Source organism: Zonotrichia leucophrys, chromosome 1, assembly GCF_028769735.1.
Source record: "Zonotrichia leucophrys gambelii isolate GWCS_2022_RI chromosome 1, RI_Zleu_2.0, whole genome shotgun sequence".
NCBI classification, from domain to species: domain Eukaryota; kingdom Metazoa; phylum Chordata; class Aves; order Passeriformes; family Passerellidae; genus Zonotrichia; species Zonotrichia leucophrys.
This window is the reverse complement of record NC_088169.1, coordinates 22,474,411-22,546,499: the sequence shown is the minus strand read 5'-3', so window position 1 is coordinate 22,546,499 and position 72,089 is coordinate 22,474,411.

Sequence of the window (72,089 nt, the reverse complement as noted above, 5' to 3'; positions counted from 1 at the left end):
GCATTTTTGAAATACTTTTGTGCATTTAAATACATACTGGGATCAGTAAAGCTTTAATTAGAAACAAGACCAGCCGAAAAACCTGTAATACTTGGGTAGAAGAGAAAAAAGGAAAGCATAAAGAACAAATAACAAATTAAAATTCTCAATAGGGGAACTAGTTAATAGGCACACATTAGTAATTTTATGTATACCTTATAGACACAAAAAAATAGGAAAAAATAAATGTAAATTTAAGATAGAAAATACTGAGTAGAGAGAAAATTGAGAAAGTAAGCCATTTAGAAATTTTCATCTTATGGTTGCTGACTCTACTTTAAGCAGCAGCATATGGAAATATTATAATATTTATAATATTTAATATCATGTTAAAATAGGCAAAGTAATAGTGCTTTACAAAAGATACTACAAAACAGAGAGGTTTTATTTCTCTCCTGCAAATTAGTTACATTAAGTGTCCCTTAACATCTGCTTGCCTTTATTATTACTTCATCTTTTTACCTCTACTATTAGAAAATTATGGCAACTGAGATCAATTAAGACCATGGCTGTTACTAATAAAGGCCATATAATGATACAAAACAATATCATCTTCCTGTGTTCTTAAAAGATTCTTTTAATTTTCTTCTTTTTTTCAAAGTTAGTTGATTATTTTTCTTCATGGTTAAGCAATATGTAAAAGACAAAATCTTCCTATTTTCTAATTCCTGAGAATGTACCAACTGTGCGTCTACTAAAACTCATTTTTTCTTCTGGATTTCTTTCTGCAAGGATTGCCTCTCGAGTTTTCTTACATTTTCTCAACTTTCCTAGTTCATTTTTTGGTTGATTTTTGTTGTTTTACATTTTTCTGACATTCAAATTGAACATTTTCATCTTCTCTGTAATCTGTAATTGTCTTCTAAATGTTCTAAACCCTACATTTCTAACAGGCATTAGAAGCTGTTGTATGACTCTCAGATACAATTTCTCAGTCATGCTTTACATTTCAGGATTGCAGTTCTGGCAAATAAAGAATAGGTTTTGCCATCTTAGTTCTTTGTGTGTCTAAGATTATTTTCAGCACTTTTGTTCATACATAAGTTCAAATTTGACAATATTTTTTCACTTTTGTATTTTATTCTAAGCTCTTTACTCATTTCTGATTAAACTTCAGCATTTGTGCATTCTTTCTATTAAATTTCTATGAAGGATCATTGATTTTACACCTAAATTGTGTTGTAAATATTTCATTAAGCATTTTTAATGGAAACAGTAGACTTATCATAAAGAAATCACCTTGAGAGAAAGACCTCATGTAAGTGACTGTCCTAATAAGAGAAAAATATAACAAAATATTTTATTCTGACTTCTAAAAGTCAAAGTTTCATTCATCGCTTCTTAATGTGAAAGCCATTATATTTAAGAAAATGTTAAACAAAAAATAATTTAAACTTGAAATTTTTCAAACACCTTGATCACCTTTTCTAGCTAGCAATATGTTTATAGAAAAGGAAGAGATAAATTTTCAGTCCCATTCCAGGATGGAAAAACTCTCAGATAATCTAAAAAAAATTCATGGACCAGGAAATCCTTTTCTTTGCAGAAATAGGTAGCTATGGTAAAAAGTGAAATATCATAAGTGGATGAAATGCACAACTTTGGCACCTCAGAGTAGAGGGAGGTTTGCCAAGAAGGGAAAATATGTCAGATTTCTAATGGAAACTGTTCCTGAGCAGGTGTTCTGTGGCAGACTTAAGGAGGCCAAAAATCCAGTGCAGTCTATGGTAGAGGAGGAAAGTCCTGGAGACTAGAAGGAATCATGAGCAGGGGAGGAAAGAGCTGTGATGTGAAAACTAGAAGTGTCCAGCTTGCCAAAACATTCTGCTGCAGGTCAGCTTGACTATTTGTTTCTAGATTAATGGAAAAAGTAACAAAATTTATACATATATATGTATGTATATATATATATGTATATATATATATATATGGTTTTCTGCATTGGCCATCAAAATCAGAAGTCAACTTTTTAACACTATTAGGACATTTTGAATCATATCAATTTTACATATATATCATATTTGTTTCCATATCAGTAAGTAGTATAAAAATGTATAAGATGATATTTAAATTATGTTCAATCAACATTCTAGTAGCATAGAATTAACATTCAGAATTGCACATCCTTTTTAATAGAGAGGTGTTAATACAGCCTCTTAATTTTTATGGCACCTTTACAAATACAAATCTTTGCATATGATCCAATGTTGTCCAATAGACTAAGACAAAATAAAAAGAAGAACAAAAGGAAAAAAAACTGCAGACATAGAACTGCCTCAAGAGAATTATCAGGCTATTATGAGAGAAAGGCATGAACTTATAGGTAGTGTAGAACTAAATAGGGTTTTTTACAGTCCTTCTAAACTACTCTAAAAAGGACCAGAGCTCTAGCACCACAGAGAATTATCTTTTGCCTCTGGAAACAGTGATGCATAATGCACCTTCTGCACAAAAGGCTGAAAACTTGCCCAAGCACCATAAATGCAAATTACTGCTTTAAGACGGCCAGCTGACTTTAGTACCTTAAGCAGGCAGAGGGCTGAGAGGGAAGGGAAAGGGGACTTTGTGCATTCTACGGCAGCACAGGGATATTACTGCTACAAAATCAGCAAAGGGGAGTATTTTCACCATGAGTGGTGAGAGATTGTATCCTGGGACAGGAGACACTGAAGACAGTGTGAACTTCACAGGAAATGCAATTAAAGTGGAGTTAGCTCTTTTTATGTCCCTAGAATTCGTATCTCTACACAAGACAGTTGAGAAAAGTACTTTTGTTGACTTTTTTTTTACAACTAGGATGAAGTATTTTTTAATCTACCATTATCTTGATGGTAATCATTAAAATCAAAGAGCTAATTATTATATGAGCCTATGAATATGAAATTATAACACTTTATGTATATTTTCCAATGCAGTAAATGCTGCATATTCATTTGTCCACTTTTTCAGACTGTACTGTGTGTTATAATCTGTGTATACAGAATACTAGCCTTTATGACAGACATAAACTTGAGAAGGAAAGATACCCAGTATTACAGAAGTTTGGATATATGCTAAATTTTTGTATGGAGCTGCTTTGAAAGATAAGAATTTGTATTGTGAGAACTCCATAATCTGAAAGTGAAAAGGCTTGAAACTTAATTTAAAAAATTTTAATCATAGCCTCTGATAAATTGAAAAGATTTATTATCATGCAGGATTATATGCTAGAAGGCAGGAAAAAAAACTTTCTAGAAGAAAAGGTAAATGTTTTATACAAACTATGATAGAATAAAAAAAAAAACCTCTGCTATAATCTCAATCAAATCAATCTGTTAATGACAAGTTTAGGTTATTTGGCTCTGTGGATATAACTGGCAGTCATTTACCACCTTAGAAAAAATTATTAATGTTGTCAGACTCCAATCACTGGAAATTGTTGAGAAGATCGCAGAAAATAGATTTTTCCACTTGTCTAAAAATAGTTAAATCATAGAGAAGAATGTATAGTAATAAAATGTTTTATCTAATGAGATGAACTGTGTGACAGTTGCTTCAAAGGACTTTTCAATGTCTCCTCCAACTTGTTAGAAAAAAACGAGGAGTATATAATCTCACCTAAGGTTAAATTTTTTAGTCTGTATCTTTAACTTGAATGTCCCCAGCTGGATTTCCAGGTGCTAAGCACTGTGGACGTGTTTCTTTGAACTGGAAAGACTTCATTGTTCATTGAACTGGGTAAGTTTTTAATTCCCCAGCATCTCTGGATCATAATCACTGTCTTGAGCACAACCTTCAAGTGACAATGGCAGATGCACAACCATGTGATGATGACAAATGGAGGTACAGTGTCTCATATGCAGACTTTTTGTGTTAGCTCCAATTGTTGTGTTAGTTCTTAATTTTTACTTAGTGAGAAGGGAACATTGTTCCAAATTTTTTAGTCAAGATAATAGTCACACCAAAAAATACTGCTACAATGGTACTATCTTACCCAGAAATTATATTTAGGTAGAATAATTATAGTTGAAGGTAAGGCCATCAGTATTATTGCTAAACAACTTCCTCTTAATTGGCAGTTGTTCCTTGAGGTACAATAAAGTGAAGTATAAAGATCAAGAAAAGTACAACTTTGTAGTGGAGTTTAAAATACCTCTTTCCTCCTCCTCCTCCTCCTGTAAGCATTTCACTGGCTAAATTTTATAGCAAGAAGCAAAATTATAAGATATATGGAATATACAAAGTGACATATGCTAAGATGAAGTAATTCACTTTTCAGCATATTAGACTATTTTTCATCCTTCCACCACTCTAATTTACATTTTCTGTTCAGATTTCTTGGTACTTTTCTACCTAATGTAATAGCTATTATCAAAGAGTTACAACACAAAATATTTGTCTTACAAGCAGACTTCCAGTTCATATGAAGAGAAGATATGGAACAAATACCATAGTTATTTCCAGATTTTAGAGGAAGAACTATGAGACTAAAAGGAGCAAACCCACAGTTTCACTCTGGGTTTGGAAGAGGGGGAGTGGGGTGAAAGGATTGAGAACAAAAACTGACAAAATGAAAAAAAAAATTCAAGCCAGACTTGAGAACTGTGATCAGCCAACAGTTTGCACAAAACATTCTTTGCCAGAATCTCCATTAGTGCTATAAAAGGACCAGCATCACTCTTATCCCTGGAAACTCATGACTCTAACCATCATTTTGTAGCAGAATTATCAGAAGAAGTTAATGGAAGACAGATGTCTATTCAAAACTTTTTTGTAGCTTTTATTCACACTGAAAATGAATACTGAGAAAAAGATGAAAAGTAATTTACATCAGAGTATAAAACCAGGTGAGAAAGCCAAACACTTTTAGCCTAGAAAGAAAATGTTACAAGAATAAAAAAAGAACCCTAGACAAATAATTTATAGGAAAATTAATTAACTTTGTTTTTCTAGTGAGGTTGTTACATTCTGTGTTGTTTTAATGGATGTGTTGCCAGGGAATATTTGATGATGAAAAAGTGGAAAAGAAAGGAAAATAATAGAAACAGAAAAATATATCTAGTTTGAAGTATCCAAATTGCAGTCTTTGAAGGAATATAATTTTAAAAAAGGAAACTGTCGCTGTGGCCAGACATACACAGATAGAAAATTACATTAGTTCAGTTAATTAAGTTTTGCATCCAAAATGATGAAACTGGCAAGAATGCTGGAAAAGACAATATTGTCAGATAAGAAATATAAGATAAATGTATGCCAAAGAAGCTGGCTCATGCTTCAGAGTTACACATACTGTATTAAAAGTAATTCTTGTGGATATCCTGATTAATTATCTCTGGAAGGATGATTTTTATTCCAATGAATTTCTGATATAGTCTTTTTTGATTCTTGCATAATAATCATGTCTTGTATGTGTATCTAATTGTGTAGATACACTGCAATTAGCCTTCTGCAGGACAGAAATTTTAGAAACTGACAATTAAAAAAAGACCAAAAAAACACCACCACCCTCCCCCCAAAAAAGCAGACCTATCCCTTAATTGCATTATCCTAGTTAGAAAGATTAGCTGTGGATCCAGTTTTCAATACTCTTTAGTGAAGATTCATGGGAACTGGACATCGGAACTTCTCATGCTTCTCTGTCAACTGGAATATTCTGACTAATGCTGTAAACTAGAATTTCCCTCAAAGGCATGGAATTTGCCTTTCCAATATCCTAACAGTGCTGGGCAGGTTAGTATGGAAGAATTGTGCTCCCTCTTTGGCATCTTGTGGTAGTTGTTGTGATAGCCAGCAAAATACAGCGAAGAGACACATTTCCAATCATACCCCAGGAACAGAAGGTCTGTGGATATACCACTCACTGCAAACTGAAAACATCAATACCTGAGGTTACATCAATACCTGATCAATACAGCCATGCAGAGCCATGTCTCACAGGTGACAGAAGAAACTGTCACTTGTTGGCGTTAACTTGGCTATAGAGAATAGATTTTACATTTCAAATGGAATGTCTTCTGATGAGTGGAAACAAATTAAAGCTCAGTATTTGCCTCTGTAATGAAAATATGTTTGCTCAAGATAAAATGTCTCAGTGTGTGTACACTTCACAGACATACAAAGTGAGTAAAAGGATTTATCTCACTGTTGATTCCCAAAAAAAAAAAAAAGGTAACTTTGAGTTTGAGATGAATGACCTAGCTTTCAGGACTAAAAAATGTCCTGATGAACATCCAAAACACTAATTTAGAAAATTCTTACTTGCTCTAATAACACAGTATGTATGCACTACCATCAAGACAAAACTGGCAAACTGGTGAGTTCTAAGGGTAATCTTTGGGTTGAGATTTCTTAATTCCCACTACTTAGGTTGAAGCTTACCTCTTCAACTAAACATTTAACGAGGATGGTATATTGTAGAAATAGCTACAACTTTTCAAAATCCAATATATAAAATCTGTATATCTTTGTTTTATTAAGTTTTATTAGACATACTTTTCATTATATAAATAAATGAAAAATTAGCATTCTTTATCAGTATCTCACCAGAACAATGTGAGTTAATTTTTTCTAGCATACTTCTGCTTCCAATATGTTATTTAGGAAAATTAAACACATACACACACACACACACATATACACATACATATGCATATCTACATATGTATGTTGCATTTGTTCTAATGCCAAAGGAAGCTGTGCTTAGGATTTTGAACAACAAATTCCTCCCCATTTAGTTTGTGCTGTCATTCAAAAAAGATAGTGGTTTTTGAATACACTTTTTAGAAAGGTTTGGTTTATTTTTAAAGTCCTATTATAAAATAGTTTTTAACTTTTTTATATAGAGGCAAGGGAAATAAAGAAGAATGATCTATTATTTGCTAACAATACCTCAGTGAATGCCTCAGATGTAAAGCACTATGGAGTCAAAGAGTTGCAAATCAATTCTGATATGAAAATTTTATTTTCTAATGCAAAAATACACTGAAAATACCAAAACATTATAAGAATAGTGAAAAAATAAAAACATGTACAAAATACAACATTATTTTAATTTTTTTTTCCTGTAGTGGAGTCAAATACATTGGGTTTCAGTTGCAAAGTACTATTCATTCAAAAGTGTTTTGCATAAAGAAGTCCACAAGAAGTAAAAGACTCTAAATGAATTATAGACCTGGCATCAAGAAAAATCCAGAAGCATGCAAAGGTGACAGTGTAATTGGATGTGGGACCTGACCCTTGTTTGCTTTTGATTTCTATTTACTTATGATAAAGCAGCATAATTCCAAATGCCATAATTTTCCTTGTGTAGGGACAACCTAAAACTGTATCCTTCTTCTATGAAATAGATGCAGGAATTTTTTTTTTAAACCACTGAGTCTAAGGAATGAAAATAACAGCTATGCTGCCTTCTTATTTACCTTTTTTTTTTTGTTGTTGTTGTTTCTCTTAATAGAGAGGCAATACTTACAAGCAATACTTATTTAAAGTGAAGATGTAACCTGAAGTACAATATAATTTTATTAATTTCAGGTGTATTTTCCATACTGCTCCATTGTAAAAAGCACTTCAATACATGATAATTAATTGTCTTTAAGAATGCAATGAACATTTGATAGAAATTGTTTTATGCAATTAATTCACTCTGAATAGAAGAAAAAAACAAAAGAGAAAACTCTGGAAAAATACACCAAAAATTTTATGCCAATTGGTATAGAAAATTATTTTAAACTTCAAACTTTCAGATTAAGCATGCCTAAATCTCAATAACCTCCTTCTGCAATGATAATTTTTTGTGACCCTGTGTGGAGATAGTTACATTTTCTAGAGATTTACTGAGATGTCATCATACCTTTTTGTAATCCTGTGTTCTCTTTTTTGCTGCTTTGAAGCTGAACAGTCACAAAAAACTAAATTTTTCCTAGTTACTTTATTCAGTGACAATGCAATCAAATGGTTTGGACATTACGCTTCCCCCCTTATAAGCAGCCATTTTGCTGCAAAACAAAGCAGAAGAATGAGGATATTACAGAAGAAGTTTTTATCTAATTAAATTTTTGTATCATTAAGAAGAAAAAAAATTACAGACATTAATTAAAGGAAAGGTATGATCTCCTTCACCTAGGCTGTTGAATTTTGTCTGTAGTATAAAAATAGATATGTCCAGAAGATTTGCTATTCTCTAGAATTTAGATCTGCTGGCATGCACTGGCCTGTGTCTGCATGATCAATTGATTTAACTGATCTAAAAATGACACTCTTATGCAGACTGCATAGTGAGGATTATCCTTTGTTTTTGCTAACTCCTATGAGTTCAGAACACGCCTGTGAGAATGCCTTTTGGTCCACTGCAAAAATCATGCCAGGGACCATTCTAACAGGATAAGAGCATGGATGGTTGAGTTTCAGCATCCAGGTGCACTATTCAATTTAGAGTAGCCAATAAGTGCAACTAAAGGACAAGTTCTGCTCTCTATGGTGTAACTGTGGGAAACTTGACTTTATTGGGACATAGAATGGTTTTCTTTGTGGAAATGTGAAGGGTTTGTATGTTCCTCAAAAACCATCACGTCAACACAGGAGAAGAGGCCAGAGCCTTGTCTCATCCTGTTTAGAGCAATATAATGAATCTCTCAGGGCAAGCTATAGAAATATTCTCACTTTAGAAAAAGGCAGAGGAAACCAGTAGGACTTTTACTCTTTACATGTTCTATCAAAGTTAATAGAGGAAGAAATTAAGGTTTTGGATATCTGGTTAAACAGACATCTACTTTGAATAGTTATGTTATTTTCCTGTTTCAGCTAGGAGAAAGAGTTGTTATAGACTGGGCCTTCTATCATCCTCAAACAGCCATTTAAAGTAGGTTGTATGAGTCATATTCTAAAATTGTCAACATATCCCCCATTGACTATAAAGGTAGCTGAAGTTTCTGGTTCAGCAGACACTTTTTAGGTAACCTGAATTCCCACCTTTCCTCCACGCCAGTGCCTTGTCTGAGCTTTCATGAAAAACAGCCCACATTTCATCTCTGCATGCTGTTTTAAACCGTCAGAACAGGAGAGTGATATTGTCGGGGCTTTTTCTGTTTTATTTTTCAGCCTTGTTGTATTAAAGAGCAACTACATTCAGGGTTGCAATAGAAAACTGTGTCAATCAGAGTTATCATAGTCTGATTAAATGATGCAAGAAAATGAAAAGCTATCCAATAGATTTAAATAAAATTTTAAAATTCTGCTTAAGTTCTGTTTTATTGCAATTTTTATTCTTTAACATTTTAATCAGGAACATGTATCTTATTTTCCTGTCAAACAAACTGTAGTTCCATTAGCAAGTATGGTCACACACAGAGCAAATAGACCTATTAAAATGAAACATGAAGATTCAAACATGTAAGACAATTATATTTAAAAATTACAAAGAAATAAAGCAGGAACTGAAATTTTATTCAGCCTATTATATAAGCATCATTAAATAATAGAATATACCAGTAAGCTATCATTGGCATTACTGCTTTGTTTAGCTTATCTGTGCTACCTTTTAGTCTTACAGCAGATAGTTTGAGGTGTTCAAATTTTAGAAAGAGGAAAAAAAATAGATTTAGAGCCCCATATCATATTTCAATCTGATGGGTTTTCCTGCCTTTTTTTTTCTATGGTGATGGGGTTTTGGATTTTTGGGGTTTTTTTTGGTTTTTTTTTTTGGTTTTTTTTTTTTTGGGGGGGGGGATTTCTGGGGGTTTTTTGGGGGGGGATTTTTTGGGGGTTTTTTTGTTTGTTTCTTTAGTTTGGTTTAGTTTTGGTTGGTGGATTCACAAGGAGAGACTTGTGTGTGTTTTGGTTTTAATTTTTCCTGAATTTTTATCTGATGGTTTTGATGTTTTATCTGACATTTTAAGCTAGAAACTCTAAAAGAAGAAAAAAAAATTAGGCTCATGCAAATTATGGAACTTTGATAAAGAGTTAGGAAATTATCTTTGATACTAAGAATTGTCTGTTTTCCTTAGTTTTGCTGTTTGCATCTTGCCACTCATGAGTACATGCCTTCTTAAGTATTTCTGGTTAGTTCTTATCAGCTTTAATTCAATACCAAAAGTTAGGATTTATCTTGGAGAATACAATGTTAAAAAACCACAATGAACTCAGCATAATGTATAGGAAGTGGGAAGGAATTCTCTGCAAGAGGTTTCAGGTAAACATCAAAGAAATGCCCATGTCACTGTGAGAGCACTTGACTCAGACTCAGGTAGCCTGAACTCAACACTAAATTCCCCGCTAGTCTATTGGGTTGTCTTGGGACAGCATTTAACATTGATAACTATGCCTACACTTCCTATTTTCAACAGCTTTTGATATATTCCCAAAGAAAAGTTTCCCGGTGTTTCATGATATTTTGAAACACATCCAAGCCATAATCGGAGCACCCAGGAGGAACCTGTTTGAGTGTGTGCTCCAGTGGTCATGCAGCAGTCATGAATGGCTTTTCCATAATGTGTCTTAGGATCCTTAAAAGTATGCTGGGAAGGATGCCCAATGGGGTTCAAACTATGCTGTCATGTTGATAAGGCAGAAGATTATGTTTCATTTACAGAGCATGAGCCTGTGATTTCTCCCCAGCAGGGTAATCCCCTCCATACTGTGAAGGAATCGTGTTCCACATAATAAAAAACCGTGAGCATAATCATTATGCTCACATTAGAGCTTTCTCTAAGAAGCAGAAAGCTGCTCACCTGTCTCAGCATCACTTCTTTTTCCCTGATGTTGTGGCTCTGAGAGATGGGGTACCTCACTTTATCTGCAAACCTTACTCTACTGCCAGCATTGTTTTGAGACAGGGCCTGCCCAGTGCTGCAGATTTTCCTAACAAAGAGTAATGTCCAAATATCACAATCACATTTTGAAGGGTAGTGAAGTGTAAAACTTATACGTATTTCTGAAATCCTTGTTCTTTCAGCATTTGGCTTTTGGCCATGTGCAGTACAGATGCAAAATGGAGAAAAGTCTAACCATCTTTACCTGGATGTGGACATTCCCTCTGCTGCGCAGCATATGAATCTACTGCCTTCCCACAAAATTGCTCCAGCTTCCTATCCCCTGCATGCCCTGTCCACAAATTGAAATGCTAAGGAAAGCCTGATAATCACATGACTTTTTTATCGGAGGAAACTTTGAACTTTCAATCCATGCTGACACAGAAAATTCTGAAGTATGCTAGGTACAATTAAACATTTGTGCTGAAAGGACAAAAATGGGAAGTGCCTTGGAGGATCTGCTATGCACACACCTATAAACAAAACCTGATTAGCTGATGACTGCTTTGATTGAAGCGACTATGAAATGGCAAAATTTAAGTTTGAGGAACTGCAGTAAGACCAGCTGCAGACTGGAGATCCCAGATTTCAGATGAGCAGATTTTGACTTGTATGAGTGGAAGTCTTGCCCTCCTGTTTTTGGAAGCAGCAAGAGCACGGCTCCTCCCCAGGGATGGTGACTTGGGAGCCACAGGTGACCCAGTACCAGCCAGGCAGGATGCTGCACTGCTGAAACAGAGCACAGTCTGGGCAGGGCAAGACGAACAGGGATAATGATAGCAAGAGATAATTTCAATGCTCCAGCCATCATGGGAGAAGCTGATGCAGTCAGTGAGGTCCAAAACAAAATGGTGGCAAAGAAAAACGACAGTTCATCAACAGCTGGATGCAGGTTTGCTTACAGCATAGCTTCCTGTGTCGATGCAGGCAGGGGACTGGCTAGCTAAGGAGCTCTACAGAGAAAGAGTCTGCTTTCTGAAAGAGACTGCTGACTGAATCACCAGTGCATCTTGCAGAGATGAAGTCTAATTGAATATTGGACTGCATTATAGGATTACAGCCAGCAGGTTAGGGGAAATTATTTTTTTTTATTTTCTACTTACCAGTTGAGAGTCTTCATCTTGAATATTGTACCACTTATGGCCTCCCTGTTGCAGGAGAAATATTGATAAGTTGGAGAGAGGGGGTATAGAATTTAGCTCTGAGGAAAAAAACACTAAAGGAGGATCTAATTGTTCTTTTCCAGTACCTAACAGGTGACTATAGAGAAAGAAGTGCTGAGCTATTTTCAGGCAGAAATTTAAAAAGTAATTGGTGCAACTAGTTGCAAAACCAGAAATTCTGACTGGAGAAAAAGTCATCAAAAAACTTTTTAAACACTGCAACAGATTGCCCCAGAAGGTTGTGGAATCTGTCCTCAGAGATATTTAAAACTTGATTGATTATGGCTCTCAGCAAGCTGATTTAACTTTGAATTTAACTATGCCTTGACTAACTGACTTCCAGAGGTCATTTCTAAACAGTTGCATGGTCTTGGAGCAAGGCAAACAGCTTGGAGTAGATTGATGAAATCCACCCAGAGCTGTCTCACATCCAAGCCAAGTTTTAGCTAATTTATGAGTACACATAAGAAAGCTAATCCAGATATGTCATGTACCTGCTGTGGGTAACTCACAACACTTGTAGGTCAGTACACTCATTTCTAGCCAGGGTCTGCCATGTGCCAGCTCAGTTCTCCCACCTCTGTCACACTCCTGCCCAGCAACATGTAACCTGGCTTACACACAATATCCACCATCCAGGAGGACTGAAAATACTGCTATCCTCCTCTTTATAGTTCCTGGGATATATGCCTATTTCAAGGGCCAAAACAGGAGCAGATTTGGCACTATCTGCATGCTCAGAGTATCTCTTCTGCCACTGTGTAATCATTACTGAAAGTGAGGTGCTGGGCCAGCTAGAAGATTTTGCTGGCTGCCTCAGGGAGGTTCTGGCAAAATAATGTATTAAGGTAGGTGACCACTGCTCACCTCACCTTCTCTTGATCTGTGTAGATACCTGCAATATTATAACTGTCTTGCCAGATTCACCTGGAAATTCTGAGGAATGCATGACTTTGCTGACATTTCTAAAAATTAATTAATGGAAAATATACTCTCCAAGCACATTTTGTCCTGGGGTTAGCTTAGTTTAGGTATATCTGTGCACTAAAAACAACTATTTAATTTATGTATCATAGTGATGTCTGAAAAAAATGAAGCTTATCCGTTTCTCACGGGCTTTCTTGAACACTCACCCCAAAAAAAGAGACTGTGAAATCAGAAACTCAAGCACTAAAAATACCTCCTGAACCTGCCTTTAGGCTGGCTATGGTTTGTGACTAAGGATTTCGCTGTACTAATTTTGGGGCCTGAGAGAGGTAGAATGGAACTTCATTTTCTTTTTGAAAGGAGATTGTCTTGAACAGCCAAAGAGATGGTATTTACCTTCCCTTCTCCGTTATTCCTGCTGCCTTTTCCCATACGGAGGTACATAGAAATCTTCCAGGAGAATCTGTCTTTAAGATACGTACTTCTGTCCTGAACAGATAGCATTGTGTCCCAGAGGTTCCTGAGATATGTCTGCTGCCTAGTTTAAAAATATGTAGATGAAAACCCAGACACTCACTCTGATGGGAAAAATCTCTGAAGATAAGTTATGGGAGTTTGCTTGGGAAAAGACATATTCAGCTGGGAGAAGTGCTGGAGTTGGACAGAATGTAAATGGGCATTAAAAAAATCTACATGCAATGAAAATAAAATTGGAGGGTTCTCTCTAAATTCAGTAGTAGTGGCATGACCTCATTTGGTCATCTGTGCCTTCAGATATGTCTAATTTTCATGTTTTATGGGAAAAACACCCCCAATTCCTTCTTTTCCCCTCCCTTAATTTTATTCCTTTAATGAATTTTCAGGGGGCTTTTTTCCACAGAAAATACATAGGAGTTTGAAATTAAATGATCCCAGAATGCAACTCTGAAGTGTGCACTGGAAATTCCTTCTGACTCCACTGCAGTGAACAACTTGTGCCAGAGGCATGCTATCTAATTACCACTCACTTTCTTGACTAGTATTGTGGGGAGGAAAAAAGGCAGTGTGCGATCAACTGAAATATGAAACAATAAAACAAATTAAACTGCATGAAGCAAGAGGAGGAAAAATGAGATGGGAGTTGTTTTTGTTAAATGTTTACTGTTCGTACACTGCCTGAGGCTTAAATTCTTGACTGTTAGAGGATTTTACAGTTTTATGGATACCATTAGAAGATTTTAAAGTATTGTGGTTGGTATTGCAATTCTTGTTGAAAGTGCACATTCCTTGTTTCTCAAGCACAATATCTAGTTTGGTGGTTTGTTATGTGTTTCTTGAAAATCATCCTTCAGCCATTCTTAGCTCTAAACACAATAATAACTAGACTGATTCATCCAAGAAAACAAATGCTATCGGAATCTCTCTGTATTCCTTTTCACTTTTAAAGACCTTACTCTTTTCTTCTCCTTAATTCACTTAGCAAAATCCTTTGCAAAGCCTCTGGTTTCCAATAAAGGAATAATTGTCGTTGAAGACTGAGAAAAAATTCTGCTTCTAGTCACGACTTTGTAATTATTTCCTCAAGCTCTGTCTTCTATTAATTATGAATTTATTTAGAAAACAGCCTGCTCATCAATAGTTTAGTAGCAAAGAAGAAGAAAAAATCTTCATAAAAAGAAAAACATGTCTCAAAAGTCAATTTTAAAAAATAATTTTTTCTGTAGTACAGATATAAGTTTCTGTGTCCCTTTGGAAAATTAATGCAATCACAAGCCATTAGTAGAAGACTAAAAGTTTTCCTCCATTCACCTGCTTTCTCTCATCACATACATTTCAGCTAAAAGATTACCACATATTAACTGATACACACAGTATGAATGCAAGTGAAACTAAACACACATAAAATACTTTGCATCTCTGCAGGGAAGTATGAAATTGCTTACAGAGTTTAATCTACATTTGGTATTCGTTGATGGGTCAGATACCTCAATTTTACATGCAATAATGGGAAGTGTGTGACTGTAGACCATTCCCCAATAGTCAGTATTGAACTTAGTTGCTAGTACGAGCAATTTGCCAGCATGATCTATCCGCTTGGGTGCTAAAAATTCCTGAAATTTTTAAATTTCTACTAAACTGATGACATTGTTTCTTTTTGTGCAGATATTTTTCTAAACTTCCTCAAAATCCTAGACAGAAGTCATAATTTCAAGCATGTTACCTCACCAGCTCACCCATGCAGCAGTGATGAGAGCAAACACATCAGGGGCAGGCTTAACTGCCTGGGCTAGACAACATCTGGCAAGAAAAGCTTCTTCTTTTCTTCTTCTTCTTTTTTTTTTTTTTTTTTTTTTTTTGACAAACACAAAACTTTGCAATTTCGTTTTATGGCAGAGTAATGAATGATCTGCAATTAATTCACGGTTATATGACCAAGCAATCCTTTCCATTGTGAGATGCTTAATAGAAATATTAAAAAGAGAAGGATGAGGACAAGAAAATTTGAATTCCCATTGTTACATAAAATACTAATCATAAGTGTTGCAGTGCATCAAGTTTTTTCTGAGGGGGTCCCTTGGGGCTTAGTCTCTTTAACTCCAAACCTCGAAACTTCAAACGAAACTCAAAAACGTAGTTTCGTTTGAAAAGCTGAAATTCTTGAAGTAAACCTCTGGCTGTTAAGAAATCAAAAGAAAAATCAGGGGTCATGATCAGAAGTAGAATAAATAGATAAACTAAATCAGTCTCTGTTTATCTTTCAATTAATCTGGTTAACACTACATAAGTTATGGGTAGGAAGGATGTGACATTCCATGGAACGGGCACAGCATCAGGATGGAAAATCTGTCAGCCCAAGAGCTGTCAGCCTCCTGAGGCAATAGTATAAGGGAAAGTGATTGTTACTTCTGTGTCTGAAGTCCTCTTTCCCAACAATAAGTATGTAACTGGTCTGCAAAATATTGTCCTCTGGATTAAAGTTTTCTTCAGAGTATGAAGCAAACCCATTCTGTTCTGGTGAGTTAGGGCTGAATGACCCCATGATGGGTTGTGGCAGCATATTTACCATAGGCTGATAGTAAAGATAAATTAAATCTTCATTCCTCCTCTCAATTTCATTCCCTCTGTCACAAAAGAGGTGCATTTAGTACGTTTATAGCAGCAGAGCTGAATTTTTAATTTGAGATTCATCAGTCTCACTTTTCCAGTATTGTTCAGACACCTATAGTGCACTGCTAGAGGGAATCATTTTAGGAAGGACAGGGGTCTGTTGCAGTTATACTGCTTTTTGGGGATAATTATTTGCATGGGTTGCCTCACTCCACCCAACTTGCTTGACATTTTGCAATTATCTGAATAATTCTTTTTTGTATGAATGTTATTTATGTATGCTAATGTATGATTATGTATGTATGGTATTTATCTAAAAGCTAAATAGCAACTCTCTTTTCCTTTCCAGTTTTCTGAAAATGAACTTAGTGTGTTACTATGCTCTAACATGACTACTGTATTATAATCACTTTCTAATCATTATACAGTTTCTTGAACAAAGCAATCTGGGAAAATTAGAATTCCCTCTTATGCTGATAAATGTCTATCAATAGCATTAAGCTGTTACTATATTTGTTTCAATTTAAGATATAAAAATTTATTTCTGAAGATTTTAGATGACATGTAACAGGCATGAGAAATATAACTGCAGAGAATAACACGGAATGGCTTGCAAAAGATTGCCAGGCAATGTTGCAGTCAAATATTAAAAAAAATATTTGCATTGTTTGCTTGACACTAATTTTTGATTATTAGATATGAATCTTCTAAGGAAAACCAGGAATGCTATTTTTTAATGTAATAATTGAATGTTTCACTTTTATTTCTTAACAAGATAATTCTGGATAGAATTCTGGATAGATAATTCTGGATAGAATTCTGAAAAGATAATTCTGGATAGTAGGATAAGGCTAGAAAATTTTGTATGTTCCCAGCTACACTCCTTATTTTAATGTTAGTTTTCAAAATGTTGTGGAATACTTGTACACAATAGTCATTCTTTTAATAAGACCTCTCATATCAGTGAACAAACTAGGATCCAGCAGGGATTTGTTTTCCTTTTATTTACATCATTAGCAGCACTACAAATTTGGCATATAAAGTGAGCTGGAAAAGCACAATACTTTTGTATGCATACCTTCCTCTTAATGAAGCCACAGGACAGTATTAAATTAGCTATGGAATCTAGTATTTTTTATTGTAGTAGTTGATAGTCTGACACTCTCTGTTTTAAGCTATGGTAAACTAAATAAATTACTGACTTCCATCTGACCACATTTCAATACCCAACAAATACGAGATGAAAGATTAAACTTACATAAATTATTTTAGATAGCAAAAAGCTTTTCATATGGAATTCTATAACACTAATACCAGTCTAGAAAAAAAGTAACATGGAACTTTAATTTATATTAATGAGAAAAAAGAAAAGAAAAAAAAGTATCTTCCCTACTTTGATAAAAAAGGGATGTGGTAAAACATCTTCTTTTATGTAGAATTCCTATTGATTTCAATAAGGACCTCTACCTCAGGACTGACAGATAGTAAGAAATGTGGATGTCATTATCTCTACATTATTTTCTGCAAAAATCAGACATGTTTCTAGGTTTTACATCAATCAGATGATGAAAAAATAATTTATTATAGCATGTATCAAAGACAAAAGCTTCTATTTGTTAACCAGCTATAGTACAAACAGAAAAATTATGTGTAGTTCTTCAGAAAAACTCAAGAAATCAGGGATTTCATCTATGTAAAATGGAAATAAGAAGGGAAAGGTTGTGTATGAAGCTCTTAAAAATAATGTAGTGAAGATCACAGCCACATGCCCACGTTTTAATCTCTGCTTAAAGCACAGTGGATGAAAGAAGAGAACAGAAGAGGGGAGTGATAAGACAGGCTGCAATCTCTCACATCTGGAAAGGAGTCAATGAGCAGGACTCCCCCAGGTAACCATCTACCACTCTGCCTGCCTCCAAGTATTGCCAAAAACTTCTAACCTGAAATCTTGGGATTGCTTGTAAGTCTTTAGAACGCAAGTTCTTAGATTCCCCATGACATCAATTAGACAATGCTGGTTACTCCCCCACACAATATGACAGAAAAATTGACAGAAAAAGATGAAAATGTCCAGCAAGCAAAGGGATAGAGTAGGACAATTGTCTCAAAACCTCACTATAGGATTAAGCTTAACTCCACACTTCCTGCTAACATGTTTAGACAGGAAAAAGATGCTGTGATGGGATTGGTTATGCTGAGCTCTTTCTTAATTGCCAACAACAGTTCCATTTGGTCAGCTTGCAGCTCAATGAACTTGAGTATTGTGAACTTTTGGTTCAAGCCAGATGCTATTGAAAATGTAAGGCAGTAACTATTCCATTTTCCAGTCTTATCTGTCTTTCTATCTGTCACAGAACATGACCAGATTGCTTCTGTAGTGCTGCCAAGAAAGTAATGTATCCCTACATGTCGCCCTCAGAATTAACAATGCAGCAGGACTTCCTGTCCTAGAAGAGATTTGCAGTCATAATTCTATGTCTTGGCATAGTCAGAAGCATCTTCCTAACCAAGAAGTCAGGGCCAGCACTGAGACAAATGTCCAAGATACTGCAGCTTTCAGCTCTTCCCTTGGTGCACAGGATTCACCTTCCTCTAAAATTATGTTAAATTCTTCAGAGATACTCCAAGGTTGCCCCAAGAACCTGGAGGCAATGTCACTGATTTTCAGGATGACAAAGGCCTGATGTCTAAAGGACCAGATCCATTGGCATATGCCTCTGAATAAGTCAGATCATGACTGAGTTTGGAAAGAAAGGTTGTGGTCTTCTGTGGAAAGAAGAGAAAAAGAAGGTGACCAAAAAAGAGTTTGGGTAAAAGTGCTGCATGTCTATAAACTGCATAGATCAAGTTGTACGTGGCATGTACGTATCAACTGTAGAGGCCCGTTGTGCTTACTGAGCCTCACCAGCATGGCCATGTGTACTGCTCTCACACACCAAATGCTGGGGCATTCCTCCTGAGAGGCCAACAGCCCCAGGGTTTGATAAGGTCCAGTTATGTTGACAGTGCTGGCTGGTGAAGCTCAGGAACTTGATTCTAATGTCTATGGCCCTTCCCATGGACTGCAGCTTCTTCAGAGTACATTCACCTGTGCCAGCATGGAATCACCCATGGACTGCAGCATGAGTGTCTGCTCTGGTGCAGTCCTTTCTCTCCTCTAACCCCTGGAGCACTTCATCCTTCTTTTCTTTTTCCTTGGTATTTGTAGGGCTGTCTCACACATTTTTCCTCACATTTTCTGCTGTGTGGTGTTCTGCTATTTCTTAGGTCTATTTTCACAGAGGCACCACCATCTTAGGTCTGCTGGAGCCAGCTGGAATCTGCTGCATCCCGTTTAGGGCAAGTCCTGACCTCTTCCTCACAGATGCTACCCTGCCAGCAATATCTGGACACCTACACTAAAACTATATTTAATAGATTATACATAGATATATATGTTATATATATGTTATATTCATATATATAACATAGGCATATATACATATATATACGTATGTGTACATATATATATATATATAAATTGCATATATAATCTATATTGTGTATATATACTGTGTATATCTAGACCCATATATATTAGACATAGATATAAATCCCATCAATCCTTATCTGTTAAAACTTTTATTATGACATGCAAACATTTTATAGCGTTTCCATGAAAAGTTGTCTTTGACTACGTACCTTGCTCTTAACTAATGGAGTTTTGCTAAATCTAGAGATTAAACAAATGTATTTGGCAGTGCTATTTTCAGATTTTTATTGGAAATTCAATGTTGTCTTGTGGACCTCACTCCAGAAATGCTTCAGGAAGGGAGTGCTTGCTGATTCACAACAGTTTTAAGCAACAGCTATGTATGTGGCAAAAGTGTGTTGCAGATATGACAAAGTGGTAAGTGAATTAGTCTGAGAGACTTGGGCTGTCCTTACTGATCATGTGGAGCAAGAATGGCAATACTGACATATATCACTGCCTGCTAACTGAACTTAACTGCCTTGTGCATGCTGATGCTACGCAAAGTCCCAGAGTCTGAGAAAGCTGTCAAGACTGATTTCTGCCAAGCACCAGGATGTCTGAAACATCATAGTAGATGGGAATTATGCGGAGATCAGTGAATTATAAGATACTACTAAAAGCAATATGCTCAGCACAGAATTAATAAGCAACTTATGGACTGAAATATAGTTGCTTAAAATATTGTATTTGAAAAAAAATAAAATTTCAGATAATTTTTTCAAGCTTAAAGCTTTGTGTTTGGAGTAGAAGAGAGGTTAAGGTGGTTGTGGAAATGGCCTACAGCAAATAAGAGTGTAGCATGTACTGTAAAAGATTGTCTGCAGATGTTGGGGGGTGAATCGACCATCTGCAAATTAAGGCTTTAAAAGTGACTTTCATCTGAGGATATAAGGTGCTGGAAAAAGTCTGATATGCTGCTGGAAGTTATTTTGGAAGTTATTTTGTTAACTGCTCTCGACAAAAATAGAGGAGTTAAGGAAGCAAAAGCTCAGGTGTTGTTAAAAGCAGTGAGAGGTGTGAAGGGCAAAAAAAAAAAAGGATTCTTTTAAAAATGGCAGCCAAGAAAAGGCTTAAAAATTTGAGATAGAGATTCTCATTGCCTGCTTTATCTTAGTTTTCATTGGTAAGGCATAAGTTTGCTCACAGGGTTAGTGGTAGTGCATTGGAGCAAGTATTACGCAGAGCAAGATGGAGTGAGGAAACACTTTAGACTTCTGGGCATACTCAAGTCCATGGGATCAAATAGGTGCATCCAAGGGTGCTGGGGGATGTGTCCAATGTCACTGTGAAGCCACTATCTATTTTCTGAAAGATCATGGTGACTGGGGGAGATTCCTGAAAGTGAGAAAAAGGAAAAGCTCCCACTCATTTCAAAGAAGGGCAGAAGGGGGCATCTGGGGAAACAGGCTGCTCAGCCTCTCCTTAATGCATGAGAGGATGATGGAGCAACTCATGTTGTAAGTGCCTGCCAGCCTTAGGAAAGGCCAAGAGGTGACTGTGATCAGGCAACATGGTTTTACATAGAGGAAGTAGTGCCTGACAAAACCTACTGCATTTTTGCTGTTAAATGGTGCACTGAGGATCAAGGGAGAGCTGTGTGTTGTTCGCCTGGAGTCCAGTAAAGCCTTCTATGTGGTTTCCCATAGCACTTTAATAGCCATAGGAACTGGATAAGCTAGCCAAAAGGTGAATTGAAAGCCAGCTGGATCATCAGGGGCAAAAGCTTGTGATGAGCAGTGCAAAGTCCCAGTGGTGGATGCTTAACAGCGACATCCCTCAGGGATGAATATTGGCATTAGTAGCTTTATATCTGTTTATTGACAGCCTGGGTGATGGGGACAGTGAAAGTCTGAGCATGATACAGAGCAGGGGGAGAGAAGGGCTGCTATGTTTCTGTGATTTGAAGGCAAGTAAGGAAAATCAAGGAGCAGCAGGAGTCTAATGGCTGAATGAGGAATCAGATGCTGACATGGGCGTCTGGGGAGATGCTTGTACTGCACAAAAGTACTAGATTCAAAAACTGGGAAAAACCAGAAAAGAGCAGTGAAATGGGTAATTGTTTAGTTTACCTTGATTCTAAGTGAATTGTTCATTCCACCTTTGTTTTTGCATTTCCTAATTCTTCAATGTTTGATACAGTAACCTTAAAGAATACTTTCATTTTCATGTAAAGTCTGATAGACACAGGTTTTCTTTCTATTACATGTACTAGAAAATACATACCTTTTAACATGACATGGAAGCCAAGCATAGAACATAGTCATGTTATTGAAATGCTTATTTCCTACATGAATCCCTCCCCCCCTCTCCCCCAGTTGTAATTTGGAAGTGTTCATCTTTTATTTTTTTAACCCAAGTATGTCCTAAATATGCAACAGAAAAAATAAAAAGCAAAGCTAAGCTATACAAAATGCTTAAAAAAGACAATAAAGGCAGTTTAGTGGGTGGGAAAAAAGAGCTCTTGTTCCCTCAGATCATATAAATTAAGTCAGTAAATTAAGTCAAAAATACTGTGTCTCTTGAAGTGGTCTGCAAATATCATTGTCCTATAAATGCATTTCTTGGCAGGTGTTTTCCCACAGTTTGTAGCAATACACCTGATTTTGCTGACAATAAGGCATTCTTTGGAGGAAGCAGCTTTAATACAGCATTTAAGTTCAGAAAAGGTTTTTCAAAAATTACTTGAATCAAAAACCAAGAAGACAGCTGGGAGATAAACAGGTCAATTTTTCTCATTAAGGTACAGAAAAACCAGCCAGCTGCATACAGCCTGCCCTTCTCACCTACTGCAGGGAAGGCAGAACAGTTTTATCAGGTAAGGTCATTCTGCATGGCAGCTCTGCAATTTCTGCCTCACCCTTCATTAATCCACAGAGGTAACCAGTGGGAATCCAACAGCTCTTCATCCCTTTGGTATCAAGAGGCATGAAAACAGATTGTCAGGAGCCTCATTTCCCTCCACCCTATGTGACTAAGTAGAAATTGTAAGAATACAACAAAGTAAAACAAAAAATACACGCCACAATCAGTGGAAGTTTGACTGGGGAGAGGGAAGTGTTATCTTGTTTTATTATTATTTTTATTGTTTCTTATTTTTATAATTGCTAATATGAGCTACATGTGTATTTTATCTAGGAGAAAACTGAAAAAACACATACAATAACTTCAGCTCCTTTTTACTACTCAGAACCTTTATAGACTTATTGTAAAGAGCTTTCTGCTACAAATTTTAAAAAAAGAGTGTATTTGGTTACTAAAGTAAATAGATACCTCTTCTTATAAGAAGAATAGGATAAAATATGGTATTTAAATCACAATCCCCATCATGCATTTTTATGAAAGAGTTTCTGCCTTTTAAAATTTCCATTAACTAATAGTTTAAATTGAACTTTTGGCACAAGATTTTCCATATCAATTAATATCCCTGGTGTGATGCAGCATATCATATGACAACTATTCTTAAGACTAAAATTTCATACTAGTAAAGACATAGCATTGTTCAGGATTTCCCTGTTTTTAGTCTTGCAATTCAGAAGAAATACAAGCAAGATAGTAAGAACCTGCAACTATATTTGGGCAGAAATTGTTGCCTGGCACTAGTGAAGGAAAAGCACTAAGAATATGCTGATAAATTCCCAAATCATCCCCTGCTTGCAGCAGAGCAGTGTGCTCTGTGTGTTTCTTCCATCCATGGTGTTTACTTCAGCAGCCTGATGCTCCCCAGTGATAGCACATGAATAAAAGACCAAGCAGTAAACTGACAATTTATCACAACTCTACTAATGCAACCTTCATGCCGTGTTCTAGCACTGTTTTCTTCCTCGATGCTTTTTATCTATGCTTCAAAGTGCTTGCCAAAAGCTGTTCAAAACCCTGCTATCCCCAAATATGATGTAGCTTACCACAGACCACAGAACTCCAGTGGACACTATATAAATAGAGTACAATTTGGCATCCAGTCAACATAAATTTTAATAGGACACAATACAATTTTATAGCATACAGTACGAGTTTTAAAATTTTTTCTATTAATAAACAATGTAAAATATAGTTTAGCTAATGATAAAAGTGAAAAGAGAGGCTGTATAACATGGAGGTTTTTTAAATCTAAATTGGGAAAAAACAAATCAGTAAATGTAGAAGACTTGTTGCAAAATGTAGAACCTGGATGAGAAAAGTGTTCACACCAAACAGTACAGGATTAAGTGGTTTGAGAGAGTATGCTAATAGCACCAACACAAGGCTAAAACTATTCATCTCTGACCTGTAGGATGTTATCTCTTTGCACTGAGTCTTCTGTGAACAGTGGAAAAGAAGGAAAAATTGAAAAAAAAAGTGTATTAGTGAAGCAAGTTAGAAAAGAAAAACAGTCCAAGATCTTGAAGCAAAATTAATCATGGTTAAGTCTTTGCCTCAGCCCCGTTACACAGATGTTTTTCCTGCTTGAGTAGCCACAAAGCACATGTCAATAAAACTTCTTACAACTTAATATTGCTCCAGTGAAAAGTCAGAGCGGAGAAAGGAAGACTCAAAATGGATGCTTAGAAGTTTTCTTTGAAAAATCCAATCACTATCATCATCTTTTCTTTAATGATCTTACCATAAATAACAGTGCCAGATGTATTGAAGGAATGCACATGGTGCAGGGGTACATTGCTTGCCAAGTTTCCTTAGCATGAGGGTTGTTTTTCTGATTTCTTACTAACTGTCCAAATAGTTCAGTCAAAGAATAATGGCTACCAAAGAGTAACCAGAATCCAAAGCTTGGACTCTGTAAAATATTTGAGATTCTCTTTTTCTGTATGACTTCGTTCATGAAGGTCAAAAACTGTGTGTTGATTTCACCAGAATTTCCACACCTCTGGCAATAAACCCCTGCAGAAACAGTGACTGCTGGCCCCACAGCACTTTGTGGCTAGTTAACCAACTTTCTCTGAAAACTGTTAAAACTGATGTTGACTTGATACTTTCATCTCACCATCAGTGCATGGCAATCAGAACTTCTTTCATACTCTTAAATTGTTGATTCATTCAATAATTCAGTCTGTTAGGGAGTTAGTTATTTTGTTTAATTTATAAATCATTTTAAATTGGTTTTACTGATGAAAGCTGTGATTATGAGCATATGGTTTTTCTTTGCTTTCATGATCTGGTGCTATTTTTCATCATTTTCATAAAAAGCTGTATTTTTTCATTATTAAAGAATTTTCATTAGTGGTCTGTCATTTAAAGCTTGGCATATAACCCCTAGTTTAAGAAAAGCAAAAGAAAAAAAAATCTTAGCTAAATGACCTCAAATGAATCTAATTTAACCAACTAAACCTTCAGTAGTCATAATTTTAAAAGAGCAGGGATAAATATTAGCAGGGCCCATGGTCCAGACACCTGCATGTTCTCAGGCTTCCTGAACATAGCTTTGCTATGTCGGAATGTCTGTTGTCCCACACCACAAGCTTCAGTGTGTGGAGTAGAAAAAAGCAGGGAGTAAAGTAGCAGGGAGTGAGTGTTTATGCCAGTTCATTGCACACCTAACATACTGCAAAAAGGGGAGATTGAAGATGTTGCTTCTTTTTTGATTACTTGAATGTCAGCAGGTCCTTTTGTTGTAGGTATTCCAGATCATCCTGTGTTGAGCACAGCAGGCACACCTCATCTTACCTTACCTGGATGATATTTTCAAACTATCCTAGCTTACCAAAATGGAAGATGAGAGCTGTAATTATGGAAATCTTTTTGTCTCTGAACCAGCACTTCTCTGTTGATCTTATCCTATTCGAATGTGATTACATTTGAGTCTCATTGTCAAAGGAATATTTCAGGAAATTTGTTTTGCCTATTTTGCCATTCCCTTCTGTGCTACTCATGGGCTTTGGTAGGTTACGTTGCAATCACAAGTCCATATGCATCCTGCTCCAAGCCAAGTTGTTTCCCACATCTCTTCTCTTTTTAATAACACCATGCACATTCTTAGGAATAGAGGGTATTTTTTTTCTTTTGATTTAAAGCTCCCATGAACCTGAGTTGCGTTTAATGAAAAAAGAACAGTTTTAAAATTTTTAAACAGAGTCTGAAGATAATATTTTTTTCCCCTGCCCTCTAAATTTTACTCAACACTTCTGGTAAGCGGATCAGCATGTCTATTTTCAGGTTTGTAAAATCCCGATGTATCATTAATACTTTTTTTGATTTCCCTGAGGAAAGCAAAATTTTCCTGTCCGATTTTCCTTTTGTATTACTCTTGAATATGTATCATATCATCATGAAGCTGTTTATTTTTCACTGACATAAGTCTTTTAATGACCTTCATGGATCCATAAAAACACATATTTCCAGAATGCAACCATTCGATTTGTATGAACTGATGGTAGAAGTGCCATATATGCAATATGAATGTGAAAAGTTTCTAGACCTTAAAGCACTGCCTTAGCAGAAAAAAAAAAAAAAAAAAAAAAAAAGAAGAATACTTGAGCTGTCTTATACAACATCTTCTAATAAAACTCTCTCTCTAAAAGACTGTTGTGGAGTAGAAAGCCTACGCTACTAGCACATTATCATGAGATGAAGTGAAATGACAGCAGGAATGTGAACAGCACGGCTTTAGAGGATTGTCTGGGTGACAAGAGCACCATTTCAAAGTGTTTCATGGAGGGTGCTATGCTTTTCTGGTATTGCTGTAACATTTCAGGTAGGGGCTCCCCCAACAGGGTTTGAGTGGCAACAGGGATAAGGCACATTGACTGTCAAATCAACTGTCTCCATCTCTGTCCCTGTCTCTGTCTCTGTTTCTGTCTCTGTCTTTCTTCTTCTAAGAATAGAATAATCACATCTTTTCATAATACAGTGACATGGCTCAGATTTTTCATTATGCCTGGATTAAGAATAAAAAACGGGGGTGGAGCTGTGAGGGGAGAGCAACTTCAGTTTGATTCTTCTTGTTCGCCACCTTCTCTCTTTGTACTTCCCTGCCTCACTTGGGATGCAAACCAGCTTCACCTTGGGTTCTTTTAGATTTAAAGGTTATTAACAACTGCAACATTAACCTGCTCAGACCTTGTTTTCATTATCTCCAATAGGATGGCAGGATTAAGATAGCTGGAAGGAGCATGATGTGATTTAGTTCTGTTTGATGCTTCTGCCTTAGTAAATGTCAGAAGCAGGGAACAGAGTATTAATAATCATTTGCATCCAGTATGCTAACAGCAGATCTTGAAGAGAATGCACTCTGTAAAATAAAGCTCCAAGGTGGCAATTGCCCCCCCTACAAAAATAAATGAAAACAAGGCCATTCAAGATATATCTGACAATTGCAGGGTTAAATAAAAACACTAGTATCTATTTAAAAGCCGAGAAGCAGTTTGCTGGAGCAGTTATTTCATGTTAATCACTTTGTATTTACTGCAGCTTGAGAAAGACACATTTGTTATGCAGACAGTGTTCATTGTCGTAGCTTCATCATTAATGCACTGCTGCCAGCAACAAAATGAATTAGCTCTCTGAATACTAAACCGGGAAACTAATGTTGAACCAGAGAGTGACACAATGACACTTACAGGATTAAAATACATTACCCAGCTATGAGAGGGTGCATTTTTGGCATTTGTTAATGATTTACTATTTTTAAGATTAGTATTAGTAGGAAACCTCTCTGGAATGGTTGAAAATTGTAGGACAAACAATAGTGATCATTTATGTTCCCCATGGGAGTTTGTACTCTTTCTGGAATACAAATTTCTCATGGATTATTTCCCATGCTTGACCACAGCCGTTTTTTCCCCATCAACAATTTATCATTTATCCCTTTACATGCATGCTTTGAATTTCTGCAATTCCTAGCATACTGTAGATCCATAGCAGCACTGTGGAAAGCGCATGAATACAAAACTCGAAGGAATCAAAGCCCCACTGTGTCTGTGAAGAGATGTCACAGGCATGTGCAAAAGCACAGTAACAAAGCAAATGCCACCTGTCACTCTGTGTTTTTATATGCCTTTTGATGTCCCTATGTCACAAGAATAGCAACAGTAATCTCAAAATGGTACATTGTTACTGTTAGCTATAACCTGCTCTACACAGGTCACTAAACTAGTAAGGGCTGATTGTATATTTAAAATAAAAAAGGGGGAGGGGCAGGGGTCAAGAAAAAAGAAAAAAGGAAGAAAACAGGAGGAAAAATACCTCAATCAGCAAAATACATCTATTTTTGTGGGAGCCTGGTACTTGCCCTGTACTAAAATGTATTAAGTAAGAGCAGAAGGCAGCAGCCTCCTTTCTATCCCCTAAAAACTCTGGGCTTGATTTCCTTAGAAGCACAACACCCCCAGACATTTAAAAGGGAGGAAAGGAACTAGGAATCTATAAAACACTTGTTCCATCTTTTAGTAAAAGTGTCATGGGAATAAATGGGTAATAAATTCAAGCCTAAGGATCAAAAATCCTGAACTAAATTCTATAGGAAAAAACCAGATTCTTCTTGAATCTTGAGGTACTCATGTTCTCCTAGAAAGGAGAACAAATAAGCAGTACAAATAACCCCAACTCCTTGGGGAATTCTTTCCCCTCCAGTTGGAAATAGAGGTTATTTTAACATTTATATGCAAAACAAAGCATTCCAGGAAACACAGCCTAGCCCAATCACCTGATGCAGAGAAATGGTTATGTACAGCTATTGTATGGTTGATGCTGATTGCTGATTATTTTTGTGCATTGGTATATTTTAAACCTAAAATTTTATAATTTAAATTGTAATGGACTCTCTTGTTCTATTTGCATATGTTCTGGTTTTTAGAAATGTCCATTTTCAGGTTTAGAAAGTAATTATTCAAGATTAATCACAAGAAAGAAAATAAGCTCTGGGAGTGGGAAAATGTCATCACCATTATGCAGCCTTCTGACCTCAATGACTATTATCTGGAATAATAATAGTATTCATTTCCTAGCAAAGTAACACTCTGAAGTTAATTAAATGTTTGTAGAGCATTATGAAATTACTAAATGAGTATATTCCATAAATACTATATTTTCATGGAAAAGTAACATCAAGCTCCATGGAAGTTCATTTATGTCATTTTTTACAGTGTTCCATCCAGTTTTCTAGTTGAACATAGCTGATTAGCAATAGAAGGTGTGACTTGAAGTAACAGAGGATAATAGAAAAATTATACCTTGGCTAAATTAAATCTGTAAGTCATATCTGAAAATAAAGTGTAGCTATCAAAATTTGAATTTGACATATTTGTAGTGACAAACTCTTAAAGAGAGGCATTTCACAGCCAATAAACTGGGGTGAAAATATATGCTGAAAAATTCTCGAAGGTGAACCTTGTGGTTTAACCCAACCCCAGCTGGCAGATGAGCCCCACCCAGCTGCTCCCTTGTTCTCCCCTGGTGGTGTGAGGAAGAGAATCAGAAGATAAAAGTGCGATTTGTGGGTTTACGTAAATTTAGTTTAACAGGTAAAGCAAAAGCTGTTCATGCCAACAAAACAAAATAAAGGATTTATTCACTGTTTCCTGTGGGCATGTGGGTTCTCAGCCAGGCTCCACCACTTGTATCAGCATCTTGGGAAGAAAACACCATCGCTCTTAACATTCCCTCCTTCCTCCTTCTCCCAGGCTGGTATGCTGAGCATAATGCCATATGGTAGAGGATATCCCTCTGTTTGGGATATCCTTTGGACTCATTTGGAGTCAGCTGTCCTGGCTGCGTCCCCTCACAGCTCCCTGTGCACCCACAGCCCCCTCACTGGTAGAGTGAGAATCAGAAAAGGCCTTGATGCTGTGTGAGCCCTGCTCAGCAGTCATGAAAACACTCCTGTTGCAACACTTTCCGGCACAAATCCACATCACAGCCCCGTCCTGGCTACTATGAAGAAAACTAATTTTGTCCCAGCAAAAAGCAGCTGAGTGAAACAACCCATTTCATTGCAAAAATTCTACTACACTGTGTAAATTACACAAGGATTTATGTTTATAGCATTGTAAGGTCCTGTACGTGGGCTGGGATAATGCAAGCATAGAGGTGTGATGGAAAACGGATTGAGAGAGACTGTGAGGAGAAGGACTTTTGTGTGTTGAAGTTTGACACAACCCAGCAATGTGCATTTACAGCCCAGAAAACCAACCATGTCCTGGGCTGCATCCAAAGCACTGTGGCCAGCAAATTGAGGGAGGTGATTCTACTCCTTTACTCTGCTCTGGTGAAAGCCCACCTGGAGTCCTGTATCCAGCTCTGGAACCTCCAACATGAGAAGGACATGGACATGTCAGAGTCAGTCCAGAAGAGGCCAAAAAGATGATCAGAGTGCTGAAGCACCTGTCCTACAAAGACAGGCTGAGATGGTTGAGGTTTTACAGACAGGGGAAGAAAAGGCTCCAGTGAGATCTTACAGCACTTTCCAGAACCTAAAGGGGCCTACAGGAAATATGGAGAGGAATATTTTATAAGAGTATGTAGTGATAGGACAAGGGGAAATGGCTTCAAACTGAAAGAGAGTAGGTTCATATTAGATATTAGGAAAAACATCTTTACAGTCAGGGTGGTAAGGTGCTAGAACAAATGGAAGTTATGGATAACCCATTCCTGGAAGTGCTCAAGGCTTGGTTGGATGAAAGCTTTGACCAATCTGGTCTTGTAGAAGGTGTCCCTGTCCATGGCAGGGGGGTTGGAAGTAGATGGTCTTTAGGGCCCCTAAAGGTCTTGTTAGTTGGTAATGAAACACTGCTAATGATAAAAAGGTAAACATTTTCCTCACTGAATAGTTTATATAATGTCATAGTGGTGATTGGGCTTTTTCCCTTCATTTTTTTAAAGCTCTGAAATGGAATGAGTAATTTCTTCATCTACCTTTTAGTTTTAGTTATATATTGTTACACATCTTGAGACCTACAGGCATTGAAGTCATGATTATAAATGCTATTAAGAAAATAAACATCATATTTATCTTTCTCTTGATTGACTGAGTGTTTGAAAAGGAAAAATAAGTAGTGTCAAACTTCTCTTTTTGTATCTTAAATCAGAAATTAAGTATTACATCATTTACAAATGCACGTATCACTGAAAGAAAAGAAATATAATGCTGGAGGCTATGCCACTGACATATTGTGGGGAGAAATATCCCTGCATAGTAGGGAAAAAACAGGTTTCCTTATCTTAAAGAAAATTAGGCCCACAGCTTACCACTATCCAGACCTGTGTGAAATAAGAGAAAATATGTATAAAATCTAGAGAGCCTATCATTCAGTACAAGAATGATTTCTTACAGATCTTTCTGTATATAATGCTGGAGCATCCACTGAAGTTCCTGAGATATTCCTTTGGATTATTTTTCTAATCTCAAAGTGAATCTAAAAACCACTTTGTAAATATACACATTTTAATTTTTTTTTTTACATAAAAGACTCCATATCTGTAGCCTTAGGAAAAAATTCTTCTATCTCCAAATTAAAAATATATATATCTATTTTTGGCAGAAACATAGGTGAGTTTATCCTATTTTTCTTCACCTTTGTCAAAAGTAACAATCCAGTAGTCTACATTGGTAGTTAGAGGTTGTGGGAGGCTTTTTTACTCTTTTCCTCCTCAATTTCTAATGTTTGGCTTTCATTCATTCTACAGTTTTTAAAATTTTTAAAGAGGCAGAATAGACTACTGGGTGAGACAATTCAAGTCTTACTCCATATTCTTTCATTTATCTTTCCTTAAAACATTTTCAGGTTTGCCTGTCTTGCATATTTGGGCCTTTTCAGACTATGGGTCTCCACAGTATCAATCTGTGTAGGATTTTGAGCTTTAAGTATTCTAAAATATAATTACATTGCATTGATTTTTCATTGAGTTTAACATTTGCTGTCCTTTTATTTTGGTACTGACATAATAAAAATCCTGATACTTTTTGTTGTTGTTGTTGTTGACAAAAATAAAAGGTAAAAAATATTTCCTTTAGATTTCCCATCCATACCCTAATTTTTACCGGTTATTTTCTGCCCACCTTCTTTTTTAACAGCTTCTTGTTTAGCAGAACTTGTCTTTTCTACTCCATTATAGAGTTTTATTTAGCAGATTTGTAGATTGTCCTATCTTTGCTTCATTAGGTACTCCTAAGAAGACCTTTCAGTGTGTCTTCAGTCTCATAAATTTTATTAGTTTCTCTCCCTGCCCCATTAATTTTGCTCTTAATTTTCCAACATTTCTACTCATGAAATCTAACTCGCTTGTATGGCTGCATGAAAGAAGTTAACTCCCTCACAGGAGGAAAAAAGTTAAACCAAAGCTATCTCCCAAAAAACTAAAAGAGTTTTAAATTGGGGCTATTGGCTAAATTCCAGCTGTCTTAGAAATATCAGAGGAAGAGTATTTCTGTAAGTGGTTACTTCACAATGATTACTCAATCTTACACATAGAACAATCACAAGGTATGACAACATTTTAATTTTATGTGCAGGTTCTGAGAATATCTGCACCTCAGCAAACACCTAACTTCTACATCCCATTTTAAAAAATCTGTCTGGAGCAGCTGGTGCAGGGGTACTGGCATGATGGTGAGCCATTATTCACCTTCTCTGCTGCTGCATCCCACTGTTTTTCCATCTCCACTGTTATATCAGAAGTGCTTGACTGAGAAGAGAGATTGAGGGAGAAAGTAGAAACAGATATTAGAATTAATAGAAACATTAAGAAATAGCTCCCACTGAAACAGTTAAAAGGATTATTTTTATTTTCCCTCTATTTTTCATCACAAATTATGTGGCTAGTGTTAACCACAGCATCCATTTCCTTTTCAAGCTGCAGTAATGTGCTGATGAGTAATTCCTGGTGAAGCTCCAGGCTTTCAGTTTTAGAGGAATTTCTTTGAATAATGCATATTTTTATAATAGAGAATCAAAATATTGTTTCACATTAAGAGACAGAAATGATCTCTGAATTAGTCAAATAAATACATGAACATGTGTATGTGATTATGTGTGGGATCTTTTTTCTGCAAAAAAGAAGTAGAATAGAAAAATTATAAGAAGAAAAATTGAAGAAATAAAAAAAAATCCTTGAATGAATATTGAAAACATAAGATTATTTATATGACTTACAGCTCTGTACACCCAACATCTTACTTATTACAATATGACCTAGATTCTAAGGGTTATGTTTATGTTGTAGCAATTAGGGCATCACATTGGCAGCAAATCTATACAATACACACTTTATATTCACACTGTATGCATTCACTCTTTGGAATGGCCCTGTGGTCCCTGGGTCTACTAATAAAATCATTGATCACAGGCTCAGACGTAGCTACCTGCACTGTAAATATTCAATATTACAGGAGATTAAACCCACCTACTGCCCACAAAAATCTAATCATCACATCCCCATTTGCAAAGTGGAGCAAAATTTCTATGTAGCTGATCAAGTCTGCATTTCATGCTAGACAAGCACTGTGCTTTCACTAGCAACTTTTATTGTTACAGAATATTGAGTTCAACTTGTACTGTTTGTGTCTAGCTGTCTTCTGCTACTGAACATCACCGAGGAAATGTCATCCTCAGCAGATAATAAAATTGTCAGGTGTAGTAGTCCTCAACATCTGTACAGGCATTTTATTCTTCCAGCCTGTTTTCCCTTGATATATGTTAGTTCACACCTCTGACTTATTTATTGCTTCAGTATGAGCAGTATTTATGCTTTCCACCACCATCACTCTTATAAAATATGAATGTAGTTATGCTAATTGAAAGTTAGACTGTTTTTCTTCTTTTTACACATAAAACCTTAGGAGAGGGGAAACTGTGATCTCAAATAACAACACGTGCTATTATCTGTTAACCTTTGGGGTTCATTTAATAGATGTGTTGCAATGAGTTGGTCAAAAATTTTAAAGAGAGAGAGAGAAAATACATATTTGCACTGCAAATACAACTGTACCTTTATTTGCCTAACCAAGAGTTATAGTCAAATATTCCTTTCTCATAAATGTACTCCAGTTTCCTTGAGAAATGTGAATAGCTTCACATATTTATATTATTTAAGTGATCCTCTGAGCCAGGTGAAAATCTAAAAGTGAAAAATGATAACAGAACAAAAAATTTCCTTTTTTTTTAATTTTAGCTTGGACAGTCATTCTCAGCACTAAACCTCATAAATCCATACAGCTGAGTGTCCCTCTTTTTTTTTTTTTTTTTTTTTTTTTTTAAGAAATTTTGATTTGGCATCTGTCATCTATATTCACTTAGGAGAACACCCCTACACATTTATCCTTTACTCATCAGTGCACAGCTCTAAGATTTTTTAGGGATTTTACTCAGTGAGGTAAGTAAACAGAAATCAACAGAAGCGCAAAGAAAGGAATAGGATTATAGCATTCATTTAATACATTTTTTTATTCACATGGCAATTTAAGCCATCCGTTTCAGTTTGTAACTTAGGCTGCCTTCATGGCCAGGAACACTGAGAAGCACTGCTGGACAGTGGTTCAGTGAAAGCTGCTGTGGCGAATTCTTCTCAGTTCTGCCGAGCAGGACCTGGAAGTCCTGGCAGATGACAAGTTGACCACAAGCCATGAGTGTGCCCTTGTGACCAGGGAAGCCTGCAGTACCCTAGCATGTGTTAGGAATAGCACTGCCAGCAGGCCAAGGGAGCTGGTCCTGTTCCTCTGCTCAGCCCCGGTGAGGCCACATCTGGAGTGCCCACTGCTGGGCTCCTCAGTACCAGAGACACATGGAGCTCCTGGAGAGGGTCCAGCAGAGGCCACAAAGATGGTTAGGGGTTTGGAGTATCTCTCCTGTGAGTAAAGGCTGAGGGGGCTGGGCCTGTTTAATTTAGAGAAGACAAGACTGAGAGGGCATTTTGTCAATACATACAAATATCTCAAAGGTGGGTGCAACAGGATGGTGCCAGACTTTTCTCCTTTGTTCTCAGTGGCAGGATGAGGAACAATGCCCATAAACAAAACCACAAGAACTTTCATCTTGACAGAAGAAAGAACTTTATGTTGAGGGTAGCAGAGCACTGGAACAGGCTGCCCAAGGAGCTCATGGGATCTCCCTGTCTGGAGACCCTTAAAACCCACCTGGACACATTCCTGTGTAACTTGCTCCAGGTGACGCTTTGGACTGGATGATCTCCAGATGTCCCTTCTAACCTTAATGCTTCAGTGATTCTGTGTTTCTGGAACATCCTCCATTCGTCAGAGTATTGACTTTTGATAAAACAGGATTGCAAGGCATCTCTGTTGGCACTGAGTGTGCAGGAAAGTGGGAAACTGAAGCAAACCCTTTATGACCAGCTTGAAGGAGGTGTTCAATCTCTAAGCATGAGGAAGTCTACAATCCAAAATTATTCAAAACAATTGTTTTGAATAATTTCTCTGGCCTTAAGATGCCCCTCTCTGTCCTGTCTTGCCTTTCAGATCTCTGAACATTTCAGATACCTCTGGAAATATCACAAATAAGGCACCTATGTTTGTTCTATTGAGTGGATCCCTAGAGTTAAGTACGCTGAATTAGTGAATTTATTGAAATAAGAAAAACAGTCTAGATAGGATGGGGAATTGAAATCTTACCTTAGTATCTAATCAGTGTAGTGTATTTCCATACCTGATGCTCATTTATAACATCCAAAATTCCTGCAGTAGTTTACCTAGGTAAATACACTTAGGTAGGTCTCTTAATCTCTCAGGAAGTTTTGATTTCTTGAAACAGCTCCTACAACAGAATAATTTCTCAGCATTTGCCATTTTGTTCATGCATTATCAGTCCATGCTTTAACAGCTACATCTAGAGAAAATAAAGAACAAATGAAATGGATCTGTGCTCTAAACATTCCCCTTTTTTACTTGCTTTACCTGACCTGAGGACTCAGGGTTTTTCAGTCTTGGTTTAAATTATTTCTATGACTTAAAAGATAATAGTTATTTAATAAGTACACTAATATGAAAATTAGTGTATTAGTGTATTAGATGGTGAATTTGAAAAGAGCCAAGTTTTGTCCATTTTGCTTTTGACCTTATTTTAGAAATAAAATTATTAATTCCACTGAGAAGATCAAACTTATGTTTGTAACTATTATTTCATCGAATAGTTATAGAAATAAAATGTGTACTTAGGATGGTACCAAAGAAAATTAAAAGGCACATTTCTTGACAGTGGATAATAGAATAATTATAGGTGTAGTAGAAGAAACAGACTGGAAATTAGAGCAAAGTGTCAGGGTTGTTGCAATACAATTCTGTGGTGATTTAGTTTACAGTTAGAAATAAACAGACCAGAAGGGGCAGGTAAGGAGTGGATTCTCACAGAAAATAAATGAAAAATCTATTCATGCCTTTTTAAATAATTTGTAGCTCAATTCATCACAGTTTTTGATTAACACTACTGATAATAGTACAAGTAATAGCCTAGACAAAAATTAAATCTTAACACGAATTATGTTAGCCCTTTCATAACTACTTATATGATGCTGCTCTGACATATCAACTACTGAAAAAGTTTCTCCATACGCTCTTCAACTGAATAAATAAAAATTAAGCAATACATTTGAAAGTCTTTCTGTTCCTCAGATATAAATAAAAACAAAAATATTTTCCTCAAAAGAATATAATATAATATGAGATAATATAATAAAATATAATTAATATAATAAAATATTCTGGGAAAAAAAAAAACTTAATTTCCAAGACATCTCTTCTAATAGATTTTTGAAAAATTTTTTTTCAAACTTAACCACACGTAAATACATTGTATGATAGGATTTTTTTTTTTTTTTTTGGAAAATAACTGCTGTAGTTCAATACTACACAGTGCAATGAGAAATGGGAAAAAAATAAAAAAGAGAAACCTTGTGTCAGACATCCTTGTAACAATCATTAATTCTACTTTTAGCCACTATCTCACAAGAGCCAGTCTTGTGAAGTTAGAGAATGTCTGAAAAAAAAGATTAATAAAATATTTTCATATGTGGAAACACTTGATGAATACATGGTAAAACTGCTGTTATCTTCATGACAGGAGCCCTCTAAGTCTACTAACTCTATACAGCACATTTCAGACCAGAATCATGCCTCAGTATAACAAGGGAAATTCAGCATTTAAAGGTGTTATCTAAACTGTTCAAATTTATAATAAAATACAGTAAATATTAATATTCCAGCAGCAAAGGACAGAACAAAACATTATTTCAGCTGGCTTCTGACTGTCCTTCTCATGCACCTGAAAAGATTGAAAGATGTAGAACTTCTGTCTTAGCTCCATATTTTGCAAGATAATCAGTCAAAATTAGTTTTTGTTTAGTATTTATGGGGCTAAATCCTGTGGGTTTCTACATGTTCCCAGGAACAGCTGGCAGACAATGGTGTGCCTACACATTTTTTTATTATTTTAAACACACTTAAAGAGTACAAAGGTATAGAATGCACCAACACTAATTTTGCAGTGCATATCCTTCATCTACTTTCTTGGTATTCTTCCATTTGACTGCTGTGAGTTACTGAATACCATGGCTACAGCATGATTTAGGAAGAAGACTTTGCTAGGAGTTTTCCATGTAAATGGTAAGGAGGGTCATCAGTAGTAGTTCAAGCACAGAAAATTAAGGTGCAAACTCTGAAGAATATATTTTAGGCAGAAAGACTGATCTTAGCTCCAGTGATGCTAACAATCCTTATACAAAGATATAAATACATTAATTCATTTGAACTTGCTCTTCTGCTTTATCATCTTTCTCCATGTGATGTGTTTCTTTGCAAAGATATTCTGTCAAGCCATCTGGATGGACTCCAAAGCCAAAGTTAACCCATCACTGGAGTGAAATTTCCTATGGGTACCTTGGTAGTACTGGTATTTTTTGAAAGCTGTTAGAATATAACAAATACCAGCCCATCCAAGCTAAAGGAGTTCACCAAGCCAGGCACAATGAAAGAAAAATATAGTCTCTTCACTTAGGTGCAGTGAAATTAAAATCTTCCATTAGAAGGAACTGGAAGAAAATCAGATGAGATTGTTCTCTGTTTCATTAAAATCGTTACAGTTCCGTGTTAGTACCCAATCCTATATCATGGATGGTTCTACAATGCTGTACTGCAAAGAGGACATTAGTGAAGTCTTCAGTGTGTGAAGTGTCAACACAAGCTAAGGAAAAAGTGTGTGTAAACTGAAATTACTCTGAGGAAAAAAGTAGTTCCCAGAATGTATGAATAAACACCTATAAAGTTTGAAACACTATATAATAATTAATTTTGTTAAGAAATAATTATTTCATTTTTGTATAGCCAAGTGTCGTAACACTGTGGATTGGTAGACTTTTTTTTTATGATACATAGCCTCAATAAAAATTTTATTGCATTTTCATGCACTGTGACATTTTAGGAATTCTAAGGAATCATATAATCATAGGATCATTTACATTGGAAAAGACCTTTAAGCTCATTGAGTCCAATCATTAACCCAGCACTGCCAAGGACACCATTAAATCATGCTCCTAAGAGCCACATAAGCAGGTCTTTTAAATACCTTGAGGGATAGTGACTCCAACACCTCTCTGGGCAGCCTGTTCCAGGTCTCCCTTTCAGAGAAGAAATTTTTCTTAACATCTAATCTTCTACAGCAGGAGCTTGATTATGTTTTCACTGCGTTTTGGCACTTCTAAGTATAACCCTCCATAATCTCATGATAACCTCGTAGTCCTCCTGAGTTAGCTGCTCCTTCATAAACAGGTAATAAACTGCCCTGTTTTCTCCCTGAGTTCAAGCCAAAATCCTCTGTTTAACCAGGCCACTCTTCTGTAATGCCTAGCACACTTTTGAGCACATGGGGCTTCTCCTGTACCTCGAAGATTTCCTTCTCTAAGATTGTCCAGCCTTCCTGGACTTCTTTGTCATTCTGGACTGCTTCACAAAGGGTCTATGAACCAGTTTCCTAAACATGTGAAAAGCCTGAACTCTGGAATTCCAAGATAACAGTTCTTCAGACCCTGCTACTTATTTCTCAAAGAATTGAAAACTATTATTCTGTGATTGCTGTGTCCAAGATGACCTCCAGCCATCACACCACCCACCAGTCCTTGTCTGTTCACAAAGAGCAGGTCCATGGCTTGCTTCCTCACCAACAGTGTTGAGAAGTTTGATAGAAGTTAAGTGATGTCATTATTAAGAGCTGTACAAAATCATGGCGCAAAATTAACAATACCTTTCTTAATTTGGAACAATAATTTGTATAGCAACAAATACCTCCAAGTCCTTCCCCTCAGGACTGTTCTTAAGACATTGCCATTTATGAAAATTACTCACATAGTAATACATTTTCATGGCTTGTGGACAAGCTCTTAAAACCTTACTCATTTAAATCCTGTAGAAACCAAATAACGATATGCGAACTTGTTAATGTTTAAGCATTCATTGTCTCAAATATAGTGTGGCTAACAAGTATGTGTGAAGTAACTATATGCTAGGTTTTTTCTGAAATTAAAAAAAAAAAAGGATAATTCCATATCTAATCTGCCTGCAAGACCACATTGCCTCCTCATGTTCAGCCTCTCCTCCATCAACACTCCCAATGACATCAAATGTCCCAGTTGATTCAATTCAAATAATTCCTTTTATAAAGTAATATCAAGTGGGTAGAAAAAGAAGTAACACTTGGCAATGAAAAGACAAAAATCAGAAGAAAAATACCCATAATCATTTTAGATGCTGCATTTTATTCAACTACTGTGAGCTGTGAATGAATACAGTTTTTTAATAAAAAGAGGTGAACGAATGGAGCTTAGATACTTTATAAATGAAGCTTCAGTTATGCTCTGCCACATTTTCCCATTACTTAACTCATGTTTGCTATAGAACTGATTCCTTTGCTGATTTTTTTCTATATCTGTGGTTTAGCCACAAATTAAAAAATATAATACCAAGTAACAAGTCTGCTTTCTATGCATATTTGACTTACTAATTGTTTGCTAAATTATGCTTAAAGGATAAAAATATATTTTCATGCCAATGATTCTAGTTTAAGCTCTCCAGATTGTATTCTTATTGTCACTGAACATACAGTAAAAATATTTAAAATACTTTCAATAGTCTATTGTACTCACAGAACTGAAATGTGTTAAATCCATTAGGCAATTGGAAATTGGCCTGTGTCAGCCATAACTGCTTGTCATCTTCATATATAATCTTCTCAGGAAATCAATACAACACAAGGAGATTTCTAGCTATTGATCTAAGCCACTTTACATATAACAAAACCTGATTCTGATAAATGATAGTATAAAATAAAGAGGATGTGTAATTTGCTGTCATTTGACAGCTAGCATCTATATAATTCCTCTACTTAAAAAACAAAGCAGATCATTTTTCAAAGTGTTTGAAACACTATCTGGTGTTTGAATGCCTCTGGATATTAAGCAAACTGGTGTGCGTTGCTGTACATAACCCTTATAGTTTATGTCATCAATCCTGTGGGTGCCAAAGATCTACTGGCATGGCTCTTGTGCTATATTTGATGGAAACTAATCTAAGAACCTCTTAGATTCGAAGCTTATCCTTTTGTCAATACTGAGGTCTTTCTCTCAAAAAGTTCTAGAAAGGCTGAAGTGACTGAAATTCTTAGCTCTATGTTTTCCAGTAACCTGTCACAAAGGCAGATACTTTCCATCAAATTAAGCTTTGAGGATTTTACTTTTGAATGCACAATGATTACAGACAGAAAATAGAAGATATGGATCTTGGCTAATTATGACAGATTTCAATTTCCAAATTACATTACTTTCAATTTATTGTATCCTGAAGATGATGAGACCTTGATTTCCTTCTCTCTCAAAAGTTTCTCACTGAAAGTAAGTAAGTACTGTAAACTGGCAGATAATTATCATTTAAGACATTTCAGATTTCATTAACTTTCACCAAAATCAATAAAGGGAGAAGGAAAGACTAGTTTATAGCTGGTAAACTTTGGGTCTATCCAGTGTATACTTCAAAAAGTTGACTTCTGAAAGCATGAGGTTCCAGGGCATTCTGCCAAATAGTCTTGTCTGGAGTACAATAAAAACTTCAGCTGCTGTTACTGGATATCAAAGTCAGTTCCAAAGCCAGAGTACTCCTGAAGCAACCCTTCCTCCATTCTTAGCTTACAGGTGTCTTTATTTCAGTCTTGAGCATTTAAACTAGCCTAAATGTAACTTCTATAAATAATCTTACTATTTTTCCACATAATATTTTTCCATTTTCCATATGCAGTACATCTATGGATTTTTCCATTACAGCAGGATAATTCCCTGGGATTCAGGGAATATGGCTTTGAACAGTCATTTCCAGAGTTATGCTCTACCTCTGAAGACTCTCATCATCCATGAGAAAAGAAACGTAGCAATCTCAGAAGTCCATGTGTTGTAGCCTGATGAATATTAAATAAATCTAGGTGAAAAAATATTAACTATCTTTAAGAGACCATAAATTGAGTGATGTTGACATATTTGGCCAAATATACCCTGAAACTATGTTAAACCACACTTACCACACTTGAAAAACTGTGGAAGAGCCCATGTTTTAAAAAAATGCAAATGTGCATTCGAGGAAAAAAAACCCAACAACCTTGAATTCAGTCAGATAGAAAGGTTATCTGAGAAAATAAAGAGTCCATGTATAAAGAGGCTGTACAGAAACAGGTAGGATCCAAAATAAGCAGTTTATCTAAAACACAAACTGCTGAATAGCCCATATTAAAGATAATGAACTGGCTTAAGCTGAATATGTGAGCATTACAAACCACACCTAATTTTGTATATGCTTTGTCTCTTCCATTCTATCCTTTTTAGATCCAGTACTAGCTGTGCTAAAATTTTTATTATTTAATGGATTTACTAAATATCTTGTTGAAATTTTTGTTGGTTGTGATCAACTGGTCTATTTAGGCTCCTCTGAGAGCTGATTTATAAAACTGACTGTAACACAGGACCTTTACATCTGGTTAGTCAGCATGGGACTGAGGCTGAAGACCTCAAAACCATACTGGTCCTGCAGATTAAATACAGACTTAATCCTGGTTCTGCTGTGAATACAGGACTCTGAGTGTGAAGCACCAGTGTTGGTGACTTCAGTGAAACCTTTGTCACTGTTTAAACTCAGTTTTTTGACCATTCAGAAATGAGATAGCCAGATATATTGGTGGGTGGTACAGCACAGCCAAGAAATTGTTTCATTTTTAAAAGCTCTGATTTCTCAGTCTCTGTTTCTTCTTCAATTAAGTGATTCCAGGAAAAAAATATAATTTTCTAGTTAAATAGCATAAACACTATGAAAAATATAACAAGAATGAAGACACACTTTTTAAGAGAGTGTCTTTGAGCCTCACAATTGTCCTTGCAAAACTGTTGTCTTAATCCACTTTTCCAGTCACAATTGTTTTAGTGCTTAACAGGACTTCCCTCGTTTCTTCCACTTAAACTTGATTTTCCCTTAATAGTTGAAGGACGCTTAGACAGCATCACGGTAATTTCAGTGGACATTGAGTTTTATCTAATTCAGCAAGCCAGCCTTTGTTAATTAGGCCTCACAGGGCGAGTGATTGTAAAGAACATCTCTAACTGTCACTGATCAATACCCACAGCAGAAGCAGTTCTAGCAGTCAATTACTTGTGTTTCTGAGAAGGAAGAAGAGTCCTATTCTTGTTAACTCCCTGCACTTTTTTGAAATCACCAGGCCTCTAGCCTACCTTCCTATCAGGTTCAACCAGATACATACAAATTTTATTTCCTTCTCCGAATGCTGAGGCAAGTTCATGGGCAGCAAAGTCTTCTGCAGCCTAGCAGTGCTTTATAGAAACTTCTTGTGCTTTTAAAACCATGAGCTACACTGATGGAAAAGTCATTGCTCCAACAATGCCAACAGAGATTTGCTGTTTAGGTCTAGAGACATGGGCTCTCTGTTTGATTAGGTCCCAGAAGAATTAGTATATGGAAAGCAATTTAACATAATGCTGCACTGCACTCCTTCAAAGATAGAGTAAGGAGAAAAACAGATCACAGCTATTAGCATTTCCTGGTCATTTATTTCAGTGAAGGTATATAAATATCACAGAATCACTAGGTTGGAAGAGACCTTCAAGATCATTGAGTCCAACCCATGCCCTAACACCTCAACTAAACCATGGCATCAAGTTCCACATCCAGTCTTTTTTTAAACACATCCAGGGATGGTGATTACACCACCTCTCCAGGCAGAAAATTCTAGTACTTTATCACTCTTTCCATGAAAAACTTTTTCCTAATATCCAATCTATATTTCCCTTGGTGCAGCTTGAGACTGTGTCCTCTGGTTCTGTCAGTTGCTGCCTGGAGAAAGAGACCACCCCCACCTGACTACAACCACCTTTCAGGGAGCTTTAGAGAATGATAAGGTCACTTCTGGGTCTCCTTTGCTCCAGGCTAAACAACTCAGCACCTTCAGTCTTTCCTGACAGGACTTGTGTTCCAAGCCCCTCTCCAGCCTTGTTGCCTCCTCTGGACATGCTCCAGTGTCTCAGAATCCTTCCCAAACTGAGGGCCCAGACCTGGACACAGCACTCAAGGTGTGGCCTCACCAGTGCCGAGTACATGGGAAGAACGACCTCCCTGCTCCTGCTGGCCACACTGCTCCTGATCCAGGCCAGGATGCCCTTGGCCTTCTTGGCCCCCAGGGCACACTGCTGGCTCATGTTCAGTCACCTGTCAACCAGCACCTCCAGGTCCCTTTCTGCCTGGGCACTGTCCAGCCACAGCATCCCCAGCCTGTAACATTGCAGGGGGTTATTGTGGCCACAAGGCAGGACTCAGCACTTGGACTTATTAAACTTCATCTTACTGGACTTTTCCCATCCATCCAACCATTCCAGGTCTCTTTGCAGAGCCCTCCTACCTTCCAATAGGTCGACACATGCTCCCAGCTTAGTGTCGTCTCAAATTTACTGATGAAAGACTCAATAGTCTCATCCATGTCATCCATAAAGATATTAAACAGAACTGGCCCCAGCACAGACACCACTGGTGACTGGCTGCCGGCTGGATGCAGCACCGTTCACCACCCCTCTCTGGGCCCAACTAACCAGCCAGCTCTTAACCCAGCAAAGAGTTCCCTGTCCAAGCCATGGGCTGCATCTTTTCCAGGAGTGTGCTGTGGGAGACAGTGTCAAAGGCCTTGCTGAAGTCCCAATAGATGACTTCCACAGCCTTTCCTGCATCCATCAGGCAGATCACCTGGTCATGAAAGGAGATCAGGTTGGTCAGGCAGGACCTGCCCCTCCTAAACCCACGCTGTCTGGGTCTGATACCCTGGCCATCCTGTAAGTGCTCTGTGATGACACTCAGCATAAACTGCTCCATTATTTTACCTGGTACTGAGGTCAGGCTAACTGGCCTGTAATTACCAGGATCATCCTTCCTAGCCTTTTTGAGAAGGGGTGTCACATTGTGTCGGATCTCAGGATCTCAGTCCTGAGGTGCCAGGCCACCGAGACCACCCTTGGGGGGCTTGGGACTCCTGGAATGTTGCCATAAGTGTCTGGTGGCTGCACTTTGACCCTACACAGGATGAGGATAGGAGGACTTCACCGGGGTGAATGGTGAAGGGATTAGTTAATTAGAGGGTGAGAAACAGGGTTTAGGATTTATGTACAGGGGGGTTTAGAGAAGTAAGATGGAGGAATTGGGGTGTGTCCTGTCCTCCTTCTTCTTCTTCTTCGGTGATGGTGGCACCTTTGGATTGGTTATTACTGAGAGTGCACCGAGTTATAAGAATAAATGGTATTGGGGAAAAATGATAAATATTGTACACGTAACAATGGGTATAAAGATACGTGGCTGCCCCGGAGGGCAGACAGTGTGCTCATGGCTGACTGCTGAGCAGATCTCTGTTCGGCTGAAAAGAACATCTTTTAGATAAACAATTAATAAACATAAAAACCGAAAGAAGAACTGAAGCCTCTTCTCGTCCTTCGATACGCGGGCTGCCGCAAGGCCACCTCGGGCCTTTCCAGGCCCCTCAAACAGCCGAGATAACCGGACAACATTGGTCAGATTCCAGCCATCTGGAACCTCACCAGTGAGCCAGGACTGTTAGTAAATGATGGACAGCGGCTTCGAAATCTCATCTACCAGCTCCCTCATCACCCTGGGATGGATCCCATCTGGTGCCATGGATTTATGAACATCCAGAAGCTCAGCAGGTCTCTGACTGCCTCCACCTGGATTACAGGGGTCCCATTCTGCTCCCTGACACCACCTACCAACCCAGAAGGAGAGTCATCCCGAGGACAAGCCATCTTCCCACTAAAGACTGAGGCAAAGAAGGCGATACTTGCACCTTTTCCTCATCTGCAGTTACTCTGTTCCCTCCTCCCAGTATAGAACAAAGGTTGGTCTTACCCTTCCTTTTGATGTTAATATATATGTAAAAACATTTTTTATTATTTTACAAAACATTTTTTATCCTTTACAAAAGGATAATAAAAATTAAGTTTGAACTGAGCTTTGGCCTCTCAAATTTTTTTTCCTGCATGCCCTAGAAGCCCCCTTAAATACTTCCTGAGAGACCTGACCCTCCTTCCAAAGATGATACATCCTTCTTTTACTCCTAAGTTCCTTCAAAACCTCATTGCCCATCCAGGCTGGACATTTGCCTCATTGACTCATCTTTTAGCACGCGGGGATAGTCTGTTCCTGTGCCCTCAACATATCTGTTTTGAAGCTCAACCACCTTTCCTGGACTCCTTAGTTTTTAAGAGCTGCTTCCCAGGTAACTCTCTGAATAAGTCTCCTAAACAGGGCAAAGTTTGCCCTCTGGAATTCCAGTGTAAGAGTTTTATTGATATTCCTCCCCATTTCACCAAATATTGAGAACTCTATAATTTCATGATGACTGTGCCCCAAGCAGCCTCCAACAACCACATCTCTCATCAGCCCACCTCTATTTCCAAACAACAGGTCTTATAACATTGTCCCTGCCCTGGTGGGCTCACCCAGCAGCTGTGGCAAAAAGTTGTTCCCCACAACCCTAAGAACTTCCTGCACTGCCTCTTTTCTGCTGTATTAAGTTCCCAGCAGATGTCTGGTAGGTGAAGTCACCTACAAGGGCTGGTGGTCCTAAACCATTCTCCAGCTGCTTACAGAGTAAGTTATCCATATCCTTTTCCTGGTTGAGTGGACAATACAGACTCCCAGTAGGATGTCAGCCTTGTTGGCCCTCCCATTAATTCTTACCCACAGGCATTCAGCTTCATAGTCATTAGTTTCAATACCCGTGGCATCAAAAACCTCCCCAATATAAAGGTCCACCCCTCCACCTCTTCTCCCTTTCCTGTCTCTTCTGAAGAGACAGGAAAAGGTGAAGAATCCAGTGCATCACTCCAGCTATGAGAGTTGTCCCACCGTGTTTCCATGATGGCAATTGCATCATGTCACCCCATGGCTTCCAGCTCATCTTGTTTGTTACCCATGCTGTGTGCATTAGTGTACCTCAGCTGGGCGACTGATTTGCATTTGAATATAAATTAGACCTTTAGGCATTTCCAATGAAAACATTATTTTCTGCCCTCTAGAACCTGTTTTTTAATAAGCTCCTGTTCTTCTCTGGGGAGATCATGAAGTTGTCATTCTTGTCATTGAGGACTTAGGGTTAAACCACCCTTCTTCCTGCAACCATCACTGAGTTGTTTTAATGTATGATAAACAGCTAATCACTTCAAAAGAAATGGGTGGGAAAATGTTTTCTCTGTTCATGAGAGAATCCTGAGAATTTAATTGTTTTTTATTGTACATCATGAGTTTTCAAAACCAATTGGTGACATCTCAAGGTGGAGAACTAAAGAGACTGGCTTTTTACTCATACACTGTATTGTATAAAAGTGAATTTACCAGTGGAATGATATTTTCATTTTTTTCTAAGATTCTCCTTTGTTGCCTCCTCCAAACCACTATTATAAAAGGCACAAGAAAAACATAGCATGTTAATTTGTAGGTAAGAAATTTCATGTTCTGTTGCAATACTAAGTGTAGCTACTATCAGAAAAGCTAAATTGTCAGTGGAAGACAAACACACCTAAGTTTGGTTGTTTACATGTGAGTGTGTCCAAGTGTCTTACAAAGTCAAAGGATAGCTAACCAATACACTTATTGACTTTAGAGCACAATTTAGCCATGAGACAATTCTGTTGCCTGTTGTCTTGTTGCTTATCTCAATCAGGTCTCTCTTCAGCCTTTTTTCCCAGTCTGATATCACCCTTTCCCTACTATCGGAATGATCACCTATCTCTGATAGGGCCCTCAAGATCATTTTCTCTAAGAATTCTCTCAGCCATTTTCTCCTTTATCATTTTTCCCTACAAATCATCTTTATTATGCCTTTTAGAGACTGTAACCTATGCAAATAATGGAAGAGCTTCTGATATCATTGTACTAGGTATTAGATGTAAAAGAAAGAAAATAAAACAAGATTGTTATTTATTTTTTCAGTAGTTCTATTAGTTATTAGTTCTAATCAAAGCATTTCTTTAAAGGAAAAAACCTAAGATGTTAATCTAATGTATACTTGTGAGACTAATTAAAAAAAATAAAAATAATTTTTTTGCAAATGAAATTATTCACTCATGTTTTACCTATGTTTAATTTAAGATAAGGGTTGGTTTTTTCTTTTTTTCAATGGTTGAATCTTGAAAATACCTATAGTGTTGCAAAGAAATTATTTCCTTATTTTATATGTTTCAACAACGTAATTTAGTCCTGAAAGTTAACACAATCCTATCCTTCAAAAACTTGAAACAAAATGAAAGTTCTCAGCAATTAAACACTATATTGAAAAGTACCTTTAAAGAACTCAAAGCAAACAACCTATTTTTATACTGTATATTAAATGTTTCAAATCCAAGTTGATCTTAAATTGCAATGTATTATTACAATTGCAAACAGATATATTACACTATTTGCGATACTTACTGAGACAGAATACATGATCTTGAGAGCCTGAGAGATTTTAAATATTCTTTGCCAAGTCACTGCTGGCATAAAAAGTTATCCTAGAAAAAGAACTAAAAAAAGATTGTTATTCATGATGATAATGAGCAAAGGTTTTGATGTTAGTGTCAAATGTTTCACATCTAATATAAAATAAAAGTTTCAGTAATTCCCCCTTTAAAACAAATCTAATTGTACTGTACTGTTGTTATGCAAATTAGCTCTATTAAAAGCACCACTTGCAACTCCACTAAAAAATCTTAATATATAAAGAAGTGAGAAAAACTTATTGTATTATGTTCCATTGTGTCTTAGAAGTTCAGTGTGCTAAAAGCAATAAAAGGTATTCAAAGACATTTTAATTTGAAACAATATATCCTTTTTACAGTTTCAAGAACATTAGGACCAGAAAAATGAATATAATAAATAGCAAAACACAAATTAATCATAGTGATTTTTCAAAACTGATTCTCTGGCATTCAGTTTTGTGTATGAGATAATATACACATTCTGACTGGAAAAACATCCCAGTAGAATTATGAAGTACTGAGTTCTTAGGAACATTGTTTGCCTCTAACCACAGATAATACAAGCTTAATTGTAAGATGCCAGCCTCAAACTGAAAGGCTAGATTTTTAAATATTGATTTTCTATAAATAAATATTTAAAAATAAATATATGCATTTAAAACAATAAAGGTATATCCATACCATTTAAAATAAGATTTTGGCAGTAAATATGGTAGACTTTTATTTTAATCAGATCTCATAAATGATCAGAGCATAGGGACATGAGCCAGAACATCGTAGCACTTAAAACATGGAAAGAAAATATGTAAAGTAGAAACTACATATCCCAAAACCCCAGTCCACTATTCAAGAATTTTTTCTAAAGGGGTTCTGACTTTCTAAATGCATAAATAATACATATAAACTTTCATCAGTATGGCCCAGAACCTGTGTAGTATTCTTGTCAACATTTAGTTTCCCTGAGATTCAAGAAAGTAAATCTCAAAATTTTTATAAGGCAACAAATGCCTTATTACTAAATCAGAGCAAAGTAGATAATCACAATAAAAGGTTTATACTAAGTAAATCTAAAATCCATGAACATTGTAACAGGACATCAAAATTAGAAAATTCAATAAACACCAATATCTGCCACAATAGTTTCCTTGTCTTTGAAAGTAGAATACAAAGGTTCAAACAGCAAATCATCATTAAACAGAAAAGCCTTTGTGGAAACTGCTTTGTATGACAAATCAGAGAATGAGGGTGCTGGCAAGAGTAGGAACAGCACAGAGGTTTGGCTCTGATGAAAAGAGACCGTGTTTCATAGGAAATGGGCCTTATTTTCAGGGAAAGTGTGCCTGTGCAGCCAATGGGGAAGACCCACACTGGAGCAGGTGGGTATCTGAAGGAAGACTCTGACCCTGTGCAAAGCCTGCGCAGGAACAAGCTCCTGGCAGGACCCACAGACCCTTGGAGAGAGGATCCCACACAGGAGCAAGGTTTCCTGGTTACCCTTGTGAGCCTTTGGGACACCCACACTGGAGCAGCTCATTCTTGGAGTACTGCACCCCTTGGAAAACACCCATGTTGGAGCAGATGGCGAAGAACTGAAACCCATGGGAATGGCCCATATTGAAGTTCATGGAGAATTGTCTTCCATGGGAGGGACTCCATGCTGGATCAGGGGAAAGATTCTGCTCCCTGAGCAGTGGCAGAAACCACCTGTGATAAATGGACCATAAAGCCCATTCCCTGTCTCCCTGTGCCACTGAGTGAAGATAGAGCTTGGGAAGGAAGAATGGGTGGGGAGCAAGGTGTTTTTATTATTTATTTTACTTCTTATTATCCTGCTCTGATCTTGATTGGTAATAAATACAGTTATGACCCAAAGTTGAACCTGTTTTTCCCCTGACTGTATTTGGTTAGTGATCTCTCCCAGTCCTTATCTTGACCCATAAGTCTTTCATTACATTTTCTCTCCCCTGTCTAGTTGTGGAGTGGAGTCACAGAGAAACTTTGCTGAGTATCTGGCATCCAGCCAGGGTCAACACAGACCTTAAGGCGTTTTGATTTTAAAAAAGTGTTTGCCACTATGTATAATGTGGCTTCTTTATGATATGACATTGTCTTTCATGGAATCACACATAAATAAATCAGAAAATTACCATCACAGGTCCAAGCAGCTGATGAATTGTGTTAAGATTCATCAACAACACTAATATAAAGAAAATATAGACTTTTGGTTGATAACTCTAGTAGCATTTGTTCTTGGATTAAAAAAATCCAGTTGTAGAGATGTTACTAAATGAAGACATTGCATGAAAATCATCTTATTGCTATTATCTCCTTATTGTATTACTTTCTTCTCTGAGGACATAGCAACTTATTTTTCCATCAGTTACTGTTTATACTGGATTTATACTATTGAATGTCCAATTTGAAAATAAAAACATTGCAAATAGGTAGTAATTTGATTAAAACAATATAAATTGTCTTGTTTTTATAAGATTGTGTAAAAAGAACATAGAAAATTTTCCATTAGAATAATATCCTCAAGTAAGGTTTCTCTTTCAACAGTATTCATAGTTCTAAATTATCAAAAAAAAAATTATCATAAAGATTATTGCCTACTCCACATAGCTTTGATTAACTTAGAAGTTATAAGAAAACTAAGTATACATTTTTTATCCTTGATGTTATTTTTTAATATTCTTTTTGTTTCAAACTATTTTTGGAAGTTGCTACTATTCAGTGGAAAAATTGCCATGCAAATAGACAACCTTTGTCATTTTCTTCAACAATATTTAATAAAAATACAGTGCAACAAACACTTACTGTGGAGCAACAAGATTATTTTGAACAGTTCTTGAAACTCAGCAGTTCCAAATGCACACATTGAGCAAATTCTAAATAAGGTTGACAGAGGGAAGAAATGTCTGCAAATATTATCAGTCTGATGACCTTATTTACACTTTGCTTTCCTCCCAAAATATCTGTGATGCATGAAGTTAGTAATACAATATAATATTTTTCCCTTACACAGCAGTTTTCATCTGAGGTGTCAAAGAATTTTACCAACATAAAATTCACCTCTGTAACATTGTTTCAGTAAATCTTATTCCACTCAATTACTTCGGGTGAACTGAGCCTCATATCTACTTTACAGACACAATGAATGGAAAACAATGCATGAAGGAATTCTAGGATCCAGCCATGACTCTAAATTCACTGTCAACTATATCTGCATATTCCTAAGAGATTTATTTATTCCATTTTATTATATACGTATATGTTTCCTGTAGAATACTTTGCATCATCACTGGATTAAGTAATTTGCTGATTAATTAGTTTTGATTAGGAGCTTTTACTTAAATGTCAAAACTAAAGACCTCTTGGAGTGATTGGTTTCAACAGCTACTTCTATCTACTTCAAACATGAAAAGTAACTCATATTTTAACACCCCTTTTGTTTATTTAAACCTGTTACATCCTATTTTGATCTTTTGCTCCCTAAATTTCCGTTTATCGTTCTTTTTGTTTTCAAACTGTTGTGTTGTGGTTTGACCCTGTCCAGATGCCAGACACCCACAAACACCTCGTGCAGCTTGACTGAGGAGAGAAAATATAATGAAGGCTTCATGAGTTAAGGTCTTGGAGAGAAATCATTCACTAAATACCATCATGGGCAAAACAGGCTCAACTTAGAGATACTAAGTGAATTTATTACTAACAAAATCAGAGCAGAATAATAAAAAGTAAAAAAACCCTTAAAAACACCTTTCCCCTCAACAACTCCCTCTCACCAGCAGCACAGGGAGCTGAGGCTTTAAGGTCAGTTCAACATCCATGGCTTCTCTCACTGCTCAGGATGAGGAGTCCTGCCCCTGCTGAACTGTGCAGGACAGTTCTCCGTGAATGTTTCCAATGTGGCTCCATCTCACAAGCAGCAACTCCCTGTGAAATTTCAGCATGAGTCTCTCCCACAGGCACACAATCCTCCCAAAACTGCTGAGCTGTGGGTCACTCTTCCACAGGGTGCAATCCTCCAAGGACAGCCTGCTCCAGCCAGGAAGCAAAGCCCTTCTCTCTCCACCAGATCTCCCACGATCACAGTCTCTTCCAGGCATCCTCCCACTCCAACATGAGCACCTCCCCCTTGGGCTGTGGGTGGATCTCTGCATCCCCCATGGATCCCAGGGCCTGTGGGTGGATCTCTGCATTCCCCATGGATCCCAGGGGCTGTGGGTGGCTCTCTGCATCCCCCATGGATTTCAGGGGCTGTGGGTGGCTCTCTGCAGTCCCCATGGATCCCAGGGGCTGCCGGGGCACAGTTGCTTCACCATGGTCTCACTACGGCCTGCAGAGGAATCTCAGCTCTGTCACCTGGTGCGTCTCCTCTGCCTCCTTCTCCACTGACCTTGGTGTCTCCATGTTGTTTTCCCTCACATGTTCTCACCTCCTTCTCTTCTCTGGCTAGAATTAAAACTGCTTGCCAAACTTAATTTTGATTTCTTCTTAAATGTGTTATCACAAAGACGTTACCAACATTTCTAATTGACCCAGCCTCGGCCAGTGGCATATCCATCTTCAGAGCCATCAGGAATTGGCTCTGTTGGATGTGGTGGAAGGTTCTAGGATCTTCTCAAGAAGCCACCTCCATGGCCCTCCTACTACTAAGAACCAGGCCATGCAAAACCAACAGAGTTGGCCTTTAGGCTTCTTCAGGTATTCAGTCTAGTCATGGTATAGCATATATTTTTCAATAATATTTGTATTTGAACATGTATGAATCAGGTGATATTTGTTTCTACACAACAGCATAATATTGCTGATGTTGCAAATTACTATAACCACTGGGTTGTTTTCTTTTAGAAAGAGTCAGACAACATGTAAGTGGTAACTACCCTGACTAGATAACTATTTTTATACCCTTTTAGAAGTTTAATCTAAAGTATGCTTCTGCAACCAAAAACTGTAATTATTTTATTTAGTACTCCTAGTACTCAAGGGTGATTTAGTAATATTGATGTGATTTGAGGTCTGTTAACTTACCAAAGCACTTTCATACCAATTGTTTTTGCATATATGGCTCAGACCCCTCACTCTCTTAGCTATCTAATCACATCTGAAAGTTACCTCAGGAAAAGTGAAAACTCACTCAACCTTTTGGCCACTCAAATCTTCAATCGCTTTTCATCTTCAGTGTATAATGAACTGTCTTTTGGGGTTTTTTTCTTCAAATACACTAAGAGTGCCCTTTTGGTTCCTTTATGATGTCCTTGGCTGGAGGTACTTAATTTTGTGCCTCAGTCTTTCTGATTTTGCTAACATTTTGTTACTGTTCAATTAGCAATTATTAGCCTTTCATTACTTCTATTTTGCAATTTTATCTCTGTAGTAATTTAGCCTACTATCTAATTTTTGTCAACTTTTTTTTATAGTTTCAGTTAATGTAAGAACCAACACTTAACTCTATTTAATCTCATTATATGTCATATTATTCTTCTTCACAGCAATTCTTTGTCTTTCTGTTCCTAATATTTCTTTTTAAGGAATCATTGGCTCTCTAAAAGACCTGATTTGTTAGACTTTTTTTCCTAGGAGACCTTGCATGCCAACATTTCTTTGACTCTGCAGAAGTCTATTGTCCATTGTCATCAGTTTGCTCTTGCTTTCATTGCTTTATAAAAATTAGGGATTCTTTAATTTCAAAATTATTCTCATCAAATTTTTTCACATTTACAATTTTCCAAAATTTTTTCTCCCCAGTAATTTCAATTAAGACTACAAAACCAATATTTTTAGCTTTCATTTCTCTTGTTTCAGACTATAAAAGGAATATACATGCATCTTGAACCCCAGGCTTGGGTTATATCTGTATGGACGGAAACACCCCCAGAAATGTGTTCAGATGTGTTCAGCTGAGAAGATCTCCAGACTCCAGTCCACATGCCTCACTTCTGTAAATGGAAGCATTGATGTTTGACTTTAGGATGGCCTCCTGTAAACTATCAGGTGTTTAGTTACCTGCCTTGCTATTTCTGCTGTCCCTGGACAGATGTCTGGGACGCCCTTGGGTGCTGTTTCAAATGGCAAGAAGTGCATATCTCAAAAGCACTGAGTTAGTGTATCACTACACTGAGTAGATCCCAATAACAGTGCAGACACCTAGCTCATGTAATACTTAATCACACACTGAAAACTACATTATAAGTGTATGAGACTCATCCATTGCCTCCCATTGCACAATTTAGCTGCAGAAACATAAGTAATTAATCTAGCATTAGTTCTGGTGCCCTTGACGGCTGACCTTCAGCTGCTGCCTCAGAATGGCAGGGTAGTTCCCATGTCATGTTTAGCAGTCAAATGCTGCTGCCTCATACATAGCAGACTGGTTTCAGTGGCACTGGATACAGATATTTCGGGAAATTTATTTATTACTTCTAGTAAAGTGAGATAAATATGTCCATTAGTCTTAATCAAACTAAGTAAATTCTAATATTGGTTATACAGTAAGGATTCTACTTTCTCCTACAACTGTTCTTCATCCTTTTCTATTAGTAAATAAAGAGCTAAGAATGACAGCAAATTTCTGATTAACCTTTTGTTTCTTCATCTGCATAATCAAATTGGCTACACTTCTTGGCTTGTAGAACTTTGTCCAAAATTTCTGTAGAGTTTATTGCAGTATTTGCAGTAATCTGGTATAATTTTTATTATCTCCTCCTTTAGTCTGTATTTCTGAATGGTGCAGCACAAAAAGGTAATGATAAGAGTTAGACTGGTATTTGATGCTGTTGGATCCGTTAAGGTTCTAACATCAGGTGTAATAACTGCAGATTTACTAGCAGTGAAATGTAAAATAGTTCCCAGAGCTAGATATATACCACATGTCCACAGGGTGCAAAGGGATGACAGTATAGATGGCTAATGCAAAACAGATCTCCATGGAGCCTGACAGGTTGCTTGCCATTACTGCCAACATCAGATCACCTTTAGTTGCTGATGTTGATGTAGACCTCTAAATTAGCTATGTAGTGCTCCAAAATTTTCTTTAAACTCATAAAGCACTCATATTTCCCAATGCTACTCAGACTGGTTTCTTTCTCTGATTGTGCTCCAGCCCCTGATTCAGAGAATCCATCACCAACAAATAGGTATGCCAGATTTTTAGAGGTCTATAAATTTTGAAAGACTGAAATAGTTCTTCCTACATAATGCAAATATTAATAAAAGTAACTGGAATAAAAGAATCCAGACTGGATTTTTTTTTGTCAGTAACTACTTCTGTCCTGACTTGAATATGAAAAATGCCTCAAAGAACAAAGTGAAAATAGCATCTCTTTTTTTTCCTTGAACCACTTCATTGCAAGCACAAAAGTACGAAAAACTCTAATTCTTCTCTCATTTATACTTGGCCAGTGTCCATGAATCTCACTGCTGTTAATCTTGGCTTTTTGGATACCAGAAGAAAATATGAAATGTGATGGTGAAAAGAAGTTACAGCAAGTGATGTAGCATTTGTGAAGATGCTAAGATCATAAAACCACACTTTAAAAAAAATGTTGTCTGTGACCATTTCTCTATATGCAGCAACCAACTATGAGTTATACTTGGGTCATGAAAATGTTCTCCAAATCTCTTCATCTTCAGTGACACTTCCCATCTGCCACGATAAGTGTAAATGACACTTGTGTAAGTTAGGATATCAGTTTCATACTTCCAAACTAAAGTTGTGTAGAGAAAGAAACAAACAAAAGAAAAAAGGGTAAAGTTTATTTTGCAACTACTCCATATCTTTGACTTTAGGGACAGTCAAAATACAGGGAATATGTCGAGACTAATTCTATGTCTACCATCAAAGGAACATTGTGTTGTTGTAAACAAGTCCATACCCCTTCATTTCAGAGCCAGAAACTAGTATTTATTACATACAATAGACATAACTTAAGGAAAGTTTCATGGTTGTAGATTTCATTGTGCAGTCCATTTGTATTCTGGTTCCGTATCAGATGAAATCATACAGCAGCCTGTCTTCTGCATCATCCATTCTATACTGCTCAAAACCATCTCAGAGAATACTGCATGAATTTAAAATACAAGCAACTTAGTTTTTCTTTGATTTTGACAACTCTTCTCTTTGTCCATAATTTATTTCTCTGTAGATTCTTCAAGTTATGTTGTAATTTTTGCACAATTCTTGTTTTCCTTCTGTTCACATAAGAGATTTTTTTTCTGATTTGTATATGGGCGTTTTTCTTTCAGCAATGAAGAGGCACAGCTGTCTAAATATCTTACAAAACAAGCAAGCGAACAAAAACCAAAATAACTTTTGGTTATCCTCGGTTTTCATTTTACTAAATGTAAATAATTTTCATTTCCCTGTCACAGAAGAAATGGACAGTTAATTTGGCATGAGCTTGCTTGTGTTTTCATTTAATCATAGTATGGTTGGGGTTAAAAGGGGACCATGGTTCCTGTAGGCTCCCCTCACGTATTTTGCTAAAGGTTGCAATTAGGTCATCCCAAAGCCTTCTCTTCTCTGGGCTGATCCATCTCAGTTCTCTCATCCTTTCCTCATAGAATAGGAAAGGATGAGAGAACTGAGATGGATCTAATCCTCTTTCAGGCTTGCTCTGGACTTGCTCCAACAGGCTGATGTCCTTCCTGTGCTGGGTACCCCAGAGCAGGATGCAGCACTCAAGGTGGTCTCGCACCTGAGGAGAGTAGAGGGGCAGGATCCCCTCTTGCCCTCCTGGCCATGCTGCTTTGGATGCAGCACAGGATACAATTGGCTTTCTGGTCTGAAGTGCACATTTCCAGCTCATGTCCAGCCTCTCATCTGCCAGAACTCCCAAATCATTCTCAGCAAAGTTGCTCTTTATCTGTTCTGAAATATGCATAAATTTGCAAGGGGCATGCAAGTTTTGGAACCCAGCTTATGTGACCACTTGAACTCTCCTAAGATTATCTTTAACAAGTTCAGTTATCATTATTTTAGCAAGTTTGAAATGTTTTACTTTTGAAATTCCACTAGTTTTCCCAAAGATTTACTCAACATTTCCCACTCAAACCCTTTATAGAATGTTTTGAGTTGGAAGGAACCTTCCAAGATCAGCTAGCCCAACCCTCATGTCATGGACAAAGGCATCTTCCACTAGATCAGAGTCTTCAAAGCCCCTTCCTGTATGACTGAATATTTTCAATGGGGTTTCCATGACTTCTCTGGAGAACATTTTCAAGTGTCCCACCAAACTTATAGTAAAGAAAAATTCTTCCTTAAATACTAACTAAATATGCATTCTGTCAGTTTAAAGCCATTGCCCCTTATCCCGTCACTGCAGGCCTCAGCATCTCTGCCCTTTTTGTAAGACTCCTTTATATATGGAAAGACAGCATTAAGGTCTCCCTGAAGCCTTCTCATCTCCCAGCTTTCCTGAGCTATGCCAACTTTCTCAGCCTATCTTTACAACCACTTCCCTCAGCCTCCTAGTCACACTGCTTTTGATGCAGCCCAGAATATCACTGCTTCTAGGAGCTGCAAGCACACATTGCTGGCTCATGTCCACTGTACTGGAAGTAGTCAGTGTTTTTTCAACCAAAATTTTTATTAAAAGGTTTTCCAGATGGAGAAATTTTCTGCTAGAATTTCATCTTAATTAAATTTTCTGAAGGTATAAAAATAACCAATACTTTTTACTACATAATTGTTAGTTTGGTTGTGCAAAATAAAAAAAAATAAAAACCTGACATAATAATATTCCATAACTTATCTTTTAGATGAAGTGGTTGCTATTCTCCCATATCACAGAAAATTAATAAAAGCAAAAATTTCTATTTACCTGAAAGTTAGATCACCAGAGAATGAATCTATGGTGAGTACACATTTCTTTGCCAAAGTACCAATTATCCACATGTAAGTTTGAAGACATTAATAAAAAAGGGCCCTTTTCTGTCTTTGCCTCACATTTCTCTTGGTTTTAGTTTCATTTTTCTTTCTGGAACACATTGATAATGTATTTCCAGTATGCCAGTTAGCAAGAATTTCACATGCACACCCTATGACAGATGTCCTTAATGATGCATGAACTTTCCAGACTCATTTCATTAAAGTTTTAGTAGTAGATCCTCATAAACCTTAAATTATCCTCATTTGACCATCACACATTTACACACCTACCAGAATGCATATTCAGATGCTTAAACATTTCTCAGTGCTCGTCTCTTCCCATATGTCTGTATGTTTCTTCCCCTTGAAATTAGGTTTGAGCAAACAGGTCGACATATGTTGTCTCTGGAAAGCACCAGGAAATAAAACTCTGAAGTAGCAACATATTTGTTCACCTGTCCTAAGAATTATTAAAGCTGGTTATTTGAACTCTGTTAATAACCAAACACCAAGTTTTTTCCCTATGCATATTTCTTGAAATTCAAATCTGCCATATATCTCTATAGAAAAGTGTGGTTTCCAAAGTGTCACATAGGACCTTGTCTGTTATGCCTGGTAGTTACAGCTCAGCTAGGAGACTCTGAGGGTTAAGTGCCTTGATGTGCACACCAGCAAGATAAGGTTTCAAAATACTGTAAATCAGAGGAGAGAGACAACAGAAGACAAGGCCTCAATTTATCTCCTTAAAAGAGCTTCTTGGACTTTTCCTTGAGTACTCTGAACAGGTTAGGCCTAAGCAACTCAAGAGGGATGAAACTGAGAAGAGTGGAGTTATAGAAGGAATAGAGCAGCAAACAAAGGGATGGAGGCACCACTTTTCAAGAGAGAAAAAATTATCTGATATTCTAAAATTTGGACAAAAGAATAAGAATCATAATTCATCAAAACATGCAATGACAGAACTTATTGCTCTTACTGAAACTTGTGAGACACTGGTTCAGGACAAAGCCATGAAAGAATTTTTTCTTCCCAATGGATAGTGAATTTTCACGATTTATTGTCACAGGAACCTGTGGAGATATAAGCAGGTTTATTTATTACAAATTCAAAGGAATTATGTGGAGTCATACTGATTAGAGTCTCACATCCAACAGCTGAAAATGGGGGACAGTTAAAAGGAGATGGATGAAGGAAAGTAGCCAAATTTACAGGTTCTTCTGAGTTAGTATCTCTTTCCAGTACTTAATAATCCATGGAATTATTCCTGTGTTCACATGTCTAAGGGCACAATACCAAAGTATAATGTCAGTATAGCAAAAACCTTTAACAAGCTCAGATAAATGGAACTAAAAGAAATGAAGGGAAAAAACCAGAAAGTTACATAAATTTGAAAGATAATTGGAAGATTTTTTTAAATGAAACTTGGTCTATAGGCAATACATATTAGATAAAAGGAGATGAGTCAGATGATAGTCTGAAAAAAATTACTGCAACTTGGTTGCTTAAGAGTTGGCATGTAGTCCCATTCTAGATTCACTACACTACCTCAGGTGCTTCTCCTCGTCTGGCACATACATCTCAGTAAGCATCTCTGCCATCCTAGAATGATATATGAAGAGCATAAGGAATAATGTCCTACAGGTATTTAAAACTGAACAAGAATCGTGTTTAGATACATCAATCAGTTCTCTTTCATCTTTAATAGATCACTAACAATAAATCTACAGTGCAAAAATTTGAAATATTGACATTCTCTGTAAAGATAAAATATGTGAGCAATGTATTTTTAAAGAGAGAATGCAAAAAAATCTGAAAGCTTTAGTGACCCTAACAAGGAGTAACTGTGGTGGTGCTTGGAAAGCCACTCACTCTATAATGGTACATGGCCATAAATTCCTGCAAAGAGCTTTTTAGTAATACTTTGAAGTCTTCTGGTAATGTGTTTTACTCTGTACACGGTAACAAGGAATGCTTTCCAGAATGCTGAGGGATGTTTGGTGGTTGCTATATGTGTTTTGCTATATTTGATACATATTTTGTCTGTTTGTGGCAGTAAATTGTGTAGTATAAGCTCTCCCAGCATGGAGGAAAATACAAACCCAGGAAATGCAGCAGGAACTATAGGGAATCAGTGATAGAAATCCCAACCAAGTTTCCTAACTTCCTGTTTTTGAACAAACGGAAATAGTTCATTTGGAAAATTTGGAAGTTAAATAAAAATATTGAAGTCAAATTTAGCAGAAGAGAATCACCAACTGTTAGTGGAAAGGCATTCCAGAGTGGAAGACAACTATCTTCTACAGAACTACATGTTCAAAAAATACTATGACAGCATTTAAACCTTCAGGTAAATTTAGGAAATACTTTTTTAACATAAAAAATATTGTAATCAGCTCACAGGTTTGGAGAGTTTTTTTAAGTTAATTCTGCATAATAATTTAAAATTTTAAGGTAAAGCAAGAAAAAGGGATTGACATTCGCCATTCTGAAGAAAGTAAAGCAAAACTATATCTTGTATTTCAATAAAAAGGAATTAAACAAGCCTGAGAATTTGTTTGTGCAGAAAGTGATATGAAGGAAAAATTGTAGAATAAGTGTTATTGCTTAAAAATCAATAACATCAAAAGCTTTCAGGTAAACTATTTGCATACAAAGGAATGGTAAGATTAGGAGGTCAGAAAAAAATGTATTTGAATGAAAAAATTGTTTGATAATCTGAAAATGAAAAGGCAATCATAGAAAAAGTGAAAAGAGTAACGTAATATGCTCTGTGAAAGAATAATCAAAGCATATAGTTGCATATTCAGAAAACCTAAGGAGTTAAAACTAGCAGAGTATTAACAGCAATAGGATATTTCTCAAGAACAGCACAATTTTAAGAGAGATTAAGAAAAATAGTGAGGTGAGTTACTGAAAAAGAAGACATTTAAATGTTCAAAGCCTTCTTAACTTCAGCTCTAACAGAAAGAGTATCAAGAGCCAATACTTCAACATTTCCAAGTAAAAGCAAAGGCATAAGCGAAATGAACATGGCAAAGAGCAGCAGGACAAGTCTAGTCCTGGGAATGCGCTAATGAAATTGTATTTTCGCCTCAACAGGAAGAAATCCACGTTACATAGTAATATAATTTCCCAGACAGCCAAAAGGCATACTGTTCATTTATGTTCCTCCTTTCTTGCCAAGGGTCCATGAAACTAAAATTTGTGGGAGCTTGGTGGCATAAAATAATTTAATGTTAAATGTCTGTCTCTTTTGCTGAGAATAGACAGCTGATGAGAATTATTTCATCATCACATGCTTGGAGCCTCAGTTGCTATCAGAACACTTTTTGGAAAAAAGTTGGGAGGCTTTGAAATCTGAGACAGAAATTAGAGATCCCAGGTACTTGAATCTGAATTCAATGGATTGAACTTGTTGCTGTGATCATCAGACTATGAAATCCTGCAAGTAAAAATCTTCCTCCTGAAGGAAACAAAGGGATTCATGAGCAAGAAAGACATTCTGGTCTTGTGATTATGATGCTGCAGAGCATGTTTTGGTGACTAAGTGTCTGGGGAGCTTTCAGGTAGGAAGTCCTGTGCTGTTGAGTAATTTGGTAAACTTCAGGACTGCGTATGCTCTGTAGAAAAAAATATATTTTAGAATTAACAGTATGAGAAGAATTATATGAAATTTGTGCCTAAACACACAGTTCAAGGAAGAAAGCAAGCAGTAAAGTATGAAGATTAGGTCATGGATTAATTGAAAGTCCAAGGGACCTGACAGACTGCACCAAGATCCTGTGATCCTTGAAAAATCACTCTCCATTATCTCTGAACAAAATGTAGAAATTGGAAGACACTTCTTACAAAAAGAACAAAATAAAAAGTAATAATCAAGTTCAAAAGAGGCCTGGAAGGTCAGTCTAGGCAACTACAGGCTAGCCACTCCTACTTTCATCCCTGGAAAAATCATGATGCAGCTATGCTTCAAGCCCAGGAAGTGGGAGTGATTGGGAGCAGACTGCATGGATTTTACTAAAGGTGTATTGTGCCCGACCAACTTGATTGCATTTTATGATAAAATGATTGAATATATAGATGGGTAGAGAGGAGGGTGTGTCCAATATCTTGACTCCAGCAACATTTTCCCCCCATAATATTACTATGAACAAATTAGGATGCTATAGTGCATGAGTGAACGATTAGATGAACAAAATGTATTTTGATGGTTAGACTCACATGGTAATTGATTGTACTTTATCCAGATGCTCCTAACAAGCCGTACCAAAGGTGTCCATGCCAGATCCCCTTATATTTAAAGTCTTCATCAACAAACTAAAGACAATAATAGAGAACAGTTTCATCAAATTCACAGCTGACCTCAAACTGAGGTGATCAGTCAATATGCTTGAGAGCAGGGCTGCCATTCAGAAAATCCAGACAGAATGGAAAAATTGAGCTGCTCTGTAAAAAAAGGCCTGGGATGGTGGTAGGAACATCTACCGTGGTATGTTCTGGCAGTTCCCAAGACATATGAACATAGGCAGGGCCTATAGATCAAGAGAAGGGGTTGTCTGCCTCATTAGATTTCATTTATTATAAATGCTGGAGAAATAACATTAACAAAGAGATGGATGGATGGATGGATGGATGGATGGATGGATGGATGGATGGATGGATGGATGGAAGGAAAAGTACGGTCGTCAAGTGCCTGCCTACAAAGCCTACAGCTACAGGGACACCAGGGATGGAAACAATGCTCCAAGGGGACCATGTCAGGGCACCAACATTGCTGCCTCCACATTTCTATAGTCTGGGCCACCCACAGTGGGTGATGACATCCTCAGCTGAAGCACCAAGTCACCTTTATGATTACAGTTAAAGTTCAGAGAGCCAGAGAATCTAAAGCTCCAGGGACAATGAGGCTGAAAAAGTCAAAGGGAATCACAACAGGGCCAACATTACCCCTTCTGCCCTTTATAATCTTGGCCACCCATGGGGATTGTGACATTAGTCTCAGCGCCAAGCTTTCATTACAGTTAAGGTTAGGGAGCAGAGAACCACAATCTACATCTTCAGACACTGGAGTGGAAAAGGCATGCAAAGGGGATCACAGCAGGGCCTCAAAATAGCTCTGTCACATTTATATTTTGGGCCACCTGTAGTGATGGAGACCTCAGCCTCAGTGTCAAGCTTCCTTTATGGTTAGAGTTAAGGTTCAGAGAGCCAGAAAGCCTAAAGCACCAGGGACAGTTGGGCTGGAAAAGGCAATCCAAGGAGATCACAGCAGGGCATAAACATTGCTTTCTCCAGACCTTTCTAAACTGGATCACTCATGGTCTGGCAATGAGGGCAAGGCATATGAGAAGTGACTGAGGCCCCTTGGCTTGTCCAGCCTGACAAGGAAGAAACTGAGGATATCTCATTATGGTCATTCCTCAGGAGGCAAAACAGAGGGGCAAACACTGATCTCTCTGGTGACAAATGACAGGATCCAAGGAAATGTCACATGGCTGTGTCAGGAGAGGAATTAGGAAAAGATTTGTGACTCAGAGGATGAGTCACATCCAGTGATTGGGCATTGGAACAGGATCCCCAGGGAAGTGTTTCTGACACCTAGCCTGACAGAGCTCAGGAAGTGCTTGGACAATGCTCTCAGGTACATGGTGTGATTTTTGGGGCTATCCTATGCATGGCCAGGATTCAAAGATTCACTGATCGTTGTAGGTCCCTTCCACCTCAGGACTTTCTATGATAACTGAGAAATATAATCATAGGCATTTCACTGTGTACATTTCAGAATAAATTAAAATATATTGACTTTAGTTCTCAAGGATTTAGAAAGGCATTTTGAAATAGAATTTAATTTAAGAATATTGTTTGCTGCTGTAAGTAATAAACCATATGGTTCATAAACTGCTACTACAATGGTGTAGAAATATACTTTGCTATGGAGCCATAACAATGAAAGGGTCTTTAAAAGGTCCTGTAGTCTCTTCTCATACTAAGAGACACATGAATTAAAAATAAAGCTTTCCTGACAGATATTTGTCAAAACCGTTCTTTAAATTTCTCCCTTTGACAGTGTCCTTAAACCATTTATTCTGATGTTGCATTAGAGTGTTTTTCTTTAGGTGAACTTTGGTCTCCTTCACTTCAATTTAAGAGCACCACTTCTTTTCCTATCTCAAATCCCATGAGATGGGTTTGACCTACAAGTGTAACAAATCATTTGAAAAAGCCTCGCACTTCTAGGAAGAAACAGAAAGCACAGATTAAATAAAAAAAGAACCAAACCTCTTCTATATTCATAACACTCTAAAAAGTAAAGTTTAGACCTCATATAGATTGTAATTTACAATCTCGGTTACCTACATTAATGAACTTAAATTGAAACAGGTTGAGAGAAATGTCAAAATAATTACAGTAATGAAAAACCAAGCCTATGAAAAGAGGTTAAAGGACTTGACTTATTTATATTAGGAGTCATTTAATTTTGTTAAGCTAAATATTTGGTGCTTTGAAAGATGTGAAAAAGAACTAATTAAATTGGAAGATAATGCTGGTGAAAAGCAAGTGGCTACAAATGGATTATGAGTATAATTCCAGACAGAATAAGAAAAAACATTTACAATCATGAAGTAAATTTTCAGATAAGCCTATATACAGGGCTATGGAGACAATTAATTTAATTGCTCTAAGATAGTATTTGATACAATATTATCTGGGCTGCATCAAAAGAGAGGTAAGTTTCTGTTCAATATTAGGAAAAAATTCTTCGTTATGAGGTTGGTGAGGCACTGGAACAGGTTACCCAGATATGTTGCAGACACCCCATCTCTGGAAGTGTTCAAGTCCAGGGTTTTGGACAACCTGGTCTAATGGGAATTGTCCCTGCTCATTGCAAGAAGGTTGGACTAGATGACCTTTAAGGCACTTTCTAACCTATAATATCCTCTGTGTTTTTTTCAGATTTATTTCTGAGGTACATTTTGCCTTAATGACCACGTGTAATAATTCAGTGTTAGTAACACTACACTGATTCTCCAAAGTTTCCCCATTTCTTTGCAATACCTCTTGCTTGTAACTGAATTAACCCAAAGATGAAGCCAAGTCAAGAAAAATCCTTCCCTTCCCCAAGAAGGGCTACAAGCCTACTTGAAGTTATTGGGTTCTTATCCAGCAGTCAGCTGGTCCCATTGGGGTTTTTGGCATGCTGTGGGGATGGCAGCCATCCATTCAGGGACGGGGCAGAGGCTGGCTAAGGGGCAGGTGTGGGGCAGTGCTCTATGGAGAGAGTCCCTGTCAGATCTATGTATTAGATAAGTGGGTCCTAGTTACTCCAAACGAGCTACAGCTGCGAAGTCCTTTGTTGGGCAGCAGCTGTAGCTAGTGAAGGTAACTGGAATAAAAAGGGGTGGGTCAAGAGCCCAGGAGGAGCCTCTGAGGAGACATGAGGAACTGCACAGCAGAGAAGAGGTGCATGTTAAAAAACCAGCTAGAAGATTTGGACTTTAGATATGATTGCAACAGTATGGGATGCTAGAAATATGAGTACAATAAGATAACAACAGTGCTCTGTCCCACCTGCACAGAACTCACCCTGCCCCACACCTGCACTCCCCACCCAGCTGTTCTGAGCCAGTCAGTCATTCCTCTGAGCACCTACACGTGTGTGGTGTCCTCCAGTGCTGAAATTGCCTGATATAAGGAAATAAAATGGATGGTTAATGTATAATGGCTTCATTCAAAATATATGAATTCTAGTGGTTAATCAGAGGAAAAAAAATCATAAATATGTTTGTCTGCCTCAAGGGCAAAGTACAAATAAAAGGAGCTAAACTTCTAGCAGTACATTTTCAATAACTGAAATATTACTGAGCTAGTCCACTCTCTTAATGGATGCTTTTTTAACAACAAAAAATTCTAATGCTAGGTAATCCTGTGAGACATGTTAACAAACAAACAAAAAAATTCAGAATTTTGTGAGGGATTAAAAAATTAATATTTGAAATATCTGTTTTGAGAATATACCTGCCTGGTGAGATTTAGTATTCTGAAAGGGGATATATGATATATTTGTTTGCTTGTTTATTTTTAAAAAACCTAGTTGAGAAAAAAAATTAATTATTCTTTCAGGCATCATAGAAATTTTAATATGCAAGTGCTTAGAAATTAGAATTTTGGATTTTATAATCACAGTTTTTCACTGATCAAATTTGTAACATTATTTGTTTAGAAATATGAACACCTGGTTAGTTAATTTTAGAGGCAGAAATTTTAATGGCTAAGCAGAAAACATAAAGGTTTTAGGTCTAATATTTAACTAGAAAACAGCTCACAACATTATGTCACATAAATACCCATGTTATCTCAAAATACACCATCAGAAATTGATATTTTATCACTGTAATCTGTTTTCACTAAGAAGTGCAAATAACATCATGTAGACCTGAATCTTCACTGATGACCTGATAAAACGAGTAGTACCTACCAGTTCTCTCGATTGCCTTTAGTGAATGACACTGAAATTGCCCAGGATTTTTAATTTTTTTTTCCCCATCAGAAATTGTTTCTCATGCCCTGTGAACTAGTACACTGAATTTTTTTACAGTGTAATCAAAAGGAATACTTTTGAGGTTTGGTATTAATGCTGCTTCCTTTGTATTTGATAAAAAACACCATTAAATGCTCATGTTATCAGAATTACTCTGAGACTGTCTTTTAAAACTTCCCTGCTACACATCTGAAGTAATTCTGTAGCCTCCAATATTATCTTTTGTCTTCTATGTTCCTATAAGAAATCTGCATACAGATCTATGTCCTCATCATTCCCTTGGCATTACTTATTCACTCACATTCAGAAAGAAATGTTCAATTATATCACTGCAAATATTAATGTAGGTCTCTACTGTCTTTTTAGACAGAAGTAGTGCATTTAATTCCTTTTTATTCACTATGGAGGATGCCAACACAGAAGTACAAGTACTTCTACAGGACTTTTTGTCCTATAATTCATTGCAAGGAGTTAAATAGATTCAAAGCCTGAAGAAATAGATTCATAGCTATTATAGCACTACCCAAGAAGCCTTACAGTCCCTACCCACTTCCTACCCACAAATCACCTAGTAAGTGTAATGAATAAAATATTTAAATTACACCAGCCTCCACATCCTCTTTTCATCCACGAATTAACAGCATCCGAACCTGGGGGGAGGAGGATGCATATGAAAGACAGGAACCAGACATATTTTACTTTATTTCTCATTGCTCTTTAAAAAAAAGTTTACTTTCATAGCAAAATAATTTTCTTCAGCAGACAATATCTGTGATCTAGAGATATGTCCATTAGTATTCTACTTTCCAAAGCATTAACTCATTGCAGTCACCAAGGAGTTCTTTTACTGGCACGAGGGGTCAGGGGAATGTAAGAGAAGAGTGAAACAGAGCGGGGGAAAAACAATGACATTTAATTTAGACTCATAGAAGCCAAAAGGTATGTGACCACAAATAGCAGATTTTTCTTATTCAGAAATAATGAAATTATAGAATTGGCTGGAAGGGACCTTAAACATAATTTATTTCCAACCCTCCTGCAATCGGCAGTGATGCCAAATACTAGTACTAAAATAGGGGTTTTTTCCTGCTGCAAAATAAACCTGACTTCTAATGAAGGAACATTTGTTCTGAACCAGTCAGAGAAAACTCATTTCTATCACAGGTTAATTTTTGTAACTGATTGAATTTAGTTTAGTCAGAGATCTATACCAATATAATATATTACGAGAGCATGACTGAGAACAGTGTGATTATAGACGAATTACAATAAAACCAAACAGAAATAAATTGCTCTCCTAGCTCTAAAGAGAAAACACATTTCATGTATTAACATATTAGTATGATATCCTTTAATATGAAGGGAAGATGTAATAGTTGATGACCTTTTGGACACAGATGACTGAATCTTAAAAAGGTAAAAAGATAAATAACACAGCTTTCAAGGTGCCAGTGAGAATTATATTTCAAGGCAAGTTTAACTAGACAATATATCTATAATAGTTACTAGAAGAATAAGCACCTAATAAAAGAGACCACTTGCATGAAAGGGATATGCCACTCTCAGCAGGGTAGATTCAGAGGACAGATTATTAGGCATTATGAAAAATTAATTCCTAATCATTAATCTTTTCAGCAAGGCATTTTGTGTCTTTTCTATTTAGAGGAAACAAGAAAAGCATATCTGCCTTTGAATAGAACTATTTTTAGGGTACCACATGAAAAGAAAACTAGCCAAAAGTATCTCATTTTAACAAAAATTAAAGACATCAAAAATAAACTACATGTCAAAAGCAGAACCCAGACTTATAGAATGATAAAAGTTCTTCCTCCATGAAAACTTGTAGGTGTTCCAGGATACAGTATGGTGCCAGATGTTAAAATTTATTCAAGAATCTCTGGAGCCAAAAAAAGCAATTATACTTTACCCTACATCTCTCCTGTTTCAGAATCTCATTACCAGTGTTTACAGAAATGTTTGTGATGTAAATATTATAGGTGCTACTTTAGGAAAAAACTTAGATTGCAGAAAAGTTTTTCTGGTGATGAGAAAGCTTTGATACATATAAACAGTATAAAAGTAGAAAAGAAAATTAACATTTTACTTATGTGTCTGACTTGTTTGTTGATATTAGCCTTCTTGTTTCATACAGTTTTAATGTTCTTCCATTACAAATCTCCCTAAAGCTTCTGTCTCACAGGCATTTATATCTGTGGCTAATTTCATTGAATAAAGTCATCCTTTAACAAAATTGGGAAGATAAATTCAGGTACTACTGAACAAATTAAGTTCTTGCATGTTCATATTGAGCTCAGCTTCTGCTGGACCTCGTAAATCACTCAAAGGTATATTATGGTCTGTGGCTCAGAGAACTCAACATGGGGCTCCTCCAGAAGCAATGTGATTTCCAATGTACAGAATGACCCATTTGCATTACACCTCTGGAAAGCCTTTAGCTTAAGAGCAGCAAAAAAATAGTTGATGAACTCTGATTCTCTTTATGGTAAATCAGTATGTTAGAAAGAAATTTTTTGTCTTAAAAATAGAACCTTTTTCAGAGCAGATATGGGATAAGAGTTATGTACACAGTCAAGTTTGTGTGTTAAAGGTTTCTCAGACAGCTGGAATTCAGAAAACTGACCATAACACATATACATGAGCAATGGCAGTAACAACAGTAGGAACATTGTAGCAAAGATTAGTGGATTTCAAGGGGAGGAAAAGGATTTCTTAACTGCTATCAACAGAGTGAGTTTGACTTTTAACACTAAAGGCAGGGGTTTTTTACCTCTCATGTTCTACTAAGCACCTACATGGAAGGTCCCCTGCAGAGCCTGGGCACAGTTCAATGACCTCTTTATATTATTTCCATCTCCTAGGGCATATGTTTTTCCATAGATAGTAAGACACAAATTAATTTTTAAATAATACATGCAGATATTAAGGATACTTTTAAAGATATAGTAAATATGTGCAAAATACTTTTAAAGATATAGTAAATACGTGCAAAATTTCTGACATGCACATTTTCTGTGACATTAACTTTACCATGAAATGTTTCTTTGGTTCATTCCAGGACAGATTCTACTAAAATTCAATTCCACAGTCTATTGCTAAATATCTGGTTTACAATATACACTATCAGGTTAAAAGATGCCCTCAGAAGTCACTACTACCCTTCTGCCCAAACAATTTCATATAAAGTTGTTTAAGAAAACACTTGAATTTATTTAGATTTAATTTAAAAGGGTAATTGGCATCTAATTATGTAGAAAAAAAAGTATTGAAATAAGATAGAGACCCATTGAGCAGGTTGAAGTCTCAAGATTTTCTAAGAAAATTATTTTGGCTCTGACCCAGGTGACACCAACATCCAGTTCGGTTTTGTCCTTTCCTTTACTGCCATATTGCAATTTCATGACTTTAGCTTCATCTTCAAAGTGTTAATTGCAAAACCCACAGAGTGCCAATCAAGTTCAGCCTTTCAGTCATGATCTGAAAGTGTTAACATTGCCTCCCTCTGAGTAGCAATGCATGGACATTGGTTGTGCTGGGTCCTCCCTTGGATAAAGACCAGTAGACTTTTGTGGTAAGAAAAATGGCAGGGTTGGGTGGAAAAGACCAAGGAAAGACCATCTTATATGTACTTTACTAAAAAGCAATACTAGCTGTGAAGTCATAAAGAATTAATAAGGTTTGATTTCCATAATAAGCTACATTTTGGATCTTGAGGTTTATTGAGAGGAAACATTAGGAGTACTTGAAGTTATTTTACTGATGAAATTCTGCTTGAGATGGATAGTATTGCAACTAGCGTAGGAAAGAAAGAACATATTTTCTGTAAAAGATCTACATCTTCTTTCAGTTAATTTTTCAGTTAGTTTGTAATTTGACAATCCCTCCAGACAGCAGATATATTAGATCATGGATGAGAATAGCTCCTAATCAAGACAGCTGAAGATCAACACAATGCAAATGCATGCAACAGCAAAAGGTGTCTATATGCAATCATCATGGCTAAGCCAGCAGAGATCTAAATAGAAGAATATGGGAAGTTATTTTGTCATCCAGAAGTAAATTTTTACTTATTTTACCAAATGAATGGTTTTCTAGGCACTCATTATCACTTGACCACAAGCTGAGGTTAGTGGGCTTAACATAGCTGTGTAGTACCACTCAGTATGTATTTAGGTGTATGAGATACAGTGCTAGCAGATATGAAATATGTGGGAAACCTGTATACTTCTGAAAGCTGAAATTGAGTGAAGATGGGATAGCTTGCACCATCTAAACTGGCATTAAGGTCCATCAGAGACCTCCACTGACTTTGGTGAGAGGTAAAGACACTAGAAGGACCTGTAGAAATCTGTACTGAAGACACATTAATTGAGGTGATTGAATCTGTGTCTAAGTCTGACCCAAATATATCTTCACCCTGAGACTTTTTCCAAAAACCCATACTCTTATTGCCACTCCTGACTGAAACAGGCTTGTTTGGGAAACTGACCCAGCTTTTTATCCTTCTTTCTTTGTCCCACTTCTTCCTACTGGGATAGTCTGGGGTAGCACTGCATGGTCAGAAGTCAGATGAGAGGACAGGCCCATGGGAGCTGTGAATTTATGAACAGTCAGTACAGCTGAGCTGGGTCAGTTTCTCGCTGTACTTAAAGGAAGGCTGTTGGGCTAACTCAAACATCTTACAGAACTGCATCTGACCTCTTTCAGAGACACACAGCTGCTCTCAGATGTGCTTTTTGTCTTTCCTCATCTCTGGCTTCAGACTCCTCACTCCCAGGCAGGAGGTTCCCAACATGTTGCCTGTCAATGAACAGACAAATGGTTTAATAAGTGTGTGCCCATATGAATGTGTATCTCTTTGCCTGCCTCTGGAAAAGTATCTTTTTTTCCCTCCAAGTACACAGTTCATGTGTCCTTTTCTAAAATTCCTCCCATTAGTTAAACACACATAGGCTCAATAGCGAACTTAATCTGAATTTAATTTGAAAAATTTTACTTACATAATACAAGGCCTATGTAAGCAAAAAATTAATAGTGGTCTGCAAATCCTCATTTTTTAAACTTATCTGATGAAGGAAAGCTGTTAAGCTCAAATATAGGCATTACTTCAATAATTTTTTTTTCATATTGACAGTGTTCCCATTCCACTAAATATCATTCTCATTTTTCTTTGCAAATTTTTTTCTATTTTATTAAAGAAACAAATACTTGGCTAAACTTAATCAAAATAAAATTTTAAATACCATAGGTATTGTAATGAGTGTATTTCTACTTTTCTGGAATTATTTTTATCTGTAAATATTTATCAAAAATTATTGAAGCTCAATATCATGTTTAGAATTCCAGTTCTGCTTTCCAATATAACTAGCATTCAAAATTTAACATCTTACAGGAACTGCTACATGAATTTCTATTAGCACCTATAGTGTTGTTTTACATTAGCTAAAATTCACAGCACCAGTTTCACAATATCTAAATATTTTGCCAACATTATGAGAAAATAATACACTCTTGTACAAGGATCAGTGAAATTTTTTAGGAGATGACACTTTTTCCTAAGAGATTTAGAGTTTACTACTGCAATGAAATCACTAAGAACACAGTTTCAGATTTAAGATAACATGTCCTTAAATTCATTCCTTGATTGACAACTTTTCTAATTAGATCTATTATACCAGAGCTGAAGTTGGTAAACCTAAGAGCTAGCAAGGAGAAAAAGAATTTTGATGATATCAGAAATCCTAAATTGGCTAGGAACATCAAAATAAAGAGGTGAAAGATATTTTGGACAGGTGAGAGACCTTATATACAACTACAACTCTAGAAAACAAAACTCTTAAAGAAACCATCTAACTTCTGCATCACTACTTGTTCTGAGAAAAGAGAAACAAAGCCATACTTTGGTCTCTCAATTTTTCCTTAAACTGCAAGAATTAGTTTGTCTTACAAAGTGTTTTTCAATGTATATAGCAACACCACCTTTGCCTTTCTTAGGGAATATAAGGTAGTATTGACCTGTAAGCAAAAATGCAACTGGAACTTTAGTATGGATGCTTTAACTTTTGATATTTAATTTTACAGTACTATTTTTCTCTGACAAAAAACAAATGTCCTTGTTTTCAGAGTAAATTTATGTTTATTAAGTTTTATATCAAATTTTTTC